The sequence below is a fragment of the Borostomias antarcticus genome, assembly GCF_949987555.1.
Source record: "Borostomias antarcticus genome assembly, chromosome: 13".
Lineage (NCBI taxonomy): Eukaryota > Metazoa > Chordata > Actinopteri > Stomiiformes > Stomiidae > Borostomias > Borostomias antarcticus.
This window is the reverse complement of record NC_140246.1, coordinates 5,443,823-5,514,207: the sequence shown is the minus strand read 5'-3', so window position 1 is coordinate 5,514,207 and position 70,385 is coordinate 5,443,823. Positions and strand designations below refer to the sequence as shown.

General features: G+C 45.6%; 4 protein-coding genes across 5 annotated transcripts; 1 reads left to right on the top strand and 3 right to left on the bottom strand.

The window, feature by feature from the left end:
* Positions 1-22,219: 22,219 nt before the first annotated feature.
* On the bottom strand, positions 22,220-32,593 carry dusp16 (dual specificity phosphatase 16; the record flags this gene model as incomplete). Its single annotated transcript, XM_084447711.1, has 6 exons — positions 22,220-23,517; positions 25,625-25,748; positions 26,211-26,370; positions 26,619-26,782; positions 29,693-29,831; positions 32,270-32,593. 6 exons carry the CDS (start codon positions 32,591-32,593, stop codon positions 22,275-22,277), a joined length of 2,154 nt encoding a protein of 717 aa, XP_084303837.1. The 3' UTR covers positions 22,220-22,274.
* A 9,728-nt stretch (positions 32,594-42,321) lies between these two features.
* crebl2 (cAMP responsive element binding protein-like 2) lies at positions 42,322-44,367 on the top strand. Its single transcript, XM_084448245.1, has 3 exons — positions 42,322-42,542; positions 42,700-42,897; positions 43,027-44,367. The coding sequence occupies exons 1-3, from the start codon at positions 42,528-42,530 to the stop codon at positions 43,177-43,179; spliced, it is 366 nt and encodes a 121-aa protein (XP_084304371.1). The 5' UTR covers positions 42,322-42,527; the 3' UTR covers positions 43,180-44,367.
* A 3,873-nt stretch (positions 44,368-48,240) lies between these two features.
* gpr19 (G protein-coupled receptor 19) lies at positions 48,241-49,530 on the bottom strand (the record flags this gene model as incomplete). Its single annotated transcript, XM_084448228.1, has 1 exon — positions 48,241-49,530. One exon carries the CDS (start codon positions 49,528-49,530, stop codon positions 48,241-48,243), a length of 1,290 nt encoding a protein of 429 aa, XP_084304354.1.
* Positions 49,531-58,892: 9,362 nt separating this feature from the next.
* On the bottom strand, positions 58,893-68,864 carry tbk1 (TANK-binding kinase 1). 2 transcript variants are annotated; one of them, XM_084447868.1, is made up of 20 exons: positions 68,766-68,864; positions 67,414-67,560; positions 66,680-66,809; positions 66,264-66,445; positions 65,486-65,646; positions 65,196-65,306; positions 64,739-64,918; positions 63,946-64,142; positions 63,759-63,817; positions 62,936-63,027; positions 62,686-62,787; positions 62,515-62,593; positions 62,079-62,200; positions 61,876-61,952; positions 61,728-61,767; positions 61,180-61,281; positions 60,765-60,861; positions 60,280-60,380; positions 60,052-60,123; positions 58,893-59,864 (listed from the first exon to the last, which is right to left on the bottom strand). In XM_084447868.1, exons 1-20 carry the CDS (start codon positions 68,850-68,852, stop codon positions 59,813-59,815), a joined length of 2,190 nt encoding a protein of 729 aa, XP_084303994.1. In that variant the 5' UTR covers positions 68,853-68,864; the 3' UTR covers positions 58,893-59,812. The 2 variants fall into 2 exon arrangements, with proteins under 2 accessions (XP_084303994.1, XP_084303995.1); XM_084447869.1 differs by having other exon boundaries at positions 67,420-67,560.
* Between the last annotated feature and the right edge of the window lie 1,521 nt (positions 68,865-70,385).

The window sequence follows — 70,385 nt, the reverse complement described above, 5'->3', positions numbered from 1 at the left end:
AATGACTTACCAAAGCAGAACATCATGAGCATCATTATAACTCTTCCTTACACATGCATTGAATGTCACACGTTTTGTCTTCACATCCCGGTGGCTCGAAGTTCTAACCCACACTCATCCTTGCTACCTATGAACGTCCATACTGTGCGAGCGAGAGTCAAATTATAATGTTATCACGCAGCGGTTATAAAAGGATTATAAATGGTATTCCATGGGAGCGCGGTCCTAACAGGCTACAGGTCCCGTATCAACGTGCGGGCAGACCACCTCACCCAAACGTGAAAGCCAGCCCTGCAGCTCTTGTTGTGGGGGCAGGCGTGTCGAGCACGTAGAAAGGGCTTAGCTCCTCTTAAGCACCTCAGACACAGAACTTGGAATGTGACTAATGCAATTTACGCGGCATGAGCTAGATGAGAGAAGGGACACAGTTGTCTAGTCAACGGAATGACCAAAAGTCATGAATCTCCAAACTCAAGCTACACAATCGACCTTTCAACTGTTGCATACTTTAGAAGCGCAAAGGGAATTTGAGGCTGATCTTAGGGAAACATGACATCAGTTCTCGGTGTACAGCTCTACATTTCAAGAAAATACAACTGTCAACAGTCCTGGGTAACGTCTAGCAGAATCTGCAACACAGGCACACAAACGCATACAACATCGACACAAACCCATACCTGTATGCTGTTTTACATCCTAGTGAGTCCTTTAGAAAGTCCAGGTCTGTTTCCCTCTTTCCTTCCTGCCTGTTAATGGTCTGTTCTTCTGATATTCCTTCAGCTGCAGTTCCAGGAAATCACACAGGGGCAACGCAGCTATCGCAAGTCCTCTCCCACTGTCCCCCAATGGAAAGTAAAGAGGATTTGTAAGAAGATTTACATCCACACGCACGCGCGCACACACACACACACACACACACACACACACACACACACACACACACACACACACACACACACACACACACACACACACACACACACACACACACACACACACACACACACACACACACACACACACACACACACACACACACACACACACAGGGGCGCGCACACACACACACGGGCGCGCGCGCACGCACACACACACACACACACCATAATCCCTCTGGTCATCCTCCTCCAAGAACAAAGGATTCTGGGATATGACATGAGCGTGGTGATTGGGGCGTGTGTGCCCTAATTGGCTAGGTCAGGTCCATCAGTAACAGACCTGGTTACTTGACATCAGGTCAACAGGCTCATTAACTTATGGAGAATGACATAGGAGCACTGTGGAACTCATGGCTAGGAGCAGGAGCACTTTGACCTGTGACTGTCTGGAAAAAAAAAAAAAATCTGTCCAGCAGACACACACAACAGAAATACTCCATCTACACCCAATTCAACTGTTACTGTTATTTTGGACCTCCCATCACAAGGGCAATGCATGATCACTTCACATGAGTGTTTTCAGCAGATTCAGTGTAACATTGATTTATCTGCTTATACAGCGATTCAGTCCCCTCACGCCCGCTGGTCTCTGGGCCGACAGGACTGCTCCGTGAGTGGCTAGTCATTTATTTCTAGTGGTTAGACATAATGAACACTACTTAGTCAGGTGTTCTGGAGCACTTAGAGAACATCCGACAGGCGCTGTAGTCGCATGGGACACGGACAGAATTGTGTTCAGCAGAATTTAGACCTGCAGTATCCACAAACACATTCAGTGTTTTAAGCTTGGCATCTTTCAAGTCATCTGCTGATTCAGACTGTTAAAAAAAACATTACAAAAGGATCTCACTGCTCCTATTGCTTATTGGTCAAATTGACTCTTGGGATGGCCCATTAGCCCATATCACTGCAGTTTAAAAAAACTCATCCACAAACACAGCTGGTATCAGCCTTACCCCAAGGGTGTGTTTGAGCCCGACCGGGTTCCATCAATATGATGTGTTTGTATCGACCCATCACTCCCGAATGCCACTCGACTCTGGTGACATGTTGCTCCGCACTGGCGCCTCACAGCAAGGTCTCCGGGACTTTCTTTGTGGAGTTTGCATGTTCTCCCCGTGTTCGCAAGGGTTTCTCCCATAAAGAACCCAATATTAAAACATGCAGAAGAACAGATCTCTAACGCTGTCCGTCCCTGACGAAGGTGGGCAGGAGCGCTGGGATTGGTCCCCGGACGCAGCTCATGCACGCTGACCACTGTCTGCTCCCGGCTGCCCTTGGGGGAAGGACGTCGGGATGGGTTCAGAGCAGAGAGAAGTTCAAGTCATTCGTGTGTGTGTGTGTGTGTGTGTGTGTGTGTGTGTTTTGGCGTTGCTGCCTCCCTGCACCATGTGTGATGTGTTTCATTGCGTGATAAATAAAGATGTTTGTTTGTTGTTTTGTTTGTAATAAGGAACACCCTACACAAGATCTAGAACACTCAGATCTATATCAAAGTGATAATCCCCAAAATATCAATACATTTTATCCCAATTCATCCCAATAATCCAAAATAATCCTTATACTTCTCATGTTCCAGTTACCTTGTGCACATCCTAACCACAAGGACATAGACGTCATCGATGAAGTATTATAGACAAGAGACAGTCCAGGAGGTTTATGATTGATCTCAGCCGGCCTTACCAAAAATAGTATGGTTCCTGTCTCCTAGGATGGATAATAACATCAATCATAGGACACAGCATAGCTGACACAGACCAAACTCTTCACATCACATCTCTAAAGTCTACTATATGATATTCAAGATGCCATCTCCCCCTGCGAATACCATCTGCCTTAATATATCCCATAATCATATCATACCCCATCTGTCGCTCTGTTTGTTGTTGTCAACGGCCACGGACGGTAGGTACCAGGAAGCACATCTGACGTTGTTTCCTTCCCCAGCCAAGACGTCACTGACTAACTTTCTGTTCTCATATTGTTAGATGGGGCTATAATTAGACCAATCAAATCCTGAGGCTGTAATCGAGGCCATGGCCATTAAAAGTCACTTATCTACTGTATCATTGGCACATGTTCACGAGATGTTGGGCCATATAATTACTGCTCAAGTTGTTTTGGCTATAATGGTCACAGATAAGGATTTGCAGGGGTAGCTGAATAAAAAGTGTAGAGCCAACACCGGTGCCGGTTGTAGGTTTGAATCAGATGTGGAGGTCATCCTGTTATACTGTATTAAATATCAGTCCAGTGCAAACCATGCACCATCATCACAATAGCAAACCATGCAGAATAACAGCCCTAACAGTGGAACAACGGCAGAAACATACAAGTACTTAAAAGTCTAGGCTTGTCTGGGCCCATTTAAGACATAACAATGGTTCTCTCCCCAAGGGTGTCCCACGGTAACCGTTAAGACGCGGCAGAACTTAAAAATAAACCCTACCCAAACAGGACGCATAGAGCACAGCCTATCGGCTATAATCACCCTGCTGATCGCTGAATCCTTGGCCCACACACGCACCAATAACCACTTCCCATCGCCGAGAAGACATTTACAGTAGCACCCTTCATCGAACTGCAGTTTCAGAGTGGAGGCTAATGGCGCACGGAGAGTGCTAATTTGGCACCTTTGCAATGATAAACTGTCATTATATTGTGCTGGGCTCAACAGAGGCTGTTAGTCTTGGCAGGCTAGGCTGAAGTCTCACTGACAGGGAAATTACACTGTAGCTTGTTCCTGCTGATCCAGATCTGGTCCTTCTCTTTCAACTATAAAAAGAATCTCTCTGCACCGGTGTTGCTATAGGCGGAACAAATCAATATGCGAGTCGTTTAGGTGAAGGACATGGCGTTTTGGACTGCCGATCGGCCCCGCGGCTGACAATTCTTCGCTGCATTGCAACCGTATGAGGTTTTGCGTTGGGAAAAGTGCGCGTCCTTCCCTGGAGCCTTCCCCCGCCTCAGATCCAGCCAGGCTCATTTTTGTCCACCCACGCTTGGATTGTGGTGGGACTGCAGCCTCGAAGTTGTTTAAAACTAAGAGAGCTGAAACAGACCAAGTACTGAGAAGAGTTCAATGCTCAATGGCTACAGAGAAGAGGCTGCTTAAACCCTTGCCATTCAAACCCTGATTAAACCAAATCTGTAGCTACAACGCCCAGAGTTAAATCTGCAGATTCAGAGGTTCAACTGTACATTAGGTTGGTGACAGACTGCTACAGTCATTCATCAATGCTTTGTTTGTTGACAGAATGAATCAGTTTCCAAATATTTTCCTGTATCCCATGACCTCGGCCTTCTTCATCAAGAACGGGCGGTTCTGGAAGAGCTTCCAAAGCTCAGCGATCTTGGAAAGACGCCACACACGCACTCTCGCCAGGCCTAAAAATACACATTCAGGAACATCGCATCCCCGCTGTGCTGACAGAGGGGGGGGGGTGGGGTTCCCAGACAGTTTGAAATTCACTGCTTGTCCCCTCCCAGAGTTACAGAGGAGAAGCATGAAAGTTTACTCTGAAAAGAATCAATTTGTAATCAGAGCACAGTGTCAAAAGGACGACAAAGCGTCCAGGCTGGAACGCTCCACGAGGGGAGGAGACCGGGGAACGCTGCTCTGCTCTTGCGGGGCATTGCCGGCTGGCCGCAAATTCCCACCACTTTCCCTAGCGCCTCAACGTTAGGGATTACCCTGGGATTACCCTACACCCTGTGGTCTCGGGAGAATAAGGAGCAACGTTGCTGTTGAGCAGGATGAAGCAGAGAAGAAAGGATCCGAGCAGAAAGAGGAAGCACTAACATGATAAAGATTGTGGTTGCTCGGCGTCTGTCATACTGTACTTTTATGAGGTCATTCATAGGTGCAATTAGATCTAGTATTGTAGATGGATTATAGATGGATGCAGATCCCTTGAATCACTGTACTCAATAAGTTTATTGTACACGAGTCTGTATTCGTCTGCATTCTATAAAAAGGGGCGGCTGTAGCTCAGTTGGTAGAGCGGGTCGTTCAATGATCGAGTCAGTGGTTCGAATCCCAGCTCCGACCGTCCACATGTCGAAGTGTCCTTGAGCAAGACACCTAACTCCAAATTGCTCCCAATGAGCAGGTTAGCACCTTGCATAGCAGCTACCGCCATTGGTGTGTGAATGTGTGTGTGAATGGGTGAATGAGAAGCCATTGTAAAGCGCTTTGAGTGCTGCTAAGGTGGAAAAGCGCTATTAGTGCAGTCCATTTACCATTTATTCAAGCCAGAAAAGGAGCATATCAATATTAGATAGATACCATCAGATATGATCATATTAAATGTTCACTTTAACTGTAAATCAGTCGGTGCGCTCTACCGCGATGACCTTGATAAGCATGCAGATTTCAGAGATCAAGGTTATATCCTGCTGCTCTAGCTACAACACACAGGCCGGTCCTCATTCCCCCTGCAGGCTCACTGCAGACACGTAGAGACCCACGAGGGCTGTTCTCACAGCCGGGCTGAACCTGAACACCTGTTTTCATTCAGCTGCCTACCGGAGTCGCTGACGGGGTCCGCGTGACGCGTGGGGCCAGCCTCCGAGTCTCTGGGTGAGTCACGGTGCTCTGATAGCGCCACGGCAAAAACCTGACGCTCCGGCTGTATTCAGTTCAGCGGAAATCCAATCAGTGACGTCTACTGCCTCTTCAAACTGGGCCTTTTTCCCTCCCCCTACAGCAGAAAGGTTCAACAAGCAACACTCCACTCTGGTACAATTCTCGAAACCGCGCCGCCCAAAGAAAGCGAGCAGCCACACAGGCGCAAAGACACAGCACACGAAGAGCCTACAGTACCTTGATCCAGGACCTAGATTCTGGGTCTTCAAAGAAAGTCGAGACAGGGACACCCCCCCGCAAGACAGGTTCCGAACGTTTCAGCCGGCCGTTGTGTTGCAGCAGAGCCCCAGTGGCCTCATACTGTACATACAGTACTGTCCGCTATCCCTTTTTTGAGATCTCCCCCAAAGTCTCCTCTCTGACACCTGCAGGCCGGGGACTGACAGGTCAGTCTCCACCCACCCACACACACAGAGAAGTGGGAGGTTAGCTCTGGATTTTCTTCACTGTTCTGCTACATCGGTACCCTTTAAATCACTCATTAGCAGTCGGGGTGGAAGGGGGAAGGCTTTGCCGCTCCTGTGAATGTGTAATGGGGGAAGCTATAGCGTCAGCTACAAAGAGAAACCTTCTTAAGCCCTTTGCCATGGTAACTCACCAAAACAAAGATGGCTACCCTCCTTTAGCTTTAGATAAAACAGAGATAGCCCAGTCATATCGAGAGCCCTTTCCCCGCCCGGCAGAGAGGGTTGGCTGAGGATAGGTTTAAAAGAGAGGGAGGAGTAGGGGAGAGTTAGATGAAAGCCTGTAGCAGAGAGACTGGTGACACACAGCTGTGAGGTAGTGAATGTGAGGACGTGCCAGACCACGGAATGTCAGAGGTTGTCTTCAAAAGCACTTCATCATCGGCGGAGGGGGTGATTTCATTCATACCCAGGAAAGCTACAGAGGAGTCAGACTAGCCAGTCTCACTGCAGGTTGAAAAAGGTTCAAGTTCAATAGCTTTTCACTTCCTTAGAACACATACCACATTGCCTACTGTACAGCTGCAAGAGAAAGTCCAAGTGAAACCGAGCACATTTTCATTATATCACTTGGTACCAAATTCAAATTCAAGCGGCCTTATTTGTCCTATGTACAGGGTACGGGTACAATGTACAAAGATATCAACCATAGTAGCTGAACCAGACCCAAACATTATATTAATGTTGTGACCAGACATACAGTATCAGTGCAAGTGCTAAAATGAGAACGTTGTTCTAATGCCTATACTGTGTTCTAGTGAATATACTGTGTTCTATTGAATATACTGTGTTCTAGTGAATATACTGTGTTCTAGTGAATATACCGTGCAGGTCCAGTGATATCAGACTGGGAGAGTGGCTACCCTCCTCCTCCATCTTGAGCTTGGTGAAGTGGGACCAGTTTTAACCCCCTCCACTCCACCGACATCAAACCCAGCACCGCGTGGCTAGACACCAGGTCTGAAGCACTGCTAGTCACTGTGTACGTATCATTGGGAATTAACTTCTAAACCATTTAGCCAACAACGTTTTTGTTACAGAGCAAACTAAACTGATATGTGAATCCTTTTACAGGCACCATCCATCATGATAATAATCCCGAGGTTCCAGATCCTATTAAGGTCAGCAAAAGTATTTAACCTTGACAACAGAGCGTAATGGAAAGTAATAATGACAATATCCCCTCCGTTTTGGCCTTAACAAGTTGAACATGAGCCAGAGGTGGGTGAGGTGAGGTGAGGTGAGGCGGTAAGTGGGTGAAGTACAGTAAGCTCTTGACTGATCTAAAGCCTTAGAGCTCAACCTGCTTGGTATTATAGCCAATTGATACATGAAATAGTACAGCACCTGTATGCAAAATGTCTTACGGACGTCTAAAAGGTGCTGAAGTTAATATCCACAATGTCTTCAGCTAGACACACCTTGGATGTCGTAACATTTCTGTGACACAGGCCGACATGAGGAGAGAGGCGTAAGAAGCACAGGGCTAAACCTCAACAGCCATGTGACGTAACACCAGAGGGGAACACCACACGTAACTGTTTTGCAAATACACACAGTGCATATTTCCTTACAAACATTATTGACCTAACAAGTTATTAACAAAAGCACTGCAAATACAGACCGCCCACAGGCGCGTCTGTAGATGTCCTCAGCAGCAGTAGTTCAGTAAAGCCAGATTTAATTAAAAGGTATTAGCAGTAGTTTCACTACTCTTTCCTTCATTCTAGGCTACAAAGAGAAAAGCAACATGAATCAGTGAGGACAGACACATGAAGTTGGAGCTGGCATCACTCTAAGTTTTGTTTGAATTTGTGGATCCGTCTAGTGATTTGGATCCGCTCCAAAATGTAATGCGATCTAAGTTGGCCCAGGCTACACCCCTCCACCAGGTTTCATGAAAATCGGTCTGGTAGTTTTTGTGTAATCCTGCTAAAGAGCCAACCAGCCAAACAACCAACCAACCAACCAACACACGCCACAGAAAACATTACCTGTCGCCCTGCGCTGTCGCTGGGGCGGAGGTAATCTGTGTTTCACACAGCTTGTTAAATGATACGTCTTCTACCAACATTAGCAAAAACAGACCAGGAATTAATATACCAGGGTGTCAAGCCAACCAAGTCGAAGGTGATGTTTAGGTCAAACACTGTAAATGCCTTTTTTAACAGAGAGACAGCAAACGGGGGCGTACCCCTGCAACCTTTGAGGCCAACAAAGTGCTTGTAACTCACTCCATAAAAGACCCCACCTTAAGTGACAAAGGACTTTAGCTTCTACTGACACACACATACACACACACACACGTTAACCTTCCCTTATCAGGTGACCTTCACTTGGGTTTGAATCATACGTCGAATCCATGCATCATCCGTGCATCATCCAAGCATCGTCAGCTCCAGACAGCAGCCCTGGTCTATTAACTTGAATCACTGGAGCCTGAGGGTCATTCCATCCCAGGCAAGAAATAGACTCCCATCAAACAGTCTATAACGCGCACGCACGCACGCACACACGCACACACACGCTCACGCACGCACACACACACACACTTAAAGGTGCTGATGCAGTGCTACGCACAGTCACGTACCGTACATCAAAGAGACGTGGTGATTGAAGGCCCAAAAGCCCATCACCCCCCCCCCCCCCCCCCCACAAAAAAAAACATTAACTCATGGTCACAGTTCTTTGGCTGCAGTCAGCTGTGAAATTGCACTGTAGAAAGATACTGTAGATCCCCTAACTTCCACTATCTCTGGTCTGTGGATACCTCCCTGTACGTACAGTATGGTCCTATATACTGCATGTATAGACTGTCATGCACTTTACAGTCAAGATAACTACTGTACTTGGCAGGACAGGGAGGGATCCACAGGCCAGAGATAGTGAAAGGAAAGGGATCTATTTGAACACACCTGAGCGGGTAGTACCTAAACACACCAGCGCAAGGGTAGGACAAAAGGCAGGGAACAGAGGTGCCATTAAACATTCATTCCTCTAAGGTGGAACTAGAAGCTGCTGACCCCGTCACCCTGGGGGACATGAGATCGGGGCACGGGCTCGGGAAGATTTGGGGAAGACATTACTGTATGCAATGAGTCAATGACCACAGGCGCTAAACTGGACGAAATCCAACTACTTCACCTTTTATTATTTAATTTCAATGAGCTTTCAAGGGGCAGTGAGGGGTGTGGGGGCAGTGAGGGGTGTGGGGGCACATTTACAGCCTCTGCTTTCCTGACCTTGACCTTGGTAATTAGAATATTTAGGGGTTGCAGTGAATCTCCACAGAACCGGGCATCTAAAATCTGAGCTTTTAACTGTCTTGAGAGAGAACATGACAGAGGAATACTGGTTCATCAACAGTCTGCTTCAGCTAACTTTAACTAGCTTTAATAACTAGCCTGAATCCCCCCCCCCCCACTGGGGATTAATAAAAGTCTCATCCAATCTCGTGTGTCAACCATTCAGTCCTCTCAGCAAGCCCTGATTTAGCAATATACTGTAGCAGAACCCCCTTCCAAGCACTCGAGCAAAACTCTAATGTATGGTCGAAACGGTATCACACACACACACACACACACTCACACACCACACACACACGCACAGGGGGGAAAGGCTATTGTCTCCCTACAAGTGCACAGGCCTCAACTGCGTTGACCAGACACAGTCCCTTGCCCCGCCCGCGTCCCTACCCGCTCAGCACAGCAGACGAGCCCAGCGGGACTCCCTTCCTCCGGGCCCCACCCGTTACCCCTGTTAAACAAACAACGCTGACCCGCTTTCACCTTCTGCTCCCGACGTTTCCACCGCCTTCCCGCTGGCACCTTCCTGACCGACCCACACCGTTATTGTACGGACGCACGCCTCCTCAGTTCCGCCGTCACGGCTGTAGATAGATCCGATTTCTCCCCTGAGTAAGTCTGCACCTTTTTCAGCGAGTCAATAGAGATTAGACACATTAAGACATTTACGCTCCTCTGTCCGTCTTCTCCTGTTCTCTGTCCCTGTCCGTCTTCTCCTGTAGAAGCTTTAGGGACAGCGGGCCCGGGCGTCCCGGGAGGCGTCCTCTCAAGACGACGACGGCCCCCCCGGGCTGTTCAGCCCTGTTCCTCCTACGCACGTGGGCCGAATCAAGGAAACCTCCTATAGGTTTCCCTTCATGCTCAAACGGCGGAGGCTAAGACTTTAACCCCTCTCCCAGATCTCGGGTGACGTTTCATTTTTCCATCGCCTGCGGAAAAGAGACTCTCTCCCCGGTGTCTGATCACCGCGGCGTTTAATCTTTGATAGTCGCGGTTCAGGTAGAGAGAGAGGGGGAGAAGTCACGGTTCAGGTAGAGAGAGAGGGGGAGAAGTCACGGTTCAGGTAGAGAGAGAGGGGGAGAAGTCACGGTTCAGGTAGAGAGAGAGGAGAGAGAAGTCACGGAAGGGAGTCGCTCTCGTTCTTCATGCATTGACCTGCAATGCTTCTATCTCTGCCCTTACTTGCACAAGACAGCCCCAGGCAAGCCCTGTTTAACAACATTGCTCCATCGCAACCCCCGAACATGGTGGCGCGATCTCACTCTGCTAACCGGAGGTTGGCCTGCGGAAGTGCAGTGTGCCATCTCCACAGGGCAGCAGCAGTCCCCCCCCCCCCCCCCCCCCCCGAGAGGGCAGCTAACCCCCCCTCTGAGACATAGCCGTACATCTCTAAACACTAACATCACACTCATACTTTAAAGCAATGCGCTTGAAGCTGTTGAAAGCTACTTTTGCAACGTGGCACGAAGTGGAGCCACTCACTCAACAAAATTGGTCAGAAGGACAATTTGTCCCGGCTGAGGGACTTTATCGTGGAGCAGTTAAGGGGTGATGAGTACCTGCGTCTCCCCTCTACTCCCCTCCATACCTCCCTGGCAGGCTGGCACAGTGGCCCAGAGGACAAGAGAAGGGCAAAGGCCTGAAAGACCAGACATGAAAGAACCAGTGTGTTTAACACTGGCACTCCCTTCGGCCCGGGCCTAGTCAGGGTAGCTCCGTGTTAACATTAGCTAGATGACAATATCCTGTTCCAGTCACATCCTGAAATAGCCAACAATCCAGTTCCTGGTAGTCTAAGTGCTGGACACTTAGCCGCATTAAACATTTACTTATGGGTGCCGCGAAATATCAGTACCAAGTCAGTCAGAAATCACAGGAGAAGACCTTGCGATACTTGGACGAAAAAAAATTATAAAGTCTTGTAGCAATCCCTTCAGATGCGTTTCTGACTGACAGGCAGCATACGCCCGAGAGAGACGCAGTCGATGGAAAAAGCGATGGACATGCTGTCCATTTCATTTTCACACTGTGATTCAATTTCCCAACCGCCACAGCCAATGTTAATGATATTACAGTCAGAGGCTTCCTGCTTTGAACGAGCCAACAGAGGGAATTTGAACAGACGTGCGTACTTGTCTTGTGTTCGATGACAAAGCAATACAAACAAGGATTAGCATAGATTTTTTACAATACACAAGGATTACCATTGATTTATTCTTGCCGGGGTAGACTTAATGTAGCTTAGCTTTGAACCTCCGTACCTCTCTTAAAACACTTTGCATTTTGTCTATTTGAGGAAACACTGAGCTTCCCCAGGTCTGGTCCGACCGCAGCCAAGAGGAAGAGTAATCGGAACAAAAAAGGGGACATGGCAGCGTGCAGACACCAACTGACGCACCGAAGGGCCTGAAATAGAGGACAATAAAGAGCACAAGCGCTCAGGAGATAAGGAGAAAGAGGAAACCTCTTCAATAGAAACACACACACACATACACAATGGAATCCTCAGAGGGCAAAAAAGGCCTGAATATAACTCCTATCACTGCCGCCATTTACGGTAATCAATAGACCGGATAGTGGACTCATTACCCAAAGAAGGACAAGGAACAGAAACGCGTCTGGACAATCATTAATGCCCTGGCCAAGCTCTCGTTCTTTTGAAAACCACAAGATTAGAAGACTGGGTCCACAGAGAGAAGCAGGTCTGGTGGTGGTTTCTCTCTCTGCCAGCAGTCAGCGGTATTGAATCAAATCAAAGCCTTTTGAACTTTTGAAACGCAACACCACATGGTTTAGGGAAACTAGCATGATTGGACTAGACTGACCGCAGTGTCAGTAGACGGCTACAGTATGGAACTGAATCATTACAACAACAACAACAACAACAACAACAACAACAACAACACAGTAATGGTTCATCACACCTACATCACAATAACATGAGAATAACAAAATGGAGGATGACTTGATCATGGAGTGAGTTGAACCCTAAAGCTGTGGGGGAGGGCAGGGTGGACATCTGTCACTCTGGACTTGTCATTAACCCTGTGCTGGCGTCTCTCAGTGTAACACGACTCCAGACAATATCCTGATAGACGGACGCGCTGATCTTCTTAAAGATCCAGTTTCAGTCCCAGGATTCCGGGTGTTCCACCAGATCCCGCCTGCTGCAGCGAGTGGGTCGGACATGGAGGCACACATTTGTGACACAGTCTGGTGTTTTGGTCCTTATGTTGGCGTCTTCAAAAAATACTAGCGGTCAATAAACGTTTTATTATTTACCGTTTTCCTTTTTTTCATATTACTAAAATGTTTATATTGAAGAACCCACTTAATATATCAAACAACAGTTTTAGGATCACTAAAGAGTCATATTTTGTTAACAAAGTAGGCAAGCTATTGTTCCCACCCATTAACTGACTGTGAGAAGTGTGATAAGCTCTGAATCTTTGAGGCACTTTTTCTCTGCTTAGTGATTTCAGATATTTGCTGATTTCAATGCATGGCACATCATTTGAAAGCTTATAATTTCACTTTCTGGACTTCATTTAACATCCTCAGACATGGTCTCTATGGAGATCCCCATGCTGTTTCATCATCAGACATGGTCTCTATTCAGATGCCTGGGCTTTGAGACAGACAACTGTTGGTTGTCAGATCCCTCCTCACCAGAGGGGATATTTGCAAGTTAGAGCTGCACTGGAAAACAAACAAATAGAAGTGTCCCAAGAGAATGTTTTCAAGGCTATCGGTTTCGGTACAGGCTTCAAACAGAGAAAACAAGCTTCAGACCCTCCTCAACCTGCTCTCCTTGGGAGACAGACTCCATGGGGTCCTTGTGGAAGTACTTTCCCCCAAAAAAGCCAGCTTGCGTTAAGCCACAGTCCAGACCCCACAGTACACAACTCTTCCCGGCACCATCTGTTGTCAGAGTAAACTCCGGCTTAGCTCTGCAGCTCCCCAGATAATACCCAGGCTCCTCCGCTCCATGGTTAATTGTGCCCAGCAGGGCTGCCATTTTTAATTGATTCCTCAAAAATAAACCAGCCAGTGTTATCCCTCAGCCCCAGGTCTCAGAGTTCAGAGGCAGGCATGACACACACACACACAGACAGACATATTCCACTCCAATGCTTCAACATCTATTTAACTTCTTCAGCTACGCAGGTGGGTATAACTGACAACCAGAACTGACACTTACTGGTCACAGCAAATAAAAAGAATGTCTCGAAACCAGCTGGTGGTATAACAACATAATATATATGAACAGAGGGGGGCACTAACCACCACCAGGGTCATTTTTACACCAGCACTCAAATCATCTTTCTCAGAGAGAGAGAGACATATGTCCTCGACAGTAAACACACTACTGTGCTGTAGCTCACCAAGGAGATCGCTCTTCTGGTGATGGCTACTGACAGCGGAGAAGACAGGCACAGGCTGGGAACATCCAAAAATACCAATGCCGAACCCTGGGTCGGTGGCCAAACAGAACTTTCACATGGACGGTTGGGATTCCCAGCTGACAAGAGCAACAACAACAAAACCTGCAGTCAAATGCAGCTGTGCGTTTCTTTGGCGATAGCTCAGTTTCTGGCAGCGAACGCTCTGAGAGACCTGGCCCTTCCCACTGCTTTTTTTTGCGGTTCTGCTAAGCAGAATGGGGAGAGAGTCGAGGGGAAAAGAGGAGCGGTTACACAACCCGTCTTCAGCTCAAAGGTCTCCTAAGGAGTCGCACATCAGCAAACCCTGCACTGTTTTTCTAGATTCCCATCTCCCTTCACCTTAGGGTTAGGGGGAAATTGTGCGTCAATTTCCTGAATAACTGGCTACTCCCATACCAGCTATTATTCACACAAAGCAGCAGAAACACACAGTGAGGAGACAGCTGATAGAAGGTGGGAATTTAGACTGGTTGCGTAACATGGCTCCATCGTTACCCCTTTACCTGGGGGACCTCAACTGCTCATAACACCAATTACTAAGCCAGGTCACCGGAGACACAATCTAATGAGCTGGCCGGCCTATTTTAAACTGTTAACCACTTACTTCCTCCACACTGATGGGGTCTGGGACGGGTGCCTGCTTGAAAATGAGGAATGTCTCTCAGTAGACATGGTGATGATGACTGATGCCAAGAGTGGTTCTGATGACTGTGAGAATCACTCTAGCTCATATCCGGGGTCAGAGAAAACATGTCCCCCTTCTGTGCGCCTGGACGTAGGCCTGCGTTCAGGTCCCCAGAGCTGGAGACAGGCTGGGACTTCCAAATGTCTTGGTAGTCTGTGTTGCAGTGGAGTGTGGCATAAGCACATGAGAGGGAAAATGAAAGCAAAACAAAGAGGAGACATATACTCTTTGGCAGCACAGGGTGATAAAATCAGTCCAGGTCAAGTGCAGAGCGGAGTACAAGGAGGCATGCGTGACATTGTGGTGGCCCCAGTCCCCCAAACAGACTGGATGAGTTTTGACAGTTATTTCCCTCCCTGCAAAACAGTTGACGTCGTGCATATGATGTGAAAGGCCTATGTTGACAAAATAATTCTATGTCTAGACTAGACTCTCTGAGGATATGATATTAGACAATGATCGGCCAAGCAAAACAGCCTGGTTGACAGCTACAGGGAAGCTAAATTGACGGTTACAGGGAAGCGTTTAGTTTTCAAAAGGACAATGGTAAATCACTGATAAGCAGAGCAGACATCGTTCCCAAATCGTGCAAAAACCCCAAACAAAAGGACCGCAGTATCCAGTTCTGTTGTAAAAATGCATTATCAGTCTGAGTAAGAGAATCCATTTCATTTGAATAGCCTACCATGACGTGCATTTCTATGAGGTGTTTTCACTTAGGCTACAGGATATACCATTCAAGTTTCAGGCACTGTATTCCATTGGTAAATTAAACCCTTTGACATGAGTAAGAGACGTAGGCTATGCTAGTATGGACATAGGGAGCGCCTAGGTCGTGTGCTATGGTAACCATTGCGTGCAGGTGTGGACTGCGATCCGTTGCTACCTTCAATAGCAGATCAGATCAGGTTGCCATAGCGCTCCGGTCTCCGGTACCGTTACAGTTTACCCACCACTACCAAGCCCAGCACTGTTCTTATGAAGACTCCAATAAGCCAATTAATACAGATAGCCTGCTGTAGCTCTGTTAGTGGGCTATAGGTTTATAGTAGCATAAGCAGCTGGTAGAGGTAGCCTAAAATCATCAAACGTAGAGAAACGCAGAGGGAGAACGGGTGTCAATTGTAAAGTTACAGAAATCATATCTTACCTGCAGAGGACGGTTTGTTCACACAAACCTTCAGTGTTGCCACATGGCACACGCCTATACTCTCTGTGATGGATAGATAATGCAGCGAAGTCGGCTATTTAATTGTCACCTTGAGGGTCAGGACGCCTCTTCTTCACCATAGCAGGCTACAACGTCTGCAAAGCGCTTGGTGATAGGGGGAAAAGTTGAAAACAGTCTGGCACGGGTGGCCTAATTTAACGGAATAGGCTACAGACCACGGCGTTTGTAAAATGAGGCTCCCAAATGTGTAGTGGATTCTCACTACTACGGGTTCGCCTTGCCTACCTCTCTCTCCTCTCGCCCCTTCCCTCTCCCTCTGTGGTCAAAGTAATGACACTGACGCCCTCTACCGCAATACACGCACGACGACGAGAGTGCAGAAGAGTAATATGATGAATAGCTCAAATGTAGGCTACCTGTAGCGAAGGTGAATAATTGTGATTGTACACATGAGATAGAAGTTGAAATTGATATGGAATATTAAGAGATGTGAAGCTAGAGGTGTGTATGGATAGAGAGTTGAAAAGGATTGAGACATTGGTGCATGGGAATTTAAAAGATAGATGTAGAGTTAAAAGATAGATGTAGAGTCAAAAGGGATTGATTGATTGATTGATTGGTTTATGGATTGGTTGATTGATTGATTGATTGATTGATTGGTTGGTTGGTTGGTTGATTGGATGATTGATTGATTGATTGATTGATTGGTTGATTGATTGACTGATTGATTGGTTTATGGATTGGTTGATTGATTGGTTGGTTGGTTGATTGGTTGATTGGTTGATTGGATGATTGGTTGATTGGTTGATTGATTGATTGATTGATTGATTGATTGATTGATTGATTGATTGATTGATTGATTGATTGATTGATTGATTAGTTGGTTGGTTGGTTGATTGATGGAGACAGAAAAAGAGAGCAAGTGAGTGAATTAGTAGAGACTATCAAGATCAAAGATCCATTTTATTGGCTATGTATATGGTTCACACATATTAGGAATTTGACTAGGGTTAAGGCATACTGTACGCTGTTGCAGACGACATAGGACAGTGTGCAGGACAGGACAGTGCAATGGCATGACAGTGCAAATGCAATACAAAAACAGTGCAAACTAAATACAGTGCAATATATAAAATATGATATACGATTAAAAAGGGAGGCACAAATGTAATTTACGTTAACAGAATGGAGTGTGGTGAGTGTACAGTGTGTGTGCAGAGTGGGATAGATGAGCGATCAATGTTTTATGTATACAGTGTGTGCAATGTGTGTGCCATTGAGGTATGCCTATCAGGGGCCCTCAAGCTACACAGGAGCTCTCTGCTTTGGAAATTGATGGTGATCGCTGTCAAATTGGACCATTGAGGACTCTAGCTGAAAAGGAAGATAATGTAAGCTATTGTCTTCCCGGTTAGGAGAGGTAGCCTACTGTTCTCCTTCCACTCTGCTCCCTGCTCCATTTTAACTTTAAATAAGTTTATTCAATGTGACTGGATGATAACGTAGGCCTAATGTGTTGTTATAGTCATCATCCACTAGAGGGCACTCTAATACCATAGGAGAAGAATTGTAGGCTGCTGGGTCTCAATCCACACAAAACACAACAACACAAGTGAGAATCTCCATTGTCATCTGACCATGTTCTCTCTCTCCCTCTTTGTGGTTCTGTTCACCTCAGCTCAGTGTCCTCAGGGGTGATGTCACCACTGGAGGGAGGAGGAGGAGAGGTGTCATGACTCATGAACAATCTGGGATCTACAGGTCTATAAGCGCTCAAGTTGCTCTTCTGATGATTGCTTTTCACCCTTGAGTGATGTTCCCACCCTGATGTTCCCACACAGAGACTCCATCTTGAAACCCGACATAAGGAGTACACTCCAACCCCTGCCTCCACCGACACTGCTGATTGGTTTTGGTCCAAAAATAGCTGCTTCCCCAACCATGATTTAAATCTGGTATCATCTGGGCTGCTGGACAAGACAGAGCATGAGACTGGCAAGAGACGTTGTCCTTAGCTATAGATGTCAGATCAAATTACCCTATGCCGACCCTTCACGTGCGAGCGCCCGGCACACATGTTCCAGAACCCACCACTGGGAGGCAGTTGCCACAATTAATTTCTCCCATTGACAAGTAGACTTTGTTTTGTACATAGAAAACAATGCTTAGTGTCTCGGCATAGTCTATTCTACACAGGAGGCTGTCTATTTTGTAAATACACAAGAGTTCAGGGCTTGAGGTGTTTGGTAGCTCTTTTGGTGCTTGTTCTTAGACCCTGTAGAATGCTTTGAACAGATCCACTATAGCGCAGTAACATGATATAGACAGTAGAGGGAGGCATAGTACAAATAAACAGTAGATTATCATATATTATTGCAAGGCCTTGTTTTGAATGTGTTTTTTTTATTATTTTCTTTTTTTAATAGTAGTTTTCGTATTTTTTGTCCTACAGAAATTTTAAATCACTTGAGGTTCTTTTCATATGAACTATTTTAATGACTAATATTTTAATTCACTACTTACTTTTGAATAAATACTATGGAAATATGATGGGCCTATAGCCGGCTCTATAGATATATCTAAACTAGAAAAACTCACTATATTTACACATTCAACAACTGTACATGCTGATAATGCATTATGCGTGGGGGACGACAGGTTCACTGTGTACTTGTTCACATTTCAAATATGTAGGCCTATGTGTGTGTGTGTGTGTGTGTGCGTGCGTGTGTGTGTGTGTGTGAAATATGCGCATGCGTGTACAGTAGGCTACATAGTCTAATGATATGGCTTTTTCTAACCCCCCAATAGTTACACAGCCAATTAATTAAGGCAGTGACTTATTGGTTACTGGTTAGGGTTAGGGTTAGAAGGCCATAGAAGCAGCGTCATAAATAGCAGGCATGTCAAGACTATGCCAAAATATAATGCAGCGCAATTATATTGGTGCAACTGTTAGCGCATCCGCCTCACAAGCCAGAGTTCATGGGTTTGAATCCCATCCGGGGCAAGCCCCTAACAGAGGTTACACCCGCGAGTTTCTGTGTCACGTCCCCTCACTTGGCAATGCTCATGGCCGCGGGTGGGCGGTATTTATACTGAGGAATATAAATAATAGTAATAATAGATTTATACTCGTCCAATGATCGTAGGGTCAACGGTTCGATTCCCAGCTCCATGTCCACATATCGAAGTGTCCTTGGGCAAGACCCCCAAATTGCTCCTAATGAGCAGGCTAGCACCTTGCATGGCAGCTGCCGCCATAGGTGTGTAAGTGGATGAATGAGAGGCCATTATAAAGCACTGTGGATAAAAGCACTAAAGTGCAGTCCATTTAACATTTCTACCATTTAAAGGAGTGAGTTTAACCAATTCAACTCGGTTTATACACAAAGTGACTGTCAAAGTGAGCAGAAGAAAATATAAAAGCACATGTTGAGTACCGTTTCAGATTTTATTTGAACAGTCATCATACATCTAATGCATATTAACTTCATACAACTGTGCACATTGTCAAAAGTAAAGCTAACTATATTCTCACAAACACCACAGGCCTACTCTCACACATATTCACACAGGTACCATCTTTCAACTAATATCATACTGTAAGTCCTTTACAAATCCAGTAATGTGATCAGCTAGCTAATCAATGGCTTTTTTTTTTATATCTATTGGATAGAAAATAGAGAAGTTTGGAATCATTACTTTCAATTCCAACCAGTTAATGTCTAGGATAGAATCACATCCGGAAAATGTGACAAATACTAATTTGTCTGAATGTGACATGATCTCCAGAAATCCATTCATGATATATCCCTCTACAGTTGTGTTTACATCTGATATTCCATATACCGGTATATTTCACAGCTTTGGAGTTAACTTCAAAAACGACAAACATGCTACTTCGCAATTCAAAGAACCATTCTTCTGTAGAAAATGTTTTTTTTGTTTATCATACAAAAACAGGACAGAGAAACATACCGTTGTCACTAGATTTAAAGGCACAAGAGGATGTGAAGCGGTTTGGAACCATGCAGAGAGGTGGTTTTGAGGTCACCCTCTCCTAAGGCTTAAAACTGCCTCGTAGGTTTCCTGAACTTGTCAATCACTCATTTTGAAGCATTATTACATCACTTCCTTTCCCAGTTATCTGTCCTAACCTACCTGCTTGGTAGCTTCACATTCATTGGCTAAAACCACCAGTCAACGCTTGTTGGTTGTGAGTGCAGGAAATAATACTGCCATAATACCAGCTGAACTCAGACCAGTGTCAAACTCTTCACACAGGAAGGATGTGTACAAAGCTGGGAGTATGCTAAACTGATCTCAAAGCAGCGTTGGAGGTTGTGACGGAGGCAGCTGAGGGAACCGATAGCAATATGGTTATTTCCATTTCACTGCTCATTGTACTAGAACGATGTAATATATGGCGAATAAAATTTTGAACTTGAATTTGATTCATACAGTACTAGATTAACAAGCAAGCATTATTCAATCCAATATCCAAGACTTCCACTTATGCAATGATACAATAAGACTACCTAGAGGGAGGAAGACAGTGCTGGCTCTGTCTACCTGAGGGAGCAGACTCTGTCTTAGACCAGCCTAACAATGTCCCTCAAGACCAATTAGAGCCAAGTGTGACAAATCTATGCTGACGTTGGATCTGCCAGCGGAGGTTAGGTGCGGTGAATGTGAGCACCTAGGGGAGCAAACGTGTCCCATATACATGATGTCACCTGTAAATGATGTGGCAGAGAAAGATGCAAAAGTGCTGACGAAGATTGTTAGTATACTTCAGGGAGGCCTGTTTCTCCTCCAATGAGAACCTCTTCCTCTGTGACTTGTTCAGAGGGGATGTATCAGGGGGACTGCTTGGCCGTGTTCACCAAGCTATGGAGAGACCGAGGACACGACCCTGAGCCGCTGTCAGTCACTCCCACTCGCCGAGGCAGCCAACCCACTCTCCGAGACGAGACATTCGACCGACAGTTTCCAAGTGACGAGAGAATAAGCTCCAAACGAACTGTTATGTACTGCACGACTCTCCTCGAAGACCAAGGCTATGAGCACTCTTTATTAACCTCTCATCATTTTGAAGCAGTGAACATTTCCTGCTCACAAACCCATGCTGTTTCTTTGTACTGTTTGTCAATTCTGTATCTAGCAAGACATATTTTGTTTCACCTCTCTGTCCCTGAAGACATGACATTGATTTGCTAATCAGGAAGCAGACACATTGTGGTAATTTATCACCTTAAGGCAGGTAGTGGTAAAATGAGAAATCCCTGTTGTGCACCAACACAAGTAGAAGAACTTTCTGGATTCCCTGCTAGCCTGTGGGCATCAAACATACACACTCACACTCAGAAGCACAGCATTCTTTTCTTAAAATGGCCACCCATTTGCTTGTAAAACCAAAAGCTAATTGTTAAAATACTTTTATCAAACCATTCTCAAACCACGATAGTGCAATATTAAATGGAGGATAGACAAATAATCCTTTGTGAGTGATGTGACCAAGGCGTCAACTTTCTATACCTCATCTGAGTTTATTTTATCTTCTTTTAACAATACTTTGCCATCTTGCACCACCGCTTGTAGGACATAATGCTATCAGTCGCAGCTACAATGTCTTTGAACAAGAGTTCCAGCCTCTTTCTCGGTAAGAGCACTTGCAAAACCAACTTTCAGCCTGTAGGTACAACTCCTACTATAACTCTCAGCTCCTACGGACAACAACAGGCCCTGGGTCAGTGGCCCTTCTCCACAGGACATTTAAGAAGTTTGGGTCGGGGAAGGGAAGACTGACCTCAGGACAGTTGAAGCGGCAGAACATATTCAAAGCTTTCAGCACAGGCGTCTCGATCCTTAAACCCTCTCTTCTTTCAAAACCATGTCCAGACAAATCCACAACCATTATCATCATTCATTCAACGGGAACCTGTTCAATAGTCTTTTCCTGCTGCTCAAATAAGACCTGAGATTTTAATTGTCGATGAGCTACACATTAGAGAAAGAAAATAGTTAAAAGACATAAAAGGAACCCTCTAATTTGGATTGGTGAGGTACTAGATAGTTGAGACGACACCATCTGGAGCAAGGAGAAGAATACGGTAAACGTTCCCGATCCAGTTCAACATCGTGCTTCATTTTAGGCTCCATGTTGGTAAGAACAACGTCTGGCAGACATCAGGGCTGATGAGAATTTAAAACAAAAACAAAATAGAAAGAAAAAAAAAAAAAAAGTGACAAATAGAATACAAAAATAAGATGAGCACCACTCATCCACGCACCAGCACAAAACCTACCGAAGGCTCAGTCCTCAGTGAAACAAAGTCTTAAGAGTGTGTGCTCCTCATCACATTCAGTAACACACAGCTGCACCCAGGTCAGAGCTATCCACTCTACTACATTTAAGTTCGACTGTCGGAAAGAAAAGTACACTCAAGCGCCACTAAAGGCACTTCAAGTCTGCGTCCCGAATGGGATATAATAAAGTTGGGTCCAAAAAAAAAAAAAAAATTGTCTATTCCCAACACTATGAGGGAGTGATGTGAGGATGGAGGGGAGAAGGGCAGGGGGAGGGGGGTATTAGGTCCGTCCATCCGCTCGCTCTCAGGACACCTCGATGATCTCCATGCTCCCGGAAAAGCTGGACTGGCTCCCCACCTTCCCCAGCTCCTCGCGGGAGCGGCTCTCCGACACGCCGTCGCCGAACTCCATCTGGCAGCTGCGGCGCTTCAGCTGCTTCTCGAAGGTGCTCTCTTCGTGCCAGCTGCGCCTCGAGTCCCCCCGGTCGCCGCTCCTCTGGCGCCCGCCGCGCCGGCGCACCGCCTCGAAGCCCTGGCTGCAGCTGTAGGCCGCGTAGCCGCCGCCGCCGCCCAGGATGGCCGAGGCGGAGTAGAAGCGCGTGGTGGATTCGGAGGAGAGGTACCAGCCCCCCGCCGCCGCCAGGGAGGAGGGAGGGACGGCCACGGGCCCCAGCAGGATGTCGGAGTGCCAGCCCTTCAGGGCGCCGCCTGCCGCACCGGCGCCGCAGCAGCCGGAGCCGGGCTTGGCCAGGTGCTGCTGACTGCGGGACAGGCCGAACAGGAAGTTGGCGGCGTGGGAGCTCTCCTCCACGCTGTCGCTGCGGCGGAGCTGCTGGGAGCGGCTGGGGGGCGGCGGCGGCGGTGGTGGGGGCGGGGGCTTGGCGGCGCCGGGCTGCTTGGCGTTGCTGGAGCTACTGGAGGTGGTTGCGGTGGCGGTGGAGGCAGCAGGGGCGCTCGGGGCTGGACCGTCCACCTGCTCCTTGTCGGGGCTCTGCTCCGGGGTGGACTGCTCCGACACCTCCTCCACCGGTGAGAACTGGCAGGGCTTGCTGGCCGGCTCCTTGAAGGCGGACGGTTTGTAGTACTCCTGGGAGTCGCCCCCTGCCGCTCCGGGGTGGGGGGCGTAGGCGCGCAGGGGCCCGCCGCCGCCGCCCGCCTCGCCATACGACTTGATGTCCAGGGAGAAGGAGCGCTTCAGCCGGGCGTTGTCCTCGGAGCCCTCGGCCAGCTGGAGGCCGCAGAGAGCCCGGGCCAGGAGCTGCTCTTCGGGGAGGTCGGCCAGCACACAGGGCAGGGTCAGGGGCTCCAGCAGGGCCGGCTCAAGGAGGCCCGGCGTCTCCTCTGGGGGAGCGGGGGGCTCCCGAAGTCTCCCGCCGCCGCTCTCCTCCTCCTGGTCGAAGGTGGGGGGCTCGACGCCCGGCTCTGGGTGGAGAGCTCTCAGCTTGGCCTCGGCCCCGTGGGGACATTTGATCTTCTTCTCGAAGTCCAGGAGCTGCCCGAGGAAGTTGAAGTTGGGGGAGATGGTGGGTCTTTTCTCCTTCACGAATCTGGTGGAAATAAGCATACAGGAAAGAGCACGTTCACGAGTGAGACGGCCGTAGCTATGGGGTCACAGCAGCTCCTGGCTTTCATTAGTGCGCGTCATAATGCCAGCTTTAAAGGCCCACTATTGTGCTGCTTTTCAACAAGTTCTCAACAAGGTCTCTGGGGTCCCCAAAACACATCTTTGAATATCTTTGCTGAAAATATCACTCAGATTAAGTATTGTAGCATGCCTCCATGCCCCTCAGTTTCAGTCCTGTTCTGGACACGCCGTTTCATGTGTCTGTATCTTTAAATGCAAATGAGCTGCTGCTCCCCGCCCCCACTTTCAACTGCCTACAGAAGTTCAAATAATGGAAACGCTGTAGTTTTCTTTGTCTTTCTTTATTTTTTTTATTTGAAACATTTTTTCCAGATGGGGGCTTGTGATCTCAGCAGCCAAGGAACAACTGAATGGTTTGTTGAATCACATGTATCTGACATGAACTGGGTACGATATTTATTGCAATAAAAATATGTCTCAAATGTATGTTGTCCCTTTATTAGCATATATTTTTGTTATTTCATTAGATGATTTGTATTAGATTTATTTTCCCACTCGAATGGGTTAGCTGAAATGCTTGCAGATCATTACAGACAGACCATGGAGTCGCATTTGACTGATGTCACTGTACTTCTTTGTGAGCGCCAAAAGTGAATTAGAATTATTTGTACATTTTCCTCCAGTTTTTATTTTATTTTATGGACTTTGTTTTAAACAGTCTGTATTTTAAACATGTCACAGGCTCTACCTGCTGCGGAGCTCAGTAGATATAATGAGAAATTACATATTTTGGGTTTACCAACTTGTCCTTTTAACATCCCTGACTGTCTTTGGGAAAACGACCCAAATGGCCAGGAGTGACATTTCCCGACATCTACACCTACCTAGTGGATTCTCACACACAGCACCCTTTAGGCATCTTTCTCTCCTGTAATATTAAAAAGCCTAATTTGTTCCAGGTTTGCTGAAATTATAACATAAATGATAAATCATTACAAACAGACCAAGGTGGAGTCGCATTTCTATTCCCGCTAGCCATCTAGGCTAGCTAATAAGCTTAAAATGTGTGATCTTTTTAGGCATGCTTGTTATAAAGAATCCATCCATACAATGTTGAAACAACATTAAACTAAGACAATTCGATGGTTATCATAATTTTGAAATCTATATTTTCGGCATAAATTACTTGAGTGGTCTCTTTTTTTCCCTGTTTCAAACGCCGCCACCGCTGTTGATGTATGAGATACATATCATGCAACAGCTTAATTTCTTATCTCACGAATGCTAACAAATTTGAGACAGATATGGAGTTTTATATTTATTGTGGGTTGTCTATTGAGATGTTAGCTATTTCACGTTAAAAACAACAAACCAAACATATGGAAAACTTTATGAGAACACAATTTTTTTGTGTGTTTTTCACTACAGCCTCAGTCTTAACTAGTGAAAACAGGGTATTTCAGAAGAATTCCCATGAGATTGGATTGCGAGCTGCAGTACTTTAACCTTGTGTGGGGGCGGTTTCAAATTTAGACGGAAGACCACTTCTGTCCGTGTGTATCTATTGGAGGTCATCTGAGGACGTGAGGTCATCAGGACATACAGTATGTACATTGTGTATATTATACTGGGGCTTATAATGACATTATGAGGCTGCTGCTTAAAGCTCCGGAAAGCTGCAGTGCAAGACCCACCTGCTCTGCTATGATACCAAATTCTTATACTGTATACAGATGTGTGTACAGTATCTGAGTCAGCAAATGCTACTGTTTCAGGCATAACCAAACCCTAAGCAGTTCCGTCAGGTTCTCCTCCAGAATGTGGAACCATTGGCGTTCATGTCTGTATACAAGAGTCTGATTATTGTGGAATGTATTTGTATTGTATGTGTTTTGTTTTGCTTTTAATTTCTCTTTTTAGCTGCGACCAGCAGCTCTATAAGAGCCCAGACCTCCCAAAGACCCCAGAGAAGCAAGAGGTTGACCTGCGCATGCTGTGATGGTTTGTATGTTTGCGCGCGCGTGTGTATGTGTGTGTGTGTGTGTGAGTATGTGTTCGTTCTACGTCACCTGTACGCCTCATCCAAGGACATGTCCATTCTCTTCATGATGTAAGCGATGGCGATGGTGGCGGAGCGAGAGATGCCGGCCAGACAGTGGACCAAGACCCGGGCGTTTGAGGATTTCGCTTTCTCTGGAAGTGACATGAGAGCACGCAGATGTTTTATTATCAAAGGGAGACATTTATTTAACCTTTATTTAGACAGGTCATCTCATTGAGACACAGGGTCTCGTTCTCAAGAGGGACCTGACCGAGACTGACAAGACAACACAGAACATGAAAATGATAAATGCAGAAGTGACAGTTTGTATGGAAGTACAAGAGAAAAATCCCACAGACACTTTCCCTAAACGTTATTTAAAATCCCCTAGGGGAATCACGTTGGACAGTCTTGATAGTCTTCAGTGTAGCCCTAACCCTAACCCTCGGATACATAGTCCTCTGTTACAACTCCAAACTTTCTCAGTCTGCTTATTATATTCTCAGGAAAATGCACTTGACTATGTGACCCTACTATTAACATGCAACAGCTTTTCTTCTCGTCGTGTGTATAATTCAACAGGGAGAAGCCCCTCCCCCTCCAGGCAGGCTGACCTATGAACTCCACCGATCTGTCCAGCCAGGGAAGGATCTTCTCACAGAAGCTGTCGTTGACGGGAACGCGCAGGAAGTGCGTCTCGGGGATGAAGTCGGGCTTGGGACAGGTGTTACTGGCGTTTAGGACGTAAGCTATGTCGTTCTGCTGCATCAGATCCTGTAAGAAGAGAGAGGAGAGAGGATCATTACAATCATGATTTAAAGTCGCAATTTTCACTTGTTCTCAATGTCTGGTTTCAAATCATCCATCATGTAAGCCTTGACGAAGTCGTTGTCACAGTCTACATCCAAAGAGGTCCACTGAGATCTTTCCAAGCCATTTGTTCCTTTGCCAGTACATCAATGGGCTTAAGTATGAAAGGAAGACGTTAAGTCCTGGTCTAGGGAGGTTTCCGCTGCCGGTACCTTGTTGAGCACATCTCTCTGGCAGCCCAGGTAGAGGTGTGGCAGGATGCGGGTGGGTCCCACGTTGGTGACCGGCAGGCAGGGCTGGGAGACGCAGGAGGGCACCAGTGTAGACTTGCCCTCGCACAGGCCAGGGAAGAGGTGGGAGAACTCTGCAAAGCCACCTGGAACCCCAAACACACACACACACACACACACACACACAGTCAAACACACTCATCTAAAGACTGTTTTTAGACCCCAGGACAAGAGGAAACTGGACTAAAACAGAACCATACTGCTCCTTGTAGTATGATTGAGTGTTCGTTCTAGGTATATTATTGTTTATTATTATTGTTATTATTGTATTGTATTATTATTATTATTATTATTATTATTATTATTATTATTATTATTATTATTATTGTTTTAGCGAACCTAAGGTCTTATTCATCAGTATCCGGAGCAGTCGGTTCTTAGCGAAGGCCTTCTGAATCCGACGGTCAAACTTAAATGTAGTAGAGTGAATAGCTCTGACCTGGGTGCAGCTGTGTGTTACTGAGTGTGATGAAGAGGACGCACTCTTAAGACTTTGCTTCACTGATGACTGAGCCTTCGGTTGGTTTGTACTGACAAAACAGTTTGTTTCACCTGCACCAGCTCTGCATGTGTTACCTGGCATTAAATGCCATTAAAATAAAGTGTTTTTAATGGGTCCAGAGAGCTTTGGACAACATTTTCTCTACAGCACAGATACAGGCCTGTCTTTTGGATAGAGAAATAAATCAAATATGAACAGATTAAATATTCCACCTGTATGAGTGCAAACATGATAACAACCAATGCTATCATGATGCTATCCCAAAGTAATTTCTAAGAGGGCTATAAATGTTATTTTTTTGAACAGCTACCGGTTTTGATTGAACAGGCTGTGTATGAACCTTCGTTCTAGGATCCTGTTACAGCGCGGTAGTACTGAACTACTCGCATATCTACAATCCTCCCTGTCACTTCCTCATTCAGGCTGTCAGAATGCTTAGATGGATGAGCATAGCGCAGTGACATTCCTCTGTATTGTTTGTCATGTCAGAAGACCAACTGCAGAAGTTCCCTTCTCGTCCAACCAGGTTTACATAACTGAAGAGTCATGTCATGTCGGATCGATGACTCCATCCTCTAGGTTTATGGGGCGCTTCCAGAAAATGGCCGTTTCACTCGGTCATGGTGTTGTGATTATTTGAGAGAGGATGAAGTGCCTTTTCCGTAGGGTACAAAAAGAAACCTTTCCCACAACCAAACAAAGATGTGAGAAAAGGACAAAGGGAAGTTCCTTTGATGGCGCGCTAAAAAAGGAAGCATAACAACAACCGCAGACCTGACCTATTGATAAAGAGGTACTAAAGAAAGAAGAACATTAACTCAATCTAGTTCACTAAAGGTCAGCTGAAACATCCCCACTTGGCTCTTTGCTTTGACAACAGTTCCAAATCATCGAAAATGTCTAACATTTTCATCACTGTTTCCAGTAAAAACGATAAATGTGTAACAGCCAAAACCTCATACAAACAATGGCTTCAGTTAATTTGCTCTGGAATACAATTAGCCCTCTTTTATCACCAGACCTGTCATCACAGAGTCGAGCGCGTTGTTAAAGACGTGCCAGGAGAACGTTTATGTAGGCGAGCCGTGAAGGAAAGAGTGTGAGCGTGATGTTTGTGAGCGGAAGAGCAGGCAGTTGAACGTGATGCATGTCGCCAGCCTGATTCTCAGAGCTGATATCATACAGCAAGTATGTATCTATGACAAGTCACAGATATTCATTTTCGGCCCCAAGCCCTTAACAGGACAAAGCCTGTTTGGGTTCCCTCATATCTAATGTGAAATCTACATCAAGAAATGTGGGTGTTATATACTCCATCCCGATCTCTAGCCTTGTGTGAAATGAGTTCAGTCATGTTACTACCAGTTAAGAGTCATTCCAAGAATGAGATCAGTCCGCTCTTATAGAAAAAGTCATCCATGCTGTTATTTCATCTCGACTGGACTATTGCAATTCTTTACTATCATGTTCAAAACACCATGGTGTTTCTCGCCTTCAAATAGAGTGGACTTCAAGATTTTGCTAATTAGTGTTTGTTTGTTTATTTTATTTAAAAGAAGGGACAATGCATATTAATTAACATATCAGTTTCCACATCAATGTAACACACGGAGGGCCGCGGTATTACATTTAAGGCAAGACAGGGTCTTGCTCTAGTGTGATCTTATAGACAAGGTCTTGCTCTAGTGTGATCTTATAGACAGGGTCTTGCTCTAGTGTGATCTTATAGACAGGGTCTTGCTCTAGTGTGATCTTATAGACAGGGTCTTGTTCTAGTGTGATCTTATAGACAGGGTCTTGCTCTAGTGTGATCTTATAGACAGGGTCTTGCTCTAGTGTGATCTTATAGACAGGGTCTTGTTCTAGTGTGATCTTATAGACAGGGTCTTGCTCTAGTGTGATCTTATAGACAGGGTCTTGTTCTAGTGTGATCTTATAGACAGGGTCTTGCTCTAGTGTGATCTTATAGACAGGGTCTTGCTCTAGTGTGATCTTATAGACAGGGTCTTGCTCTAGTGTGATCTTATAGCTTCATATGCATCAAAAAGGCCTGATCTTAGATCCAGCAATAAAGCTCTCTTGTCTCTTCCTTTAGAAATTAAAACAACTACATTGTCTTCTTTCAAATCTCTATTGTTCTATAAACTTGCACATAAATATTATTTGTTTCTTTTCTTTCTTCATGTTAGATTTTCTTGTATGTTTTGCAGTGTTGTTACTATTATCAATTCTGTAATCCTTATTATATTGTATTTTATATATATTGTTCTATGATTCTATAGATTCTATGTATATATCTATGATTTTGTTCAGGATTAAGATTAATTATTAGGTGCCTTGTGCAATTCATGGTTTAAAAGCGCTATACAAATAAAGTGATTATTATTATGATTATAAGAGAAAGAAAAAGGGAGTGATGGAGGGGGGAGGAAGGAGGGAAGGAGGGATGGAGGGAGGGTCCCTAGGATGGTCAGGGGGGCGGGGCCTACTCTACCTGACAGCAGGTGGACAGACGGGAAGCTCCTCTCCAGCTTGGCCAATAGGACGCTGAGGAAGGCCTCGGAGGACAGCGAGGAGGGGTCAGAGGAACTCTGGTCATACACAACCACCTCCTGTTCACCCTGGAGCTCCAGCTGTAACACACACACACACACACACACACACAGAATGAGGGAGGAGAGTTAATCATACAACAGTGTTAATCAGCAAAGTATGTGTCAGCACAAATTAACAGGAAGGATCTGAATGTTACTCTTAAATCATGTTGTAATCTACATTACAGCACACCCTCTCGATCAAAACTGCTTATAAATACACACACGTACTGTACACACACAAATGCTGGTGATTTACACAAATGACGACAGCTAAGATGGAGCAGCAACTTCATATCTAAACACAGACATCACAGTCACACATCCTCTTGAAAGTATACAAACACACACACACACACACACACACACACACCACTCAGCTGTCTCTCAGTATCACTCATTTGATAAAACCACAACCGAGAATGTGCTCTCCCATGTAGCTCTCACAAATACAAACGCCCACGCATACTCCCACCACATGGAAGGCTGAAACCCCTGAAACATAAATCATACGAAAGCACTTTGGGAAACTTGTTTGACAGTTCTTTCATAAAGTAGGACAAGTACATACACACACACACACACACCCACACACACACGGAGGGCCGCGGTACAATACAATTTACAGATCGAATGTCTCAGGCAGTGACCTACTTCCACATTTGATTATTGCCATTGCTCAGCCAATGGGAACGCAGAGACCTACATAACCAACTGGCCGCATCAGCACTTTCAGGTCCATTACACAGACAGACAGACTGACAGACAGACAGACAGACAGACAGACAGACAGACAGACAGACAGACAGACAGACAGACAGACAGACAGACTGAATGACAGAAAGACAGACAGACAGACAGACAGACAGACAGACAGACAGACAGACAGACAGACAGACAGACAGACAGACAGACAAGAAGATAGAAATACATACAGACAAAAAGATAGACATGCATACAGACAGACAGACACACTTACAGACAGACAGACAGACTCTCCCCAGCTCTGCTCTGTGCCCGCTGACATCTCACACCCTGGGCACTGGCACACACACACACACAGACACTGGAGATTGTATCCAGTTACCGGGGCTTTTACAAGGGGGCCCATTTGAAGCCCTGTGGCCAGTATGATATAACCAGCCTGGCAGTCAGTAGTGGTTACAGGGAGGCATTGATGACTTATGACCATTGTGGTTTATGATGGTTGTAATGTAGGCCCGGGTAGAGCATTCTGATTGCCCTTGAGCACACCTGGCCCCAATAGCTTGAGTTAATATCGAGCTCTAAGAATAGATCATGGGCTATTATGGCTTGAGCTTTGTAATTTTCCATTATTTACGGCCTTGTTCGACAGTGACGACGCTGTAATCTGTCACCACATCTGTTTATCAAAATAATCTGATCACGTTCACGTACATATACAACACCTGGTCTGAGGTAAATATCAAAGACCAAGTGACTTCCCCCTCACCTGTGTTATTGTCATTAAAAATCACCACAATTTAATCTAATCTCACCACATCTTAATCTTATCTAATTACCGCTCTTTCTTTCACTGCCAGCCAGATATTTTACTGTAGCACGCTAACATGCTAACAAACTGCATTCACCGGTGCGATATTTACATTTGCTGTCATGTCATTTAGCAGACGTTTCTATCCAAAGCCGCTTACATATTATGAGCTAGTGTTAGGCAGAGCAGTAGGAAATGATTGATGGGGCATCACTTGTCAAGTGGCCTGGTCTCGGACCAGCGACCTTTCTGTCACAGGTCACAGGTCGGATGCGCTAACCACTGGGCTACCAGTACCACTTATACAGTAACCACGGCAAACGTCTCAACTACTTTATGGTTTCCTCTAGCAGTAGGACTCTCTAGCAGTAAAGTGAGTGATACACTAGCTCTATCTTCAGTTAGCATTCAGCCACACACATTTCAAAATCTGCGCCATTGAGAGACGGAGAGATTCTGCATGGGATCTCTCTCTCCCTCTCACTCCTTCCCTCCCTCACTCCTTCCCTCTCTCCTTCTCATCCTAAGAACAATTACAGCAGAAACATGGAGGGAGGGCCACTGTGGCTTGGCAGATATTTTCCATGTTCAACATACTTAAGGAAACTATACTTTCTCTAGCTCATTGCGCACGGGATTAATTACAGCTTACAATCATAGGAAAATGTTGCCTCAGTAATAAAGCAAGCAGACAGACATCTTTAAATTCACTATTCAAAAGTGACTCCAGACCACAGAAGGGAGGACTTAAGATTCCTCAACTCTCCAAAATATCTTTGTAAAATATCTAAAACAGTATCGCCCTCTCCTTCAAATTCCATAGCCTGCCGGTGTGTGATTAGAGAGCATCTTGGCTTCGCCGAGTGCAGTAATGACATCAGCCATCGACACAGTGTGACAAGGGAGCGGTTGTCGTGGAAACAACCCCCCCCCCTGCCCCTTGACCTCCCCCTGACCTCACCTTCTTTTTGGCAGAGTGCTGGAGCAGCTCGGCGATGTGCACCTTGTCCTGCTGCAGGCGCCTCTTCATCAGCTTGGAGCAGTTGACGTTGACGGCCTCCAGGATGTGCGAGGCGTTGTAGTCCACGAAGGGCCTGCTGTCGATGAGTAGCACGCGGTCCAGCCCGCCCTCCAGCAGGGCCACCAGCCCCTCCGCCCCAATGGGCCGCACCGCCCGCACGCCCCCCCCGGCCCCCGCTGCGCCCCCCCTGTCCCCGAGTCCGGACCCGACTCGGGCGGCGCCACAGCCGCCCCCGCTGCCGCCCGCAGGCGCCCGCTCCGACATGGCGAGTGCTTCTGCCTCTGTTCTCCCCGACGGCCCTCCGCCCCCTCCTCCCCCCTCCTCCTCCTCCTCCTCCTCCCCTTCCTCCTCCCTCCTCCTCCTCCTCCTCCTCCTAGTGCTCCCGGGCTGGCGGTCCAGCGCAGTGACGCAGCCTGGCGAGGACCCTCAGGAGATGAAGAGCTCCATTGTGTCGGCCGGGTATGATGTCATCCTGATGGCGCTTGGCAGCCGAAAGCCCAGGCCAAAGAGAGAGAGAGAGGGAGGGAGGGAGGGAGAGAGAGAGAGAGCAGGAGGGAGAGGGAGAGAGAGAGCAGGAGGGAGGGACAGAGAGAGAGAGAGAGAGAGAGAGAGAGAGAGAGAGAGAGAGAGAAAAGGGAGGCCTCTCTCTGGCCCTGAAAGACCCAAAACCTAAACCCCTGCTATCTTTGTTGTGCCTCTGTTTATGAGAATGTGCATGTGTGTGTGCGTGCGTGTGTGTGTGTGTGTATGTACGAGTGTGTGTGCGTGTGTGTGTAGAGGAGGCTTTCGGGGGTGTGTGGGGAGGGGGAAGGGCAGTCTCTTTCACACCATTGCAGCAGTGGGACAAAAGAGGGCTTTTCTCCTGGCCTGTGTGACGATTACATCATCCCGCACCTCGCTCCTCGTCTTCATGCTTAAGTGGTTATCATCCTGGGGAGAGAACGAGGACAAAAAAAACAACATAGGGAGAATTAGATTCACAATTTGGCTCGGAGCGCACACCGGTTTCGTAGAAAGCGGTCCTTTCTCAACAGCCAGGCCTCCGAACGCACTGATGGGAGAAGAAAAACAACACAGAATCTGAGCGGCTTCTAGCTGAACATTTTTGGATTCACCTCATATATTGGTACGCTGCGACAAAGTCAGCGATGAAGACAGATCTCCGCTCATCTCCTGGAGCGCAGAGTGATCAGAGAGAATACCCTCATAAATCTCATGATTTATGAGTGTGTGCGTGCGTGTTTGTGAGTGTGTGTGTAGGGAGGAATATACTTTTTTGTGAAACGTGTGGCTTGACCAACCAACTTCCCGTTAAAGCAGCCCCGATCCCGCCGCTATAAGTTGAGTCAGAGAGCCGCACGCGCACGGAGGAAATTCCCTCGCACCTGAACACCAGCGGGTCCAGGCAGCAAAGCCGGGGCAGAAATTTCCCCAAACATGTTCCTCCTCCAACAGACCACCCACAAAGGACAATAAAACAGATTGTTTGGCGGGCGTATAACGAGTACCAAAAAAACTGAAAATGTTCAAGCTCTCCCTCTCACGCTTTTCCCCATTCCCCTAAACTTGTCACACTTCAAACCGCAACAGCTCTTGCGCCAGACGCCGTGTTAACTATCAGAAGTTCCATGGCCTCACTATTTTAATTCAAAGTACCCCACTACTGCCCCTGATCGATGGCCAGCCAAGCTCGGATTTCCACAGAAGGGTTTGAATCATGCTGCAGTCTGTCTGGCTGCCCAGAGGTCGGCTGAACGCCATTCCTCTCCTCTGGGCTGTTTTTCAGTTGTAATGTACACGACAGGAGATCTGACCCCTCTACCACCCGTACGAGGGAACACAGGCTGAAGGGAGTACAACATAAACCATTAATAAACCATTTCAATATGCTCCATCCCCAAGGCTCTTGCCGTGGACAATAACGAATAACGTCAGCGTCCTAGAGAAATCCCTCTCCATTTTGATCAGATTGGGAGCTACATGTCGTATAATAACTTCAGATGGCTATTAGGCCTATGTAACTTTATGACTTGGGTCTTGGGATTTTCGGTTGATATTTTTACGAGGGATAAGAGAAGGAGCGAGAGAAAGAGGAGGGCACGGCAAACAGGTGTGACTTACACAAGCATGCGTGTGTGTATGCGTGTGTGTGTGTATGTGTGTGTGAGTGTGCGTGGAGGCAAGATAAGTCAAACTCCTGTGCCTGGGGCCATAGGCCCTCTGTATCTAGGGCGGGATAACATTTCAGGGATGTGGATGGCAGCTGGAGCTCATCCTCAGGCTCTGTCTAGGTTCTGTCTCCATCATCTCACTTCCACATGTTCCACTTAACAATCTGAACTGGAATAATTGAACTAGATCTTATCTTTAGTACATTCCTCTTGAAATTATAAGACGTCGGCGGGCTACCTGTCAGGCAAGCGAGCAGAGGACGACGGGTTAGGGCAAACATCAAACACTTTCTGAGTAGCCTACGACGAGGAGACAGATGAACGGCTTCCGGGGAACCGACGGGGTGTCTCTCGAATCTTATTAGGCCCTACAGACACATCGGATCACGCTTTTTTATGGTCCTGTCGTGAATGTAATTGTGGTGCTTCAGAGAGATCACAGAGGTTAATGCACCAAGCATTTTCCCCATCCTTCTCCTCCTCATGCTCCCATCATGCATCAGGACAGAGGCTTCACATGCTGACCTGCTGGGTGAGCGGGGGGGGGGGGGGGGGGGGGGGTTGCTGGTACAGAAACATGAGCGCTGACGCGGGATCATTGTTCGGGTTCGTCTGTTATGGCCTCCAGGAGATCATAAACGATGAGCAAATCCTTTCCTTCGCTGAATCTCAACATAAAAAAGGGCCTCCCGTTCTCAGATTTCCTCCCAGACCAGAGGAGGGTGATTCAGTGGTGATCAGATCTCCTGTACAAAGAGGAGCTAATTACAAGCTTAGGCATGAATAGCTATGTAAAACTACTATCAAATTCGCCATTTGGTGTAGTCACCAGTCAGCTTGCCCGATCAGGTTTCTATTGCCAGGTTTTGCCTCAGATAAGAAGCTTTACCATGACACAACCAGGCATGCCTAGTGCTATAAAATGGCCGCCGAATATCTTTTATCGATTAACGTGAGGTGGCTAGAAGAGTCTTGACCTCTGGGGCCAAGTGACTGAAAACAGACTGGCATCATAGTGACTTCCTTTTTGACTGGGAAGTCATTTAAATTCAAATGTTTGATCTTCCAGAAAGTGTACGGACGAAAGGAGAATGAATGAACCCTGTGGTTTTCAAAGGGTACTGCAGGAGGTGTGTTGGTGGGTAGAGCAACAAAGAAGCAGGCCACATGTGACTGAAGGTTAACCCGCAGACCTGTTCCACTGTGATAGCAGGCAATAACTGGACTTTGCTCTCTGACTGATTTCAAAAGGCCATCCAATTAAACGTAAATTAAATAGCCAGCCACATGTAAGATGGGCTTAGCTGACTAATGCTGGCTACACCCGTAAACAAACTCATTTTGAAAGCAACAGTGGTGCCGTTTCAACGTTACTGGGTTCTCAGGGCCTGCTTTGGCCCTCTGATAGGGAAGGCTGAAACATCGGTGTGGTTGCATGTAAAATGCACACTGCTAAACTGTGAGTGAGATCATCCACCCAGCCTGATTTCATTGTTGGCAAAATAAATTCTGACTCTAAAACATTTCAGACTTTCCCTCATGTCAAATAAATATCAGACCGTGTGTTGCATGACATAGGCCGTTTTCTGATTTCAAACAGCTTTCCGCATGGCTTCATTTCTGTATCTGTACAACATCAAGCCTCCACAGATGTGTCTGAGCATATGAAGAGACAACAGGGGTGATGGTAACCCCTAGATTTTCAGGTTGTCTATGGAAAGCAGACAAGCCCATCCACAAGCTGCTTAAGTAGCCCACCTGGTTCGGCCTGCGGACCACTACACACTGACTCTGGCGCAGAGAGCCGAGAAAGAGCCGTGACTAAAATGGAAGGAATCTGAATGCCCAAAACCAGAGACACATGATATAGACATCACAGAGACCAACTTAGACGTTATGGCCTCCATCAAAGGTGGGATACATAGGAAACAAATCCCCTCTGCTAGCGAGGAGAGAGGAGAGACCAAAGTTCCAAAACATATTTATGTCCGGTCTCACACTGTGACACAGCCCCCCTCTCAAGACTCTTGGCCTTAAAATCTGCGAGGTGTATGGGCCTAGCGCTTTACAATAAACCATGGGTAAAAATGTTAGGTCACCTAAACTGTTGTGGCTCAAAGAGAAGGTGTGGTGCACTCAAGGGGAATTTAAAAAAACAGAACATCGTGGCTTGGACTGTGTGGTGACATCACACTTTTAGATGAGAACATTATGTCTGCCTGGCAAAGCTACGCAGTGGCTATTTCTCTCTATTTTAAATTTAGACGTAGAAAAATGGACACAAAGTCTCTTTGATGTACTCTCTGTTTTTCTTGTCAAAGTCAAAATGGAGGTGGGCGTTAACGAAGAGAACACATTTTATGGTGTTCGTCTGCCATACCATTATCTCTTTATGAACATGGACTTTCACACTTTAAAGACACTTTAAAAGGCAATGAGGAAAATGTTGAATTCCCATCTTGTTTGAAAACAACTCCAGTTAAGGCATGCGATGTGTAATTACATAGAAAATGACATTTGAAAATAATTTACTGGCAACTGAAAAATGCTTAAATTGAATAAATCTCATGCCAGACATATTCACACCCATGTGGCCTTGTGTAACTTTCTGAAATGTTTTCCGTCCTTTGACTGACACGTCTATTCATGATCGTTGAGAAGAGCACGCTTAAGTTTCCTTCCTCTTGTAGAGTGTGAGCAACACAGACAGGAGGGGCCCCATATCTAAGCCCATGTGCCCCACACCTAGAATCCATCCCCATCCAAACAATAGCCCAAGGTGCTTGTTGAACATGCAAAGCTTTCATCAGGCACAATGGTAACTGCCACAGGTACATCTCGCCAAACAGTATCTTTGGATACCCATTGACCTTCAACTATAACACTATATAATAATATTCACAAATATAGCCCTCACAAATACTTTTTATCAAGCAAAAAAATGAGGTTACCTATACAGTATTATGGAGGTATAAAATGAGATAGAGGTCCTTACATTGTGAATGGTCTTCAGGTATGAGTGGAAGTTAGATAGAAGCAGCTACAGCAGAACTGTATATCCATCCACCTAGCAGGATATGGCTCTTGAACTACTTTAGGAGACAACCCTGGGGAGGCCAGGCACTTATATACAGTAAGGCACACATATCTGTGAATGAAAAAAATAGCGCAACAGGTTTAAATTGGGACGCGCTCTTTCAGTGCTATGTCACACCCCATTCCTGGCCCATTGCCAGTCACTATTAAGAGCCCCCCCCACCCTCCCTCTCCATGTGAATGCTCCAATCTGTGCCGTTTCCACCTCTGAAGGTGGCCACGCGAGGCCAGTTTGGACAACACTGTTCCCCTTCTCATGAGGCTCCTACTATTTCTCATTGTCTGATGAAGTGTAGGTTTGAGGAAGTGGGCTGGTTGCTGGAGTCCTTGGTTACAGAAGTGGAGAGCGTGTCCCTTTGTGTCATAACAGGTGACAGGTCTCACTCTAGTTTTAGTGCTTCTTTATTAGTCTCACATTTAGAAAGCTGACATTTCGGGGGGGGGGGGGGGAGAACCTCTGGCAATGTGATAACAAGTTATGATATGTTTACAGGATGGGGTGTGTGGTGTTCCTAATTTGTATAACCATGCTGTAAACATCAAAGTAATTTAAAGTCACTGTTGACTGAAGGTCTTTGACCTTTTGCAAACTTTCACTTCACTAGTCAACATGTTATGGGCCAAAAGTATAAACTAGGTACTGGGTATTCCCTGGCAGTGGTTTCGAGGTGTGTCTGTAATTAATTCAAAGGCTATCTGAAAATAAACTGGTCTATTTGCATTCACTGGACATTTTTTGTACAGGCCTATCACTTCTCTCCAAGAATAGCCCTACTATTGCAAAACAGTCTAATATTTCCCAGTGACATACACTGTAGCCCACCACTTGTACCCTCTCCAGTATGACATTGTCAGGTGTTATGTGTCTGTAAGGTCCGTGATATCACAGTGACACATTATGACACAGGGAGATTGCAACTCCCAACCTGACATCTGTTTCTTACTCATGTTGTGGTGAGATCACACCCAAACTGGAAGGAAGACGCCAACAGCAGCATCTCACTCTGCCTGTATGTCTGCTCTGTCAAACAGTCCAATAGTAGAATATGACCCTCTGTCTGTTCTCTCTAACAGTCCAGTAGTAGAGTATGACCCTCTCGTCTCAGGCTGACAAGATTAAAAATTTTAAAATATATATATATATAAATAAAAACAGCCGTGACAAATCACACTGCAGGCTGTCTCGGCTGACTCGATTGCTCTAATCTGATCTCCGGAGAAAAAAGAAATAGGTTAGTAGCCTATGTAGGAAACACAACCACCACCACATCATCCCGTTCTTACCTTAAATCTGCATGATGATAGACCTGATATAGATAGACAGGTTAGCCTGTTGCATGAATTCAGCCTTTTCCCCCCCAACAAGAACTGTCAGTGGGAAATCAAGATGACAGACGGGCTCTACACATCTACATGAGAATAAACGGGCCGCTGTTTAAATCTAAATTCAGATGATGGACATAACGTTAGGCTACTTGTTTTAGTTGTGTAGAATTAATAAGCTGGATATGAAGTTTTGAGATATGGTCCCATAAATAATGCTGTATCTCACATCAAGGAGTTACAGAACATTTATTTATTCGGCATCGTGAATATTACCGCAAAAAACAACTTTCCAAATATCAATCTAGATTACTGTAGTAGGCTACTTATTTGATTTAATGGACTTCTCCCTCTACTTCTGGGTGAGCGACTGTAGGCAGGCGCGGATACAGTGTTTCCCCTCGACTCTGACATTTTCGAGATCGATGAATTCAAATCCGGCGTCGGGACAATTCACTTGAACATTGTGCCTGATTTCACTTTTGTATTCCAAATACACATCGTCTACTATCGATTTGTACATTGTGTTACTTTCTGATCCCTGGCCGAGACACACATGGGGGAAACTCCGTAACTTACAGGCCCTGTTGCGAGATACTTGAATTGGTCATTAGAAATTTCAGAAACTCACCGTTAGAGAAATAGCCGTCGGAAAGAACATTTCATCATCCAGTCATGTTGCCTGTCTCTCGTTTAGAATTGCTGAGAGCTTGATTTCATGAAGAATAAACAAACGAAAAGGACAAAAAGTAGAAGAAAAAGATTCACTGGTTAGTAAACTTCAACCATAGAGATGAGGTCATTGGGATAAAAATAAAAGGATGGCGTCATATGAAACCAGCCCAACTCCGAATGAACAGGCAGCCTTAAAGACACAAACGCGGCCATATAACTATGATCTCACTTCAAACTTTATGAATCGTGATTAACTTATCACAGTCAGATATCCTCTCATATCTACTCACACGTAAACCCAAAGTTCTTATGTAATTTAGAAGATTGTAGGACGTTTAGATAAGTGGGCGGGGCTCAGCACCGAAGTACACTCGGGCAGTATTCAAATGACCTGCAACTCACAGTGACTTAGTTTCTTGGATAGTGTCCAAGTTGTTTTAACCCTTCATGAAATGTGTCCTTACGTCTCTCTCTCTCTCTCTCTCTCTCTCTCTCTCTCTCTCTTGTTTCTCTTGGGTGGAAATGATCTGCCTTTAATGTAGCCTAAATATAAAATATTCAATTCATACTTTCCAGTGTACAGGCTTTGAAGCTCACCTGATTAATATAAGCATATAGTCAAACATGAGCTGGTCTCTGACTACATGGTGGACAAAGCTCATTCTTCCCATGGACGTGTATGGGTGCCTTTACAGAGGGGGTAGTACCTTCAGCCATATCCTGGTATTCAACAAGATTTGCCCCTGCTTGAAAAACAACATCTGGAGATCCAATGTCCAATTTTGTCAGGCCTCTCAGCCAACGGCTGTGTATTTAATGAAAGATAAAAATAGGCAACTGGCTTCATAAAGCCAAAAATAGATAGAGAAGCAAATATGTTATAAACAGTAAAACAAACAATAAATAAATACGGATTCGTAAATGTAGCTACAGGAGGGGTAAACTGCAGAATATACAATCTCTACCATGGTTATTCCATCTGTTAAGAGACTCTCCTCTTATTTGTTGGAATCACAAACACGACCCCAGAGCACTAGTTCATTAAAGCTTGATTGCATTAACTGTCTACAGCGACGGGATCTGATTGCAATTACTTTTGATTCACCTTGGACAAGGATTTATCATCATCTTAAACACCAAGAGCCAGGCTAATGAGTTCAGTCATCAGCTTCAGTTCACGTTCAGGTAGTTTTGTTGTTGTTGTCATAATATAGAGGGTACAGCTGCAGTGTACCATGACATGCTTACTTGAGAGCTTCTGTTCACATATAGACAGTCAATGTGTTGTTGTATAAGATCAAACAAGGCGTAGCCTACACCAGCTCAGTACAACGTTTCATCTCCAGAAGAGAGCATGTGATGTGATGTGATGAGCAACAATGGATAATGCCAGAGTAGAAGATGACAGAGGAGTTTTTCATACTGGAGCAATTAACATGCATGGTTAAGCTAGACTATTGAATCAGGATAAAGGGAGGAATCTCTCGTACTTGTGTGAGCTCAGCTGGTTGGAGAACTATAAGCACAGTGCCTGGTTCATTCATCTAGAATCACAGTCGGATACAGATTGATGTTCAACTTCCCCAATCCTTTTAGAATCAGAATTTATTATGCCAGGTTTTTACACTTACTAGGAATTTGTTCTGGTCAGTTGGTGCACAACCTAATGGATAGACAGACAGGGTGCAAGGACTAGACAGCTGGGACAGTGCAAAGACAGCACAGAGCAAATGACAGTGCAGAGACAGGACAGTACAAATATCCAGTGTGCAGGGAGCAAAAGGCAAATACAAAATGATGTGCAATGTGCCGTAATCCCCCATAACCCCCCCAATATGTGGTTTATTTCTGGGTTAGAAATACCAGGGTAGGTTTTTAAATGAGTCTGGCAGATCTGCTGGTAATAGATGCAGTGAGTGTATTCAGTTATAGCCTATCCTCTTTCATATTATACACCACAAGCAAAGTTGCTGGGGCAATAGGGCAATGTTGGTCACTGCCTGCCACACAGAAATTAAATATCAAAATGAGTTTCACACATTTTCCACCATTGTGACCTCTTGGATTTGGGTTGGGGGAGGTGTAGCCTAAGGTCAGGATCTATGCAAGTCCTAGGTGGTTCTCATTAAGGGTTGAGACGTTTCACGATGGCTTGACCTCGGCTTCCTCACCACTGGTAAGCTACTCCGGATATAAAATAACTCCCTCCGTGCTAGGCAAGTAGCCCCCAGCTCATGATTTTCCACCACAGCAGGGCTAGTGTTACTAGCAAAGAATGACTCAAAAAGGCTTGCACTCACATAAACAATTAGGAAGTAGGAACCAACTAAGCCTGGTTTCTTGATTATCATCTGTGTGCTCCTGACCTGAGAGATACATTCCAATGCGTGCAATTAGCTTTCAAAGCCAAGTTAGCTTTCAAAGCAGGACTGGTGTGTGAAGGATAGGCTACTTTCTTCAATGTAGCCAACGTTTAAGTAGCCTAACGCTCTTTTATAGCATGTTTATATTGCTTTCTGTTTCTTTAATGAGCAAAAAATGTAGCAGATGGTCAAAAGTAGGCTTCTCTGACGAAATACGTTGGCATATGTGAATTGTAGTTTTAATTCTTGGAAAAGTTGTTCCTCTTGACGCTCCTCTCGTCAACGGAAACGCAATTTCCCAGAGTCCCCCGCAACAAGGCGATCATAACAGGAAGTGTTATAAAATAACAACAGTGGAGGAAGAAAGACCAAAGAATGTTATGTTGCAAAGGAAACCCTATCCAAAAAGTTAAAAAGGATAACATTGACTGTTATTAAATACTACGGTTGATTGAAGATTCCGGACAGCAAGCCTCAAGTCCAGAACAAGCTATTGCAATCTAACGTTATCTTTACCCAGCTATCGTCACTAGCCTCCAACGATTGATAGCCAGTGTGTTGCTCACCAAAATGGATGACAGCAAGGTAAGGGATTTAACCCAAGTAAACAATCTATGTTATCATTTTAGTTTCTATATCAAAATGTTTTACTGGCTAGCTGGCTAAAGCCAGTATAGTAGGCCTATATGTTTGCTAGTTTGCGATGCCGATTACATAAACGGGTACGTTGTTTCATTTGCAGATGGTGGGGGGCAAAGTAAAAAAACCTGGAAAACGTGGCCGCAAACCTGCTAAGATCGACTTGAAGGCGAAGTTGGAACGCAGTCGGCAGAGTGCACGGGAGTGTCGCGCAAGGAAGAAGCTACGGTATCAATACCTGGAGGAGCTGGTGTCCAGCAAGGAGAGGGCCATCTGTGCCCTGCGTGAGGAGCTGGAGATGGTAAATCAAAGCTACACACTAGCTACACACTACTGCCTGCACACAATGTTCATATTTATGTGCAACATTTGAAATTGTCACGTACATCAGTAACACTGTGTTCTCCTTCCCCCTGATCCACCCCACCAGTATAAGCAGTGGTGCTCCGCGATGGACCAAGGGAAGATCCCCTCTGAAATCAAAGCCCTGCTCACTGGGGATGATCAGAAAATGCCTCAGAGCACAAGCACCAAGGCCACCAAGCATGGAAAGAACAGCACAACCAGCAACAGCCAGAGCTAATCTGCTTGTTGGGTGGCTTTTAGACTGCTCCACCAGGAAGAGAGGCCTCCTCTGTGATGGAGGTTAAGAACTCTGAACTGAAGAATCAAGGGGTTTGAGCTGAATCTCTCTCTCTCTCTCTCTCTCTCTCGGGTCCACCCGTTTCAATCCATGCGATTTAGCTGAGGTCACTCATTAGAACAGTAATTTCCGTAGCTACTGCAAAAGTCGAAGATTTCAGTAAAGATCTGAAAAAGTGTATATATTTGCAGGCTATGCTTATCTTTATTCTACCACAATGCATCGAATAATAATCACTACAGCAATCAAATTAGTTAACTAGCAGCAACACAGGTTCCGACCCACTCTTACGTTTGTGTTCGATGTACATGATGAGGAATGGGGTAGGGAAAACCATGTCTGAATTGAATTGAAGGAAATCAGGCTACTGTATGCATTATGCATGTGAATAGCTTGTAATATTCAGGCCACTGTCAGCCATTTCCCCCAACATCCTCTCACATGTCTTCATGTGTGATGGCACTAATTATGTTCATAGATATTTATTTGTACAAATTGTTCTTCATTTTAGTCTGTGGTGAATCGTTTTTTTAATTGAATTAGATCGACTCCAATTAAAAGGCTCAGTCTCTGTTTGAACCTCCGTATAGCATAGACATTCTTGCAAAGTGTCAATTGTTGTTCAATCACAATGACTCCCTGTCCAGGAAAGCGTACAATTTTAGTCCTATATTAAAGGCTTTTACTCCGTTTAGGCAGTATTTGGCTTATTTTGCTAATCATGTACAAGTTTGCCAAAAGATATAACAATATGGACTCATGGCAGAATCGAATGATAAATATATTTAGAGATGATGTACAGCACTGTTGACATGTCAATTGAATACATGTTGGATTTATTTTTTTATTTATATTTTGTATTGGATAACAGAAAGCACTTTGCAAGTTTTGTAGTGTGTCCTTGAATGTATTGTCTAGGCCTAAACTGCTGGTTTGGCAGATTAAATCTCTTATTTGTTTTAAATCTCTGTTTTGTAAAACAGCATTGCTTCTACTTTAAGTGAAATGATAGAATTGGAATGGTATTCTCACAGAAGGAGTAAGGCTTTTTAAGCTTTGGTCATGTCAATACATTATATCCAATGTCAGGACATTGTACACTTGTCATCTTTGTGCAAGCGGCCTTGATAAGAGCCAGCTAAAACATTGGTAGGCTGGCCATGTTGATATATACATGATGTATTGTTTGAAAAATAAAGAGATGTTTTCTTTCTGTCTGTGTGCCCTTCTGTCATTGTTGACCATTCTGAGAATATTCATCTTTTCAGAAAACCTATTTCTGTCCGTGACTCAATAACAGCAGCCTGTGCTTTCATTATTTGAGCAGAGAGAAATAGGTCAGATACTTGGTTTTATAATGTTGTTTTTGTAGGCCCACACACTCCTTTTCTACAGAGGAACATTTTGGATGTTAAGCCTATATGCTACTTTGGCACAGCATCTTTTTTATAATGTCTGGTAGATCAGGAGGGGTAAAGTGGGCCTTATTGCATATGAACACAAACTAATGAGTCGGATCGGTAAGATCCCTCTATGTTGTGCATGGATGAATCCTTGTTTCCTGGAGAGAGAAGACATGTAAGGACAAGATGAAACAAAACATCTGCTTAACCATAAAATATGCCCATGCAAACTTACCAATACATACTTCAAATGTAGTATGTATCAATTCATGCTCACAGATCCAAGGTCTTGTAATTTCAACACACTTTAATATGACTTCAGCTGAAAAGCGTTCATAATTTGTAATGGTGTGATACATACTGTTCCCTTGCATAATGCATGCTATTAAGGAATAGAGACGGGTGAGATTTCCAAAGCAGCCATAGCCATCTGAACCCTTTTTGTGCGTGCATCCATAAGCCTAGGGCCAATGGGCTTAGGATATACAGTAGACCAGGGGTCAGCAACCTTTACTATCAAAAGAGCCATTTTGGCCAAAAAATGAATAGAAAATCTGACTGGAGCCGCGAAACATTTGAGCCTTATAATGAAGGTAATGTTTCCCCTTAGATTTATTTTCAGGCTTGGTGGTATGCATCCAGGGGGACACATAGAGGGGGGTAGGGGTGTCTGGGGGTCCAGAGGGGAAATTTTGAGCACTAAACACTACATTTCCTGCATTCTGGTGAATTTCTATGCAGTCTGCTGCTATCTAACCTGACGCACCAGATGATTTGCTTCGCATAATCATCTGGGAACTCTCCTTTGGTATTGTTTGGAAAAGGGCAGGCGCTTTCAAAAATACTTGGCAGGTGATTGGATGAACCTGACATCTGTCTGTCACCATCTATCACGCGCTAACTTCAACTGCTCCTCACTGTCATCACACTTAAATCCACCCTGCCTGTTTGTATTTCAAATTCCTCACAACCAACGCTGATTGACGAGATTGTTTTCTGATCTGGCACAAACGGATCTTTATGGAGAGTATCCAGACTGATTTGCGAGAGAAACAGAATGTGAGCTCACAAAATCAGGATGGTCTCACGAGGCTAGCTGCTATCTAGCTAGTTAGCCAACTTGAATGCCAACATGACCATTTATTTTAGTAATAAATAAATGTATTTAATAGTGATATATTTATTTAGTTATTAATTTCCATATAATGTTTGTCAAAGCCAGGGAGCCACTGGAGAGTGGCTAAAGAGCTGCATGCGGCTCCAGTGCCGCAGGTTGCAGACCCCTGATATAGACAGTAAAATACCAGTGGAATGGTGGTGGAGCAATAGCGGGAGCATTTCGGATTACTAGTGGACCGCTGTCCCTGACGCTAATAATCCACCAGAGGTCCGCTTGCCATTCGATGTGCAAATGGCCACGAACCCACCAGCGGATTCAGACGGAGGTCCGCCAGCTCATCCATCGGGGACCCATTGTAGGTCCGCTAGCCTTGTGTTATCTGGGTTTATCCCTTACCTTTGTCCAGAAACAGAAGTTGAACCAATTGCAGCAAAATAGATAAATAATAATAACTTAGATAGATAAAATAGATAACTAATAATAAATTACAGGAATCATCAGTGTAACTGCTTTAGCCACTGACCACTACCATTCATCTTATGGAAGCTGATGCTAGTTGTTGTGAGCTCATGAGCTAACTGGCTATCCTACTCTTATTGTGCTGGATTAGCATTGGAAGCATTGGAACTGATGTGTCCAGGCGACAAGACCTATCTTAATTTATCAGACATTATTTAATGTCACTTCAATTCACAGCTATTTTAGTGGCATGACTAGCTTCCGCCCTACCAGTCCTGAACAGAAACAAGCCAGCCACGCACATGAGCCAGGCTGGACCTGGCCTGGTTCTGGGAGACGTTTGTTTGTGAGGGTTTTTTGTGTTTGTCATTTCTAGGCCACATCCACACTGAGCTTGAATGACATGAAGAACATAGTGACCATGAGTGTAGAAACTAATTATGCCGAAAATGTCTCACCTCTGAATAAAGGAACAGACGATGTATCCAGCTGGCATCACCACTGTGGTTGGTTAGAATGTTCTGTACTTTGGCGCTGAGCCACAGTACTTGAGTGACTGGCTCTAAAGCACAAACTGTGCGACGTGTTCATAGTTAAATATGAGCAGAACAATCAGTCTTTACCTCCACCTTAGAGTACAACAATAAACACTATCATATGAAGTGTGATGCATTTATTAAATTCTTTATTATATTCCCTCTCTCGTTGGTGTAAAGCAAGGGTCCTTAAATCACAGTAGTTAACAGTATACAGAGATAAGACATTTCACAAACAAGAGAAACACAACACAATGTTGGCAGGTTTACAGAAGCAGCTATCAAAATGAAAATGAAAAAAAAACTGACTGCACACAACCATCATTATCAAAAGCAAACACAGACATTGCGAGTGTCAATGTGCAGAGCTCCTCATAGTCAAAATCATTTCACATTTATCAATCAGAACATTAATTATCATGACCATATGAATGTGTTATAGCCACACAAGATTGCATGTCGTCAGTGACTTGACTCAGGAGAGATGAAACATCAGGGAAAGGTATGGTACATAGACTGACAGTCTTTATACAACAGGTAGTACCGACCGCGCATTGTGATTGGACGAGAGGCATTAGAATCTGAACCATTCATATATACCTGATATACTGTACGCACGGTTTGGAATGCTTAAATTCCCTGTAAATGTATCATTGCACCACTGGCTGCATGCTTTCGATTGCTACAGTCCCCACGTCTGATTTGTTGTTCCCACCACTGCAGTCTAGACTGCCAGTCTATATACCACTGAAGTATAGACCTCCAGTCCATATACCACTGCAGTCTAGACTGCAAGTCTATATACCACTGAAGTATAGACTGACCATCTATATACCACTGAAGTATAGAATGCCAATCTATATACCACTGAAGTAAAAACTGCCGGTCTATATACCACTTCAGTCTAGACTGCCACTGAAGTATAGACTTCCAGTCTATATACCACTACAGTATAGACTGTCATTCTATATACCATATAATCTATATACCACTGCAGCCTAGACTGCAAGTCTATATACCACTGAAGTATAGACTGCCAGTCTATATACCACTGCAATATAGACTGCCAATCTATATACCACTGCAGTCTAGACCACCAGTCTATATACCACTACAGTCTAGACTGCCAGTCTATACACCACTACAATCTAGACTGCCAGTCTATATACCACTGAAGTATAGACTGACAGTCTATATACCTCTGCTCTATCTGAGAAAAAATCCCTTTCATGACTATTTAAACTTGATCAGTCTCAGCAGGCGAATAAAAGGTTTTAGCTGGTGATTCAACACAACGTTATGAACATGCCCCATCTCTCTGTCCGATGCTGTATTTCTTCCACGTAGTGACACATAATGAAGCCAAAATCTCACATTAGTGCCCCAGACATTATACCCAACGACATAGTCGAACTGTTGAACTGTTAATAAACATTCAGATGATTGATGTCCGAAATGTTTACAGTTTCACGGGATGGCTCCCTCATACAAACGTGTTAGGAGGGTTGGCACTGATGGGCCAGGCTAATTTCTTCTCTTTCGCCTCACGGTCAAACGTGTCATAAACAGAGTCTTTGGTGAGAGCCTTGGCTGGCACGGGAATGTCCACCACGCCGACATAGTTCTTTTTCGCTATCCGCGAGCTGGCCGTGATGGTGTAGGCGTTCCCGCGGTAGCACTTCATGGACGACATGCAGAAGGTCTCCCTCATGCCGCGTCTGAAATTGGCGTTGTAGACGGAGTACAGGGTGGGTTTAGAGGCTGTGGAGCTGAAGGAAATCCAGGCAATGGCTGAGAAGAACAGCGCCCCCTGTCTGTCTGGGCCATCAGCCTCCCTGGGGTGCCACAGCAGGGCCACGTAGAACGGCGTCCATGTCAGCAGGAACACAGAGTTGAGCATGAGGAACATCTTGATGGTCTTGACTTTAGTCCGGGGGACGATGTTCATCGTCCTCCTCACCGTGTGCCCGTCGGCGCTTATCCTCCAGATGTAGCGGACCACCCGGTGGTAGAACGACACGATGAGCAACGCCGGGAGCAGGAAGCCGAAGAGCAGGTGGGCGACGGCGTAGGAGATCCCGTCCCAGCTGTCCGGGAGGAAGAAGTCACAGTGGCCTCCGCCGCCGTTCGCCGCGTCGGAGCCGTACAGGAACAGGCAGGGCGAGACGAAGGCTGCGTCGAAGAGCCAGGAGGCCAGGATCATCCTCTTGGCCTTCTCCCTGGAGACCTTGAAGCTCAGCGGGTAGACGATGGTGTAGAAGCGGTCCACGCAGATGGAGAGCAGCACGTACACCTGCACGCCCGGGCACAGGTGCTGGAGGTAGCGCACGGCCTTGCAGGCGGCCGCGCTCAGGGGCCACCGGCCGGAGGTCACCTGGAGCAGGACGAAGGGCGCGCAGCCCAGGCTCAGCAGCAGGTCGGCGCACGCCATGGACACCACGAAGTAGTTGGTGGTGGACTGGGTCCTCCGGCTGCGGTGGATGACCAGGCACACCAGGGCGTTGCCCAGGATGGAGACCAGCCAGAGGACCCCGAACACCAACCCCAGAACGGCCACCTCGGCGGGGGTCAGCTCGTACGAGGCCTGGGTGCTGCTGCTGTTAGGCTGGGCGGAGGAAGAGAAGGAGCCATCCTGGTAGGAGCAGAGGCGAGGCGTGGGCGAGACCAGGACGGTGGAGTTCTCCCTGACGGAGAGGTTGAAGTTCATCGGGTAGCCGAAGGAGGGGGATCCGAGGGAGGGGCTGACGCTGTCCGTCGACTGGGCGTACACCATGTCTACTGCCACCGGGGGAGCTGTGGAGACCAACAGAAATCAGAGCCATATGTGAATATGAGAAAAAGTTTATTTATTTATTTTTTTTACAAAATCTTCCTCTCTGAAATACTCTATTCTGATTGGACAATCAATTCTACTGGTCGATTATTTCTTGATTTCTTGAACTGATCAACGTTAGGGGCAACGCAGCAATAATGACTGCTGCTAGGGGCAACAGTGTTGAACCGTTGTTATCTAGCTAACTTTAGCTAATTCGCTGGCAAAAGAAAAGATGTAGGCTGCTACTACTACCATGGATGACATTGCCATATCTATTATTCTACCATATCTATTATTAAATGAGGAAACGGACGGGTGGACGCGCCGACCATGCACTTCACCACCTAGCCACCTGAGAGCGCTGCGCAGGATTGAAAAGACCATATCTCGACGTGAAAAGGTCACAGAGACACGCGGTTTGAACAGGGCAGAAAGGTCTCGTCTGAACGTAACAAACGCAGCAAGACCAAACATGTCCCGCTCGCACGCACGTGCGTGAGCACAAAGCCGAAACAAAACTTTGACCCAAGCCTAGAGACACAGAGTTTGGACTGGGGTGTGCGGGGGTAGAGTCCCGAGTGCACCGAACAGCCCCTCGCCGCCTCTGACCCAAAGGGTACACCACAGAGCCGTCCAAACACAGCCGCCCATTCACTGCCATTCATTTGGACTTGCGCTCAGGAGACAAAATGTCAGTTGATATAGATAGATAAAGATGATTGAGATACAAAATAAACAAACAAAAGAACTACAAACAAAATAAACATCAAATATATTGTAATTAATATTTTGTCTCTATGTATTAATGTAATTAGTAAGTAGCCATGTAATAAGCGGTATAATGTATGGCCAGCCGGTCATTGTAGGATTAACACGGTGAACTGTACATTCTCAGAGTGTCTCTGAATTGCGTAATAAGGCCAAACACATTTTCAAAGGGTTTCAACGGGTTACATAACTGCAAGGTAAAGCAATAACTCAAAAGGATCCTAGGAGAATGGTGTCCTTCGACCAGTCTTTCAAGAAAAAGATGGTGAGGCAACTTCTGACCTTGCCTCTAAAGACACACCATTGACAATCTCCGTTTAGACAAAAGGACAATGGAGCACACCTCTAATAGGCTACACAATACCATTGCTCGTTGTTCATTGTGTTCAAAGGTGAATGTCATTTGGAAATACAATTGGTCTCACTGGTGCAATGAAGCAGACACGTTTCTAAATTAGAGACTAAGTGAAGGGTAAGACTCACTAGATATACACCCTAATGTCAGAGGTGGATATTTTCCTGGATGGAAGGATGATGTAGTCTTACATGACAAAATCTAATCTAGAGTGATGATCTGCATGTTTCTGAATTATCCTTGACACCACAGAGAATCTGCTCTACTGGGGTCAGCTAATTAAGATTTCACAGTGGGAATTATAATGAACACAGAAGATAATCTAATGAGATGGCCCTCGAGAAATCATTTCTGCAGAGAAAATCACTGTTCAAGTTCTCTCCTCCTGCTCTCTTGCATACAAATTCATCAAAAGCATGATTGAAGCCTTCATTATCGAGTTTCAGTATAAGGCTTTCGCATATTCCTCAAATATAATATCCTCAAATATAATATGTTGTTGTGGCCCATGGACTGAACTGGTATTGGAATGCAGGACCCCACTGTAGGGTCCATGTGTCTCTGTCAGTATGGCAACATGACAGCCATGGAAAAGATTTTTCTTGTTACCAATTCTGAGAAACATTTAAGCTGCACAATCACTGACATTAAGGGAAAGGCACAGAATGTCTGAAATGACATTCTGAATATGAAATTGGTTTCTCTTTGTCCTGGACTATTCATGTACACAGACAGGACTTAAGCCTGGAAAAATACAGTGTATTACCCGCCGCAGTGATAGCGCAGGGCGAGAGGTAATGTTTTCAGCGGCGTGTGTTGGTTTATTGATTTATTTATTAGCAGGATTACACAAAAACTACCAGACCGATTTTCATGAAACCCATTACATTTTGGAGTGGATCCGAATCACGGGACGGGTCCACAAGCCGCTTCTTGGTTAGTCCATTCAACTCCATTCATCTTTTGGACTAGGATTACGCGAAAACTACCATACCAATTTTCATGAAACTCAGTGGAGGGGTGTAGCATGGGGCAATTTAGAACCCATGAGTGGATCCGAATCACGGGGAGGGTCCATGAGCTGTTTCTTGGTTTGTTTGTTAGCAGGATTACACAAAAACTACCAGACCAATTTTCATTTTCATTTTGGAGAAGACCCGAATCACAAGGAGGATCCACAAGCTGCCCAAACACGGCCAACCATTCACCTCCATTTTTTGTTCTTAGGCTCAGAAGTGAAAAATGACCCCCATTCATTGTCAGTGAGGGGGATTGAAATGAACATATCTCGACGTGGAAAGGTCAAAGAGACATGGGGTTTAGACTGGCATAAAGCTCTCGGCCTAACAAATTCAGCAATACCAAACATGTCCTGCTACCATACATGCAAACGCACAGAGCCACGGAATGCATTCATGGGCGGAGGTCTGTGTCCTACGAGCACCATTTCTAGTTTTCATTGTAAGAGAGACCGCTTCCGTTGCATTGCTTGCATTATCATTCATTTGGGTCTTTGATGGGATGACGAGTCTCTCTCCCTCTCCCTTGAGTGCATGTGTGTAGGCTTGTGTTTACCAAATTACTTAAAACCTATTATTTTTGGTATTTGAGCTGTCATTTATGCATTTAACGTGATTATCGCCTGCATCATCTGTGCTGGTTGTGCAGGGGCTCTCATTGTTTTCAGATTTACAACACTCTTATGTAGCTATTCGGTCCGCCTGTTTAGTGACCTCGACCTGCAAATGCGTTAGGCCTGTAGTGGTATGCTTGCATGACGTACTGTGCCTGTGCCTCACATAATGTGTCCTGACTCTCAAGTACCGTCCATTACTGACTGACTGAGTGACTGGCTGACTGACTGACTGACTGACTGACTGACTGACTGAGTGACTGACTGACTGACTGACTGACTGACTGACTGACTGACTGACTGACTGACTGACTGAGTGACTGACTGACTGACCTGAATCTGTAGGCTAGCATACAGACCACTGCTTGCGACCGTGCTGTGCCATGGTAAAATGACTGCTGGTGAGGCAAACTTATTTCCTTAATTATAAACACACACAAGCAATATAAGCTGGTGTCAATGGAGAGCAGGTTCCTAATAACTTGGGACAAGTTATTAGGAACCTAGGTAGGCAGGCTTGCCGTGGGGAAGGTGTACACTTATCTCTAACCTCTTGTTTACTCTGGTGGCTTCGTTCAGTATTCCCTTAGCAACCCAATTCAGCCCTCTTCCAGTACCTGATGAGTGAGAAGACCTAATCGAGCCTGATGCAATGGCTGACAACACAGCACTGTGACAGCAACACGTACAGCATCAACACTGCCTTTTCAGGATGTCTCCTGTCTGATTTAATATTTGGTTGGGTGCTCTGCACTGGATGGCATGATGTCATTCCACACCTCCATATTGATCTAAGGGGCTCCAAAAAGATATTCTGCATTGGCGTTGGCATACAGAATCAGTCCAGAACATAGTATTATTATTATTATTATTATTATTATTATTAAGCAAACACATGCAGGGAGAAAAGCTGTACTGACAGAAACTGTTTACATAGGATTCTTCAGTGAAGAGAATTGGGTACCAACTCGATCTGTTGGTCTGCGGCATGTAACTCAATAATCACCTTTATCTACAAACTCATGTCCTATATTCGGCCTCCCTGTTTATCTTTCTATCTAGCCTATAATTAGGAATTTGAAACAAGAAAATACCCCTTCAGAAATCAGATACCCCTTCAAAATAGCCTACAAACTAAACGAAAAAGACACCAGATTGTGGCGGGAGAAAACATAATTGTAGCAGAGCACCAGCTTCTACTCTCCAGGTGCCTTACATTGAAGAGACGATAGATCCACTGCTTAGACATGCTGCTCATAAAAATAGGCATTTAATTATCTCATAGCTTATTTCTTAATCATTTGGTATTTACCTATTAGGTATATACCAAATGCCTTATAATGTCATAGCAGGTTAGTGAAATCGCCAATTAAAGTCTCAAACTGTTGTGCTTACACCTGTTCTATTAATAATCAAAGGCACATACCTGTCCTCTACTCACGGGGATAGCGGTCCCATTTTAATTACGACCCAATTTCATGCGCATTCCGACAATACACGCGTTTCTCGGATTGGGACGTGGTTGTGGTTCTTCGTGGCAGTTTTATCTCCACCTGGTCAGATCAGTCTTCCTCCTCCTCTCCTCCGACCCTGCTGCTGCTGCTTTTATCGAGACAAGATGTCGCTGCTGCTGCTTCGGCTGGGGGGGGTGGGGGGGGGGTAATCAAAAAAAAAAAAAAAATCCCCTTCGTTGTGATCCTATTTTCGACATAGGATTTATCGAGTGGGAATCTTATGTTCATCTTTCCAGAGGCTAAAAGGTTTAGCCTACCATTAAGACCAGCTGGAGACAATGTGAGACACTTAAGGTTCTGGTGCATTTGGGGTTGTGAATTACAGTGCAACGTCATAGATGTAGCCTATAGGCCAACAGGTTACTCAGATTTGCACAAAACTCTTCGAGTAAATAAGGTCACATTTTGTATCACATTTTAGCAATGCAATCATTATGGACCAAGAAAATCTATTGGGATTCCCATTTATCTTTTGTGAAGGGGGGGGGAGGCAATTAGAGTTAATAATAATAATTGATGATAACTCATTTCATTTTTAATTTAGCCTAATGGTCGAGCAGTTATCTTGTTTGTTTGTTGTTGTTTTTTTTATCACATAGCAAATTGTGAATCACTATAATTTGATGCGATTAAAAAATTGCTCGACCAATCAATTAAAATGTGAACCTGCTACGGAAGAGCATTTCTGACTTTAAAGTCAGAATTTCTGAGAAAAAAGTCAGAAACAACTTCTGAGATTAAAGTCTGAATTTCTGAGAAAAAAAACTCCGCTGTTGGCCCTAATGCTCTTCCGTAGAGATCTCTGTAGCCCATTAGTGAGAGATGTCTCATTACGGACACCGAGGCTGCATTCTGACACAGTTAACTCGGATTCATCTACGTTATTGTAAGGACACACCAAACCCACCACCAGAAATATTTATGTAGCCTAGTAGAAATGGGCCTTAATTACCCGCCCACAGCCTGCAGTTCAGTGTGAAACTGTCACAAATCATCTCTTTGACTTTGACATCAGTTAGCAGACTTTTGACCTCTTCCCCACACCAACAGTTAGCAGACGTTCAAGTCTCCCTCACATCAAGAGTTAACACACTGAGATCTGCGTGACTCCAAATTAGCACGAGGAAAGAGGAAATTTACAGCCCGTCACTTCAAGAACTCGTCACTGAAACTGACGACTGGTCGTTCCAAGGGTGCAATTCGCCCTCTAATGGTCAAACATAGTATTGAATTCCAGATCCTGTCCTCGGTTCCTACGCTGCTGCTTACTGTAGACCTATTTATTCAGTACAGCCACTTTAACAAGAGACGCACTGGGCTCCAGACTAATAATCTTCCATTGCAATAACGTGCAGTGCCTAGTAGCCTACCAATAATTAATGTTGGCTACTGGTGAAGTACCAACCAACCCGGCCTTCAACACAACCTTATATTCGTGTACAGGACGTCCTCGGAAACAGCAAGTGCTCTTTTGCGTATCACAAATAACACGACATAAGGGGGCTCGCGCTGTCCGTCTACAATTACCCGCAGGATGCTGACAGGATATGCAGCACGTTGCCATGGTAACCACCGAGCCGAAACAGGCTGGTCACCGTGGGAGACTAACAAGTGTGGACTAGAGAGATGGAGCAGAGAGAGAAATAGAGAGAGATGGGGGAGGGGGTGGGGGGTACAGATATGGAACGAGAAGGTGAAGGTTAAGAACACGTAAGTGAGAGAGAGGGAGATAAATGATAAGGTCATACATCACAGTGACGAGGCCGATTACAAGCATGCGCTGAATGTCATGCAGGTGGGCTAAAGCGGCAGTCATCACTAACCTGACACACACCATACCACCTCACAATTCATGTAATAATGGAATAGAACAGTTAACTCAACCAACCCAATATGAGGCCACCAACATGTTTCTAGAAACAGACCTTTAGATAGATTAATACATGATACAATACAATACAAACCAGACCAGGTCAAGCCTGGCTTATGTGCATGGCTGGCTTTCTGTTCAGGACTGGTAGCACGGAAGCTAGTCATGCCACTGAAATAGCTGTGAATTGAAATCACATGAAATAATGTCTGATAAATTAAGATAGGTCTTGTCGCCTGGACACATCAGTTCCAATGCTTCCAAAGCTAATCCAGCACAATAAGAGCGGGATAGCCAGTTAGCTCATGAGCTCACAACAACTAGCAACAGCTTCCATAACATTAATGGTAGCGGTCAGTGGCTAAAGCAGTTACACTTATGATTCCTGTAACGTTATCTATTTTGCTGCAATTGGTTAAACTTCTGTTTCTGGACAAAGGTAAGGGATAAACCCAGATAACACAAGGCTAGCGGACCTACAACGGGTCCCCGATGGACGAGCTGGCGGACCTCCGTCCGAATCCGCTGGCGGGTTCTTGGCCATTTGCACATCGAATGGCAAGCGGACCTCTGGTGGATTATTAGCGTCAGGGACAGTGGTCCGCTAATTATACAAAATTCTCCCGCTATTGCTCCACCACCATTCCACCGGTAGTTTATTGTCTATATCCTAGGCCCATTGGCCCTAGGCTTATAGATTTCACTTGCTAAATTAACTTACTCTGAACATTTTTTTGGTAACCCTTCCTTTCATAGTCCCCCAATTACTAAACATTTACCTGGTAAATACATGCAAAGTATAGCCTAATATATAATGTGTAATTACTGAGACACCTATACTGTAGGTATAATTTCAAAACAGGAGTAGTTCAATTCAACAGTTCAATTCAACAGTTCAATTACTGCACATTAATTAAATAACTGACATAGCACCACCAGGTAACCACATTTTTACATAACTTCTATAACATCCAGTGACAAACACAAATGACAAATTACAATGCTTATGTTTATTAAAATGCTTTGAATTATATTAATTATAACTGGATCCACTCAGGAATCTGGGAGTGGGGCCGAGAACAGGAGGAGCAGAAAACGCAAGAAATCTGAGGACCTAATTGAAGCAGATCCTGATCCACCCCTTGATGAATTTTTCAGTTTACTCTATTAACTCGACATTGAAAGAGAAAACAACATTACGTCTGCACTGGTTTTATTCCAGATCACAGGAACATAATGGTCGATGATCAGCACAGACAGGAATGAAGGTCACGTGGGAAAAGACAAGATACAACCTATGCATCAATCTACTTTGTTAGACTCACTGACATGAAACGTAGACACTACCATTGCTTACAAATATGTAAACTGTATAAACTTGTGATCTCGATCATGATGCTGAGCCCAGTTTCACAAGCTTTCCTCAGTATTGTGACAGTATTACTACTTTTTAAACCCTTAAGCATTATTCGACCTTTCAATTCTCTTCACTTACATAAACAGATAGTGAGTGTGTGTTCTCTGAAATAATAAAGAAATATAGTGTAATATATAACTAACAGAAATACTTACACAAATAACTAAATAGCCTAACTCAAAACTCATTAAATTGCTGAAACTGAACAAGGAACAGTCTATCTAAGCCTGTTGCTGCCCTCCTGTGGCCGAAAACAGTAAATGCATTCTATCACCGATAATACATGTTTGTATCCAACTAACAAGAACGTGGACTAGGGATGTTAACAGTTAATCGATAAGAATTTACTCGAGTAAGATTTGGTTACTCAATTAACTGCTTGTTAATGGTACACTTTTATGTTCATGTTAATGGTAACTTTTTTTTCAGCGAACATTATCAACGGGAGTTGCGTGAAATGTCATGATTTAGGATCTGACTGCACATGAGGGCGTCACGCCATGTAGTGAAGATTAATTGGGATGCCGGGAAATGTCAATGACACAGTGGAAGAAGACACAAAAGTGAAGCGAGCAATGGCAGTCCAGCGTGGGATGTTCTTATAAATTAATCGACTATCGTTTGTTAAGGTCAACAGTTATCAATGAATGAAATTCCTTGAAATTTGCAACCCTAACGTAACGTGGACTAAATCATACTTGGAAAACAGAACTTAATGAACATGAAAATCAAACAAAGTACAGTTACTCTTAGATACCAATAGCCTATAACCAGAGATTACATGATAATAGTATAAAGAAGCTATCAAAATCCCTACCAAAGCCATAGCTAGCAACATAGGGCTAACGGTAATATATCTAGCAACATAGGGCTAACACTAATCTACTGGGCATTTCTAAGCAATGATAAAACATTGTGGTAGAATCTCACCATTAAGGGATTGAACCAGTACTTTTATCACCTTGTTGAAATATAATTATCCCTCAGTTATCCATCTCTATATTAAAAGACTTACAATTAAAGAGCTACAACACAATAGCTGGCGACTAGGCTAACATTACTTTATGTTTCTACACAGCTTTACATTTTGAACCATAATTAACCTGACCTGTCCAGGGCGTCGTGTTGAGCTGGTCGTCAGTGACTAGGTTGTTCAAGACTACCCTCCAGTGACGGTTGCAAGCGGAATTTTGACGGTATCCCAACCGAGTTCTACCATCAGAAAAGCATCAGGACAGGGCGTCGGCATGTGTGAATGCGAGTGGAATTCCCCTCGGAGACCGCTACCAACTCGCCAGCAGAAATTCTCCAGCTGTTTAACAATGGTGCCTCTAGACACCCCCCAGTAGAAAACACTCCAGCGGATTGTCGCTCTGATTCTGATGGACCGATATCGGTTTGCTATCTGGGAAAAGGTTGGAGGTTTGGGGTATAGTCCGATCTCCCGAGTGGGAGTCCAGTACTTTCACCGCTACTCTACTTGTGCAGTGGAGATCACTTTCACCGCTACTCTAGATCGGCGGGTTGATTTTGGTCCTGCTTTCTTTTGGCGTGCTGGGACTACAGCCTCTTGTGGTGCCAACAGAGAAATGCAGGTCAACATTGACTGGAGTAAGGGAGGGAGGGAGGGAGGGAGTGACAACCTGACAAACGCCATCTATGGTGCTGGCTTACAGCCATGCACAAAAAGACCTTTACACGACAAAAAAGACTGACACAGCCATCAGTGATAAGGTGTATGTTTATCTACAGAATTTCCCAATCTTACTTTTTTTAAACGAATGAAATAAAATGAAATTAATGATAGGGTGTACAGTATGTTTATCTACAGCATTTCCCAACAATCTCATTATTCTGCAGGATTATTAACAATAAAATGAAAGGATTATAGCTTTAATACAGCATGAAGGATGATCTGAATCTGATGATTGACAGGTTCAAGAGTTTGTAAGCCATTTATGAACAGCAGAAGCGTGTCAACGGTGTCTCTGCTCACAGACAAGATTTGTCTCAAAAAGGCTCACTGACTAGGACCAATTCCTGTTTAAACTGAATGGTCAGAGTAGGGTAAGACTTCAATTGTATAGTAAAATCATCTTTAGTGTGAAAAACATAATTCTAAAAAGGACAGTTGAAAACTCCAGGGTCGGTTATCAGATGTAATAAATAATATTAAGAACAGGTAGAATGTAAAATGTAAAAGATTACATCAGGGTTTTGTTTAAGGAGTACACCTCCTGGCCTAAGTAGGTGAGTGCAATATCCTGTCAACAATAATTACGTTTAAAAAAAGGAAACACAAGGAAAGTACAGCCATCGAAAAGAGAGATGTCGTCATGACGACACTCTGAGATAATGTCTGCAAAAGTGGCATGATAAGCAGTTTAGAGAGCCAGAGGACAGGCAAGACAAAAATACAGCCAGCTCAGAAATACAGCACCTCCCTCTTATCATCATAAACAGGAGGTGCCAGAGGGGAGGGGGGGGGGGGAGAGGCCATTTTATAGAAAATAAAAGCCATCTTACAGTATCACATACTATTTACAACATATAACTTATATACACACATTAATATATATATATATATCATTGGCCATTTGTCTGCAGAGTCTTCACTCTTCCTCTTGTCATCTCCAGATTATAGTTGAGAGGGGACAGGGGACGGACAGGGGACGGCCTGTTCTCAGATTCGGTCCACGTTTCTCAATCCTCCATCCAGTGTCAAAGTGCCAAACCTGATATCGTGGGAGACGATAAACAATTCTGTCAGCACAGAGAAAACGCCAGGGAGCAGTTTACCACTGTCATTATGAGCTGCCAATGTGTGTTTATGCGCGGAATTAAGCCTGGAGGCTCTGGGATGGTGTCTAAACAACAGATGATGTGTAACATTTCTGGTGCGGCGGTCTACACGGCACTCGCCTCTCCAAGAAGTGGTTGTTCTCCGCTAGCTCTTTCACCACACCCTCCATCTCTGCCTTCAGCTTCTTCATCCTGCAACACAAGAGTCCAGAATGAGTTACTCTGTAGAACCGCGCGCCCTCGCCACAGACATGGCCGACCCAGGTGTCTGGCATGGGTGGGGTGGGGTGGGGGTGGGGGGGTGAGTGATGAACAATAAAAGTTGTTTGTTTGTTATGTGTTTGTTACCCCAGGGTCATTTCCACCAGCGTGCTTTGGCTCAAGTAGGCCTGGGGCTTGATCCCGCTGGCTGCCAGGGGCATCACCTTCTGAGGAAGCTGCTCCTGGAGCTGAAGACAGACACACACACACACACACACACACACACAGGTGTGCACACACACACAAGCCCACACAGAAACAGGCACACACAGGTACGCGCACACGCACAATTCGTTTGAGTGGTAAAAATGTCCACCGATTGACTGACTGACTGTCAATTGAGAAACCCAGCTTGGACACAATGACATTCAAGATTCAAGACCATATACATGGCAAATCAACCGTTCTTGCATCTTGAACGATTGAACGTTTCTTTACCATGTCCTCTCTCTACAACAGCACCCTTGCCAATGACTACTGTAGACATCCTCCTCCCTCCCTCCCTCCCTCCCTCTATCCCTTCCTCCCTCCCTTCCCAGAAGCTCTGTGGAGGAGACTTCCTGATTCCCAACCTTGATGACTCGCTCCATCACCATGGACACGTCCTTCTCGATGCTGATGAATTGGCCGGACAGCGCCACCAGCTGCTTCCTCACGTGATGGACCTTCCTATAAACACACACTCAATAAAAATCAGCTCCAAGTACACACTGGGGCCCCTGATGAACGAACACCAGGCTGCTTGACTCTGAAGGACTATGACAGCACACATCCTGTCCACATGGCGGTCGGTCACGCCTGTCATTCTGAGTGAGCGAAAACACACACACAAACACACACAAACACGCACGCACACGCGCGCGCACACACACACGCACACGCACACACACACACACACACACACACACACACACACACACACACACACACACACACACACACACACACACACACACACACACACAGCATGGTTTAAGTTCCGGTCACCTCATCCACTCCTCGCTCTTGGAGATGAAGAGGCGGTACTGCATGGCGCACTCCTCTGTGAACAGGGTCCTGGCCTTGGTGGCGTGGAGGACCAGCTTCTGTCTACGGAGCGGAGACGGACAGCGCGCTGAAACGTTAAACTCCGCACGGGGACTCTGGAGGGCGAGGCACTCACTAACGGCAGCGCGGTCACATCAACAGCAAGGCAGCTTTATTTATACAGCGCGCTTCACACACGAGGGAGGCTCAGGCTTCACATAAAAAGACATTCGCTGATATACAACTCGCTGGGGTGAAGGTAATTAAACAGGATTTTAAGAGAAGAGAAAAGATAATTAAATGAAAGAATAAAATAATAAAATCAAAACGTATTTGATCATTTTAATTAAAAGGATAACAAATCGTAATGTCGAAACCAAAGTGTACGTTTAGATCAGTGTGAGGTCTGGAAAGACGGAGAAGGAGTGTCTCTAAGCGGTTTGAGGTCACAGAGGGTGATGTAATCCCCGGTACCCTGGGACCGCAGGACGGAGGGAGGATGGACTTACTTGTCAAATTTATGGATCTGCTCCTCGTTATACGGCAGCCCTGGGGAGGTGGGAGAAACAACGTTGAACAGGATGTGGCGCTTGAAAACTATGGGATGTTGAGAGGTGTAGACGTGTATTTCTGGGTTGGTTTTGAGCCAACACTCACGGCGTTCTGCCTTGTCCTTCTTGAACTGATGGTAGATGGCTGTGATGGCATCCAACAGCACTCTGACCTTCTCCACACTACGGTCAAAACAAACACATTCTGAAACTTCCTATCAAATGTACTGTTACAACACATACACAACATACACACGCGTGAAAAGACATGGCAGACGAATGCAGGCACCCCCCAGCAAACACACATACTTCCTGTCCTGGGGGTGGGTGCCCACTTGCTGGGTCCAGGTCTCGGTCAGTAGCCCCCCGGGGAGGAACTTGCTCTTGATGTCCTGGGTGGTCCTCTCCATGGGCTCCAGAGAGCTGGAGATCTGCAGGGAGCCATGCATGTACACACATCAAACAGGATCACACAAACGCACACACCTCTAGGACAACATTCTGTGCATGTCCAAAAATAAGATAAGAGGGGGGGGGGGGGGATTATTAAGTTCATTTTATCAGTGTGTGTGTTTGGGGATTTCAGCAGCAAGAATGTACAGCATAGGTTACAGTAAAGAATACACAGAGTAAAGAATATACATGAGAGAACAAGAGACATATGCATAGTATGCATAAAATGTTGAATATATATATACGTACAGTCTGTGTAAATATGTATAATTAATACAGTACAGGCACTCACTCTCATGACCTTCTTGCGCATATCTGAGATCTCGTCGTATTCCGACGACAGCATATTGGCCTGCATCAACACCTCACACCTGTATGCAGTGAAGAGAACCACGCTAGTTACACGAGTGGTGTGTGTGTGTGTGTGTGTGTGTGTGTGTGATGTGATGTGAGAGAGACTCACAGCTGCTCTGTTCTCTCTAGGATCTGGTTGCTGTAGTTACAAAGGTGGATGACTTCAGACTTCTTGTGTACTATTTCACTATAGTCTTCCTTCATTAGCTCACTATGGGAGGAGAAAGAGAGAGAGAAAAAGAGAGTGAGAGAGAGAGACAGAGATATACTGTATATAATTTAACACATTCATTCACACAAAGAGCTTGTGAAGCGAGGTCAGATGTCCAGCGTTATTTGAACTTGTCAGCAGGCCTCACATTAAGCCGCGGACTCCTTTGCGCACCAGCTCCTGGTAGACCAGCAGGGACTCGGACGTCTTCCACAGGTGGCCCACGTCGCCCGCAAAGGTCTGGGGGAGCAGGACCGCGGGTTAGTGGGGGGGTCTCAAATCCGTCTTTTGACATCCAAATCGATCTCATTCATAACACATGTCAGATCTGTGCGAGTCATGAGCAGATTCTAAATATTGGCCTAACATCCAGCAGAGATGAGACTATTCTGGACTACCTCAGACCGCTGAGCGACCACTGGGCATAATTCAAGGTACAAGTAGCTCTTAAAGCTCGCTTGACAATAGATTGCTCTTTCTCTTTGAAGACCTCTTTGTTGGATGTATGTGTGAGAGGTCTCTGCTTGCTTACGTGACAATGGATTGATATTTCTCTCTCGTTTAAACCCACGCAAATGGGCACACGCATGCACGTAGACGATCTCTCCCTCAGACACACACACACTTACACACACTTAGTCACTCAGCAGCTGTGTAGAGTGCACGCGCTTGTGTTCCCGAGACCCAAGAGGGTTTGACTGAAGTGAAAAGTGATTCATTCATCATCCACAAAGGGACGACGTAGGAGATCGGGGGCAAGGCTGCGCTTTCATCATCCGCGGGGTCATCTTCATCCATAAATATTATTGTGGAGAATGAGGGGGGTCAAGGGCTTCACGTATTTGCCGACAAACAATAGCCTAACACGGCACCCTACATAACCCTACATGGTTATGCCATTACGATTGTGTGGATGAGTGAATTGGTTGTTGTTGTTGTTGTTGTTGTGAACGACGGGGGTCCGGGTCTACCTTGGCGTAGCTGGCGTCCAGGTCCAGGTCGTAGCGAGGCTGGACTTTGGGTGGGCTCGCTGCGGACGCACAAAAGACGAGATCGTGATGAATAAGAAGCATCGTCCGCTCACCGCTTCCCGTCTGTCTGCCTTTTAAAAATCGTAACGTTTTATCCCACAGTTTTTTGTCGTATACTGGGACTCACGGTCTTCGAAGATGAGTCCCACCGTGGCCACGGACTCCCGGCTGACCAGCATGATGGGGTTGTCGCGGGTGGTCCGGGGAAAGCTCTTGGCCTGGCGGTTGGGGTCCAGCACCAGCCTGCGGCCCTCGTACAGCAGCTCCTGGTTGTGGGGGGCGATGCTCGTCCTCCTGGAGAGCAGCTCCTGGAACAGTGTCGCCCTGTGGACAAGAGAGGAACTGCGGCGTTGAGATACCGAAGGCGCTATGGTGCCACATCTTCGTGACGTGTGTTCAACACCAACAGATTTGTTCCCCAGGATGAATAAAATATGAGAAAAGGGAAAATTCCAGGGGTAAAAACCTGACTCTGCTTCGTTAGTAGATACATGGTCTGACTCAACGGATGTAGGTTTTGGCAATAAACCTTGTCATTCGTTGTCACACTGCCCAATCAGTGACGAGACTGGCGACGCAAATTAATCTGATTCGGGCCGAGAGATTCTCTCGGCACCAATCAGATTCGATCCAGACTATTTTGCAAGAGCACCCTCGCTGCGTCTGGGGCTGGCTCCGCCCAAGACGACTGTGATTGGTTTAAAGAAATAATGCGTTTTTTCCCCCCCTTATTGCAGAATGGTAATATGTCCAGCCAGACCTGTCTCCGGCGCTGGCACAGCGTAAACGAAGTGTGGAGATAGGTCTGGCTATGCGAGACTAGTAGATACATAAGACATGTACAACAGACATAAACCTATAGGCACGCGCCGTGTACACGGCCTCATGGGAGATGTAGTCGTCGCGGCGCCGTGACTCACGTGTTGTACTCGTGTATGTAGACGTGATGCAGGGTGGCCTGCTGCAGGCTGAACATGTAGACCACGTTGCGGTGGAGAATGTCGTTGGTCTCGGCGAAGAACTGGTCGAAGCCCCAGCACTTCTCCTGGTCCGCCTCCAGGATGTTGGCCAGGACCGGGGTCAGCAGGCTCTGCAAGCCCCTGCGAACGCATGACGTGTCGGTATCACATCGTTTCATCGAGCGCTAACGAAGCGCCAGGCCCTGTGCGCGGCACGAGCGAACGGTTTCCTACACATGATAAAAAGTGAGATTGTGTGTGTGTGTGTGTATACATATATACGGTCAAGACTTTTTCTTTTGAAGTGGTGAAGTTTTATACAGTGCTTGTTGTTATTGCTCTGTAAAAGTGGCGTGACGGCACGTGAGCGCCGCACTAGACGAGCTCTTTCCTGACGTGGCGCAATAGCGAGACGCACTTGGAGAGGCTGCAGGAGACGGGCATCTCGGTGCTCCACTCGATCTTGCCGTTCTCAAACTTCTGCTGCCCGGAGATGGTTCCGGAAGGCTTCTCTGTGATAATCTTATACCTGCGAGGAAGACGACACAACGTTACACTCCTCCCCGTCGTTTCAAGCCTCGCCAATCCACACAAGACCCCCCCCCCCATCCCCGAGTCATCCCCTGTCACCCAGGAAAGTCCTATGTGAGATCATAACCTAGCCCGACATAACCCCATGTGCAGAAACACAGGGAATTCCGTTCTTACATCACTTCCTTGTTCCTGCGGGGGCCCTCGAAGGGGCGGAACGGGAGGCTTCCCGTGGCGGCGTGGAAGAAGGTGACGCCGATGCTCCACAGGTCCACGGTGGCGCCGTACTTCTTCTGGTGGTCCTTCCTCAACACGGCCCGCTCGTACATGTCAGGGTGCTGTCATACACACACACACACACGAGAGGGAGAGAGAGAGGTACTCGCACTGACATATTGTCGGAGCACGATGGAGGATTTCTCCTTGTGTGTTTGCATGCGGACTCCAGGTGAGGGGGGTGTAATAGAGAAACTCAAATCGGTTTATTCTCTGTTCAAGACATTGTCATGGGAGATCTTGATGTTGTTTCACACTGCTGTGGGTGTTATACAGTAGGGCTCTTGTCTCTGTTTTTTTGCCCTGATGCCCCCTTCTCAAACCTTAAAGTTTTATGGGAGGAGACCCCCCAGGGGTCCCCTACTCCCAGCTCTCTTTCAATCATTCTTAATGTACAGGTCAGCTGTTGACCCGCAGAACTAGCTTACTCGCCGGTAACCCTCTCATATAACTGGTTAGTGGAGTTTTGCATATACATGTATGGGTTGTACCCACAGTGTTTATAATGCCGTGTTTTGAGGATAATCATTGCTCTTGACAGAACTCCTGTATCTCTCAGAGAGCCCGGCTTTGCAAACTCGTTGGAATAAAAGTAACCGAACCTTGGCGTTCTCGACTACTCGTTTCTTAATTATTTGAATAAATCCGCTACGGGGGGGAAGGGGGGGCAGTCTCTCACCAGGTACTCCTCCGTGCCGTAGAGCGAGACGAACTGCTCGTCGTCGTCTAGCTCCCTCGCCGCGCCGAAGTCGGTGAGCTTGTAGACGGACCTGCCGTCCTCGCCGATCACTCGCATGATGTTCCCCGGCTTGATGTCGCGGTGCACGATGCCGTACTCTCTCAGGTGGTTCATGCCGGCCACTGTGAACGCACGACAGCCAGGACGGCACACGGACAACAGTCACCGTGCTTTTCTAACTGATCACAAAGCAGAGACTGGCGCTTTGACAACCGTCAAAAGTTGGTTGAGGTTTGGTCGGTAGAATTGGATATGTTATAAGTATGACAATGACTTTTTTTTTATATATTTTTTTAACGTTGATCAGAATGATCACTGCGCAGGTGTTTCGGCGCTTTCACAGGACCGTCCCTCACCTACGTCCTGGAGAACGATGAGGAACTCGTCCTCTGGTAGTCCGTAGGCGTTGGAGGACTCCTCCAGCACTGTGTAGAGGCTCCCACAGGGACAATACTCCATCACCAGGACCTTGTGACGTGTGTTGGACTGTGGAGAGGAGCCGCAGAGCAGAACACGGGGGATTAACAGGCCGGGGAACACTGATCTCCTTGTCGGAACATGGGGTTAGTGGTTTCCGCATTTCGGTTTGAAGCAACGGACAAACAAATCTAACATCAACAGCCGTCAGTTAAAGATACAAACATTCAGAAATGGAAAATGGGATTACAGCTCTTTACCACCAATGTTTTGGCTAGGTCTGTTAAGACAGCCATCACCGCCACACAGAGGCTTTAGAAGGCATTCAGGGGCCGCTACTCGTTGGAATACATTTATTTGGTAAATGAACTGCACTCATATAGTGTTTATCGCCTGTCATTCACCCATTCACACACACATTCACACACCAATGGCGGCATCTGCCATGCAAGGTGCAAGCCTGCTCATTGGGAGAAATTTGGGGTTCAGTTTCTTCAGAAGGACACTTCTGACACGTGGACAGGAGGAGCCGGGATTTGAACCGCCAACCCTACGATCACTGGACGACCCGCTCTACCTCCTGAGCCACAGCCACCCCGAATACACACGAAAAGAGGTATGTTCACGGCAGACGCACAAGCAGAGCCAAAATAGTTTAATTCCGAGTACGCACACTAACCTCCTCCTCCACCGCAAAGAGTTTGACGATATTCTTGTGGTTCAGTTTCTTCAGCACCTCAAACTCCCTCATCTGGACGTCCAGAGGCCGCAGGAAGCTGAGGTTGTTGAACACTTTGACCGCATAAAGGTCCCCTGTTTTCTGAAATGATACAAGTACAAACCTAGCTCATAACCACAAACAACTCAACCTCTCAAGATCTCAATATTCACCCATTATACACTAATAGAGACATTTGCTCTTCGGTTACTTTATTTTACAAACACAATGATGAACCAAACTCTCATTCTATGTCATAATCAGACAGGTGCTGAATGAAAAGGTCTTCTGCACAAATTAGTCGTCTTGTGGACAGCTGCACAGGAGAGAAATACAAATCATAAAATGAAAAAGCCTACCAGCACATTGTCTTAGCTTGCACATTCATCTTTTTTTAATTTTATTATTATTGCTGCAACATTTCAATACTAAACAATGCTTGATGATCCAAGTACCGAAAACTTGTGAAATGTCAAAGACGTGCAAGCTAAGACAGTGTGTGTGTGTGTGTGGGGGGGGGGGGGGGCGTGAGCCTGTTTCATTTTATAATCAGACACGCAGACAGAAACAAACAGAACATCAGGTCCAGACCCATAAAGACTCATATTTGGGATTGTGTCTCTGAAGAGCTGGGAAATTCCCCTGCAGAGGGAGGGGTGCAGTCAACTGGCGCGCTGCCTCAGAGTGTTGGACAGAGAAAGCGTAAATCTCAATGAAACAAATTCAGGTTACGGCCTAATCTATAGATAGATATATGCAGAGGAACATTAGTCATTTGTGCCTTATCTAGCATATGCCCAATGGAGGGGGGGGGCACACCCTAGGTAATAAACATGGGCTAACCATGTGTCGTATGTCAAGTCAAAGAAAGATATCTCACTGGCTGCCTGAGTGCTTGGTGGGGTTTCCCCCCTCTCTGTTTAGCTGCTATGGCGTCTGATCAGATGACCCTCAGAGGCCTCTGGCCCACATGTTGCTGTCAATCATGTCCTGTACGTACAGTAACCTGTGGTGAAGTCACTAGCCTCCATCGCACCGGTAAAGAACCGTTTATATGATAACAGTCTCCAAAACAGTCTGGCTCTGCACCGATTGATGGAGGAGTCAATAACAGAACCAGAGAGAGGAACCAGACTTTGCGGTTTCCCCCAGACTGTGGGCGTTTGAAGTGAAGAATCAACACAGCTAACACTGTAATAGTGTTCCATAGTCTCAAGAGGGTAGTCTCTTAAGACTGTCTGCGTGTGAGCATATGAGTGAGTGTGTCTGTGTGTGTGTGTGTGTGTGTGTGTGTGTGCACATGCTACCTTGTGTCTCCCTCGATACACATTTGCTGTGGCTCCCTGGCCCAGGAGATCAGATATGAGCCACAGGTAGTTTGCCGTGCTCTGCATTTTGACTTCAGCGGATCCTGCAAAAGTGAAAGCTAAGGGTAAATGGCAGTAAAGGACAGAGGAATTGCACTGGGCTGGATTGCACTGCAGTAATGTTGCAGAAATTCAACCAAAAGTAACCTGACAGATGTTGCAATCTAAGGAAACAACTCCACAACACATAGCCTACACTTCAGTCTAATCTGGAAGGCTCTATCTGTCTCAAACAGACATCAAACTACAAACAACCACAAACTCCGGAAACATCCAAACTGAGTGACATAACATTTTTGGCCCTAGTGTGACTAAATTGTCAATAACCATATGAACCTGAACTATTTACAGCGCGTTATTTGCCATTCTCGCAATGTCGTTTTCTGAAGTCGATATCAAAACCTAAAAATGTAGAACTACCTCGTGTGCCAACGTATGTTGAACAGTCCTACACGAGGTTTTGTTCTACAGTCACTTCTGCCTTCTCTCATTGCTGGAGAACTCTCTACCTTCTCTACCCCTGACGTCACGGGACTGGGGAAGTCCCCTGAGACCGATGCGTTTGAGAGAAACGCTTTTGCAAAAATGTTTACAACAATGTAGTTCTAGCAGACGCAAATCCTGTTTGGTCAAAGTTACTAAATTCACCACGGCACATCCTCGTCCATGAAGTGCTGTCCGTAATATCAGTACTAAGCTAGCTACGCATGAAGAACATTAGCACTAGTCACATAGCTACATTAACACTGCACGTCTGAAGCTAGCTATTTATAATTCGACGTTTTTTCACAACAAAAACAGGACAAGAAGAGTCATTTCTTACTACCTGGCTAATGTAGCTACTTATAAAACTAGACATAGGATAGCTAGAAGACCATTTTCATTTCGTGGTCTACTCAGCTAGCTAGCTAACGTAGACTAGCTAGCACTAGCTGTTTTCTCTGTCATGGATGAATAAATCGTAGACAAAAAGATGTTCAACATACATTCCCACTGTTATTAGAAGTACAATCGACGCTATCACATGAACCGCGATAACACGAGGTTACAGTAATAGTTGAATTAGTAATATTTGACCAATAAATGAATCATATGGCTATAATATTAGAATAGTTGTTTATTTCCTCACCCGAGTCAAATGCTCTTCCGCTATCTCCTCGGTCACGTGGTACGAATGCTTCAATCAAAACAGGATGAAGAAAGGGGAGTGGCTCGCCTTCAGATTATTACCGTAATAGTAGAAGTAAAGGTGACCAGAAGACTAGGTTGCAGAAAAGACACTCTTGCAAGCATACGTTTTACTTTCCTTTCTCAGAAAGAGAGTTGGGAAGGGTTGTGCAGAATAAGAATGATACTGCTATCAGTGTAAAGGACTGTGGACTCAAACATTGAGTTTACACACTCTGCCTCATCTGTGCAGAGACGCAGTCTGGACAAAGACAAGAACAATCTTCAACATAAAAGTTCACTCATTTTTATTAAAAAAATCAAAATTTCAACAGCTTATAGTAGTATTGAATGGGCTGTACAGGTCCATCTTATACACTGTTTTACATGTAA

Bases quoted from the DNA above. Each gene is read 5' to 3' on its own strand.
- tbk1 (XM_084447868.1), bottom strand. From the start codon at position 68,852: ATGCAGAGCACGGCAAACTACCTGTGGCTCATATCTGATCTCCTGGGC. The intron at 65,647-66,263 runs GTGAGAGACTGC...TGTGTATGACAG, and splicing joins ACGGCACGGAGGAGTACCTG to CACCCTGACATGTACGAGCG. The intron at 62,788-62,935 runs GTGAGGCCTGCT...CTCCTCCCATAG, and splicing joins AAAGGAGTCCGCGGCTTAAT to TGAGCTAATGAAGGAAGACT.
- crebl2 (XM_084448245.1), top strand. The intron at 42,898-43,026 runs GTAAATCAAAGC...CCACCCCACCAG, and splicing joins TGCGTGAGGAGCTGGAGATG to TATAAGCAGTGGTGCTCCGC.